Below are 69,027 nucleotides of genomic sequence, written 5' to 3'. Positions count from 1 at the left end.
CTGCTTCTCTTGTGTGATTAAGAAATTCTCTGTCACATTGTCTGTTAATGTTCTATACCATGCAAAGATACAGGAGGGTCTGTACCCCCCACACTGCAGGATTATAGAAGCAAACATGAAACCCTGTGTGGCTCCCCTGCTGGCCACATCAAACATACTTTAAGAGATCTTGATTCTTTTCTTGTCCCATAAAGAACAGGTACCATGATCTTAGATAATGCAAACCAGGTCCTGGTATTCTTTGCTCATTCAGAGATTTTCTTTTTATTTACTTGTATCTGACAGGACCTTGCTGTGTATCCCAGGCTGGTCTTCAGCTCTCTGTCTTCCTTTCTCGGCCTCAAGGGCAGGTACAGGACTGTGCCTCCATGCTCAAGTCATTCAGAGATGCTTGCCGATGCCCTCTGTGTCTAAGCAATAAGCTTCTCTGCTGAAAAGTTTCTCACGTGAGAGGCTGTCTTGCTTCCTGGTATATCTCAATAGACATCCATTTTATAATTGAACTCTAACTCATGCTGACAGATAGTGATTAATTGTCAGCAAAGATGCAGTCAGCTCATGGGGAAAGAATTGTTAAGTGCTGGAGCACTGGTTCTGGGCAGGGACGAGAGGGCAGTGTCCTTCAGGCTCCAAGCGGGGAGGCCAGGGAGGCAGGTCTCAGGACAAGGATTCATGGTTCACATGGGTCCCAGGATGGACATTCTGGCTTCTTACAGTCTTTGGCTCTGTCAGGTATGAGTGAAGTGCTTACTTACCCTTCGAGGCTCAGGCTGGACCACTCAGAGACGCCCAACCCCCTACTACATGCCCAGGCGTGGCAGGCCCAGTATTTCCTAGCGCTGATATCACTTGACTCCTGACCCCAGGAGCCTGGTGTGCAGAGCGCTGCACACAGGTTCCAGAGCACATACTGTTCTGTCTGAAAGCATCAGCACACCCGTGAACCTGGTTCTTCTCCAGGGCACAGTCACCAGCACTGCAACCTGCATCCAGCTGCACAAGAGAGCAGAGAGGGTGGCTGCTGCGCTGATGGAGAAGGGCCGACTGGATGCTGGGGACCACGTGGCTCTGGTCTATCCTCCAGGTGTGTATACACCCAGGACCCTCTCCTGACCTTCTGAAACTGAGCTCTGCCCTCCCCATTCCTGTGACGCCAGTGCCACTGTGAGCCCTTTGGGTGGGACCCCTGTTCCTAGTGGCCGTGATAGCTTTTTGCTGTCAGGATAGCAGGTACACAGGCGCATCCTTCTTACCCTAGAGCTGGACTCTCATCCTTCGAGGCACAGCATCTCAGAATGAGGGGCCGGGGAAGGGCAGCTATTGCTGCAGGCTGCCGTGAGCAGGGCTGGAATTTGAAGTCTAGTTGTGTTTCTTAGAGAGCTCCTTGTTCATAGCGTCCCTTCAACTCTAGTTCAGACTATAGGGTTTTGCTAAACCTCGTCTCTAAGACCGCTCTCTCACTCCAAGCCCCTGATTTCTTTTAGGACAGTAGCTCTCAGCCTTCCCAATGCTGGGACCCTTTAATATAGTTCCTCATGCTGTGGTGACCCCCAACCATAAAGTTATTTCATTGCTACTTCATAACTATAATTTTGCTACTGTGATCAGAATTTAAGTATCTTATATGTACAATATCTGAGATGTGACCCCTGGGAGAGGGTCATTCAGCCCCCAAAGGGGTGGCAACTCATAGGTTGAGAATCACTGCTTTAGGACACGGCAGGATTGGAATGTCCTGTTACTACATATTTTTGGTATCCCACATTACATGCAGCATTCTCAAAGTAATTATGACATCACCTCAACCACCTTGGGAAGGTGAAGTTTGGGGTGTGTGTTCCTCATACCCTACCCACTTTTTTCATGACATTGAGAAGTGAAGTGAAGCCAGGACCCTGCACATGCTGGGCAAGGGCTCTGTCTCACCCTTTCATCGGGGCTACTGCAGGTGCTGTTCTCAGACAGCGGCCACCAGAGCTTCATTCTCCCCTCACGTAAACACCGTCTTCCCGTGTGCTTTTCTCCGTGTGCTTCTGTTCCTTGCATCTCTCTGTGTCTTTTCCTATCTTCAGTAACTGACATTTCTCTTCTCTTGCTCTTCTCCCACTCAAAGTTTTAAATGTCACCTTGTGCTTTATCCTAAGACTTTGTTGTCCTGTGCTCCTTCATGCTGCATCTTTATCTTGAAATGAATTTTTTTAAAGTTTCTGTTCTTGTCTAATATTTTTAAAAGTTATAGTTTCTACCAGTATCATTTTCTAATCTGTTTTAATATGCCTTGAGATATTTGTAGTCTTTGTAGGTATCTGAAGGAATGGCTCCTCTTGGTATGGAGGCTGGGGACCTCCACTGCGGGCAGGTGGTCACAGAGGTTGTCCGTGAGGCCTGTATATACAGACTTGCCCAGCCCTTCTGGCTCCTGGGTCTGATGGGCCAAAGGTCTCCTGCACAGGGCCAGAATCTTCCTGCTAGTGTACCCCAGTCCACATCCCCGTGGCCCTTCCTGAGACCCCCTCAGGGTGTAGAGAGGCCTTCTTCTCTGTCCTTACTGACAGTGCTAGGTCTGATAAATACCGATTTGGAGTTAGCCATAGCTGTGTTGAAAAGAAATCCTGCCTGCTGGTCATCTTTCTATCTGAGGACAGATGTTGTATGCTGTCCTCATGAGGCCTCTCTTGAGCCCAGTGTTGACCATGTGCCTTATCTCCCCAGGGGTGGATCTTATTGCTGCGTTCTATGGCTGCCTGTACTGTGGCTGCGTGCCTGTCACTGTGCGACCACCACACCCCCAGAACCTTGGCACCACACTGCCCACTGTGAAGATGATTGTTGAGGTAAACTTACCCTACTGGCAGGCCATGTTCTCCTGGGTGGGAAGTCATGGCGCTTGTCACACTGGTCTCCTCTGCAGGGTAGTGTGTGGGTGAGTGGCCAGGCTTACAGCTGACTTGGGCACTTGCTTCTGTGTGATCTAGGTCAGCAAGTCTGCATGTGTCCTTAGCACACAGGCCATTACACGGCTGCTCAAGTCCAAAGAAGCAGCTGCCGCTGTAGATGTCAGGACCTGGCCAACCATCCTAGATACAGGTATGTGTCTCCAGCAGCTGCCCCTGCAAAGACAAACTGTCGCTTTCTTTCCTGGAGCTTTCTGTTGTAGGAGTTACGTTGTTGACCCTATGCAAAAAACTAACCATTAAGGAGCTGGGGAGATGACTCAGTGGTTGCAAGCACTTGTTGCTCTTGCAGAGGACTGGGACGTGGTTCCTAGCGCCCGCATGGAGGCTTACAACAGCCTATAACTCCAGGCTGAGGGATCCAATGCCCTCATGTGACCTCTACATGTATATAGTGCACTTATATACACTCAGGCATAGGAATATACACATAAAATAGTAACATTCTGAACAACTAGATATTCAGGTAAATGGATCAGCCTGTGCAAATGACAAGAGGCCTTCTTGAATTTACCTGGTAAATTGAGCAGGCACAGTGGTAACGGGGCAGTAGGTGCCGCTGTTGCTTACACGGGTTGGCTCTTTGTCCAAGAAGTGAGGTCTCCTCAGCTCTGGGGCTCCCATCAGCGCCTCCATACTCACATGTTAGGGGCAGAAATCCCATCTCCACTGGCTCATGCCCACATACTGAGCTGGCAGTGTCTACATGTTTTTGCTGATTCCTTGGGGCCACAGTTTTCACTTTGCACCCCCTAGGATCCCTATCATTGTCACTTGTGAGTGCTACCATGCCCTGAGATGCCTTTGCACCAGCTGGGAAGAGGCTGTCTTATGGTTGATTCTGCATGAAGGGTACGAGCAGCTCTGCAGATGTAAACTGCTGTGCCTAGCAGATCCCCAGCACTGTGTAGGGATCAGGTGTCTGCAGATGTAAACTGCTGTGCCTAGCAGATCCCCAGCACTGTGTAGGGATCAGGTGTCTGCAGATGTAAACTGCTGTGCCTAGCAGATCCCCAGCACTGTGTAGGGATCAGGTGTCTGCAGATGTAAACTGCTGTGCCTGGCAGATCCCCAGCACTGCGTAGGATCAGGTGTCTGCAGATGTAAACCGCTGTGCCCAGCAGATCCCCAGCCCTTCGTAGGATCAGGTGCTGACTTCTGAGTGGCGGGAACCTCCCCTTTCCCACTGGAGCCTTGCATTCTGAAGTCCTACTTTATGTGGAAACCAGAGGCTAATATGGCTGAGTTCCTGACTCTGCGGTAGGCATGAAGGGCAGGGGTCAGGCTCTGAGCTCCAGCTGGGCAGAATCTTTCAGTCTCAAGAGCTCGGACTGCCCTTGTTGAACCTGTGCCCGTTTGTACGGCAGACAGCAGCAGTGCTTACCTCATGAACTGTGGCCCTGTCGCAGCCTCTGCAGCATGGTCATGGCCGTAGAACTCTGACCTTCACCTTTAGCAGTGAAGTGACTTCTGTTCCCGTCAGCAATCCGGTTCCGCGCCTGCCGAATAGACTCGGTGAGCCTGCACCAGGCATCGTTTCCCACATGTGAACAGCGCACACAGCCTGCTCTCTGGGAGCCTGCCTTCTGTGACAGATCTGTCTCTGGGCTCAAATCATGTCTACTTCTTGCCTGGGGAAGTTGAGCTTCTACCTGTGTGGGCTGTGCGACATTAGCCACTGGTATCTTCTGTTTAACAGATGACATTCCAAAAAAGAAGGTAGCTAGCATTTTCAGACCGCCCTCCCCAGACGTGCTTGCATACTTGGACTTCAGTGTGTCGACAACCGGGATCTTAGCTGGCGTTAAGGTAGGACCCCATGAGCTCGTGTTGGCTTCAGCGTCACAGGCACACGGAGGGAACGGCAGGAGTGAGGCTGCAGATAGGAATGGTGGGGTTGTAGCGTTAGGCAGATGCTCCTTCTCCAAAGCACAAAGCAACAATATTGTGGGTTTTTTTTTATTTATGTTAAACATTGTTGAAGCCCAAAATTAGACCCCTGAGAACACTGCACCTTTGCTGTTTATGGCAGTGTCTGGTCTCTGGATTAAGGTGACTTTGCTGAGTTTATTTAATGTGAATTAAAAATAAACTTTCAGGGCCTGGTATGAGAGCTCATTGTTAAGAGCACTTGCTGTGCTTGCGGAGGACCCAGGTTCCTGCACCCATTTCAGATGGCTCATAACCGCATGTAATTCCAGCTCCTGGGGGTTTGATGCTCTCTTCTGACCTGCATGGACAGCAACCATGCACATGGTGTACATAAACACATACACATAAAGAAAACAAATAAATCATCTTGTAACAGTGCAGTAGTGAATGCTTTACTGCCTTGGACTCTTGCTTCAGAGATGTCCCTGTGTGATTTTTGGGGTTATTCAGGCTCTGTGGCAGAGGCAGGAGCCAGCCGTCTTCTCAGAAAGTAACTTGGCGCGTGGTGAGATGGAGCTGCATGCCCAGCCAACCACAGTGCATAGCAGATGTGGCCTCTAACCCTCTCTTCCTTCACAGCCCTGAGCAGGCCTTTTCTTCACTCCTGCAGATGTCACATGCAGCCACAAGTGCCTTGTGCCGCTCCATAAAGCTTCAGTGCGAGCTCTACCCCTCACGGCAGATCGCCATCTGCCTGGACCCTTACTGTGGCCTCGGCTTTGCACTGTGGTGTCTGTGCAGGTGAGGGCATGCATCCTTCGCTCTTGGGCCTGTGTGGCCCCTATGCTTCCTCAGAACGTCAGCCCCTCCAATGGCTTTCTGAGTGTCTTGGAAGCCTAGAAGTGTGAATGGGAGTAGGTGGCTAGCATCTGGCCTTACAATTTTATAAAGAGTTAAAATAACTGGGCGTGGTAGTACATGCCTTTAATCACAGCACTTGGGAGTCAGAGGTAAGTGAACCTCTAAGTTTGAGGCCAGCCTGATCTACATAACAAGTTCCAGGCCAGCATAGGAGACCCTTTCTCAAAACAAAAAAACACAAAACAGAAAGGAAGGAAGGAAGGAAGGAAGGGAGAAAGAAAGAAAGAAAGAGAAACAGAAGAAAAGAAAGAAGGAAAGAAAGAAAAGTGGTTGAGCAGGTAAAGACACTGTGCAATTCTGGCAACCCCTTTTATGTGGGCTCAATCCCTAAAACCCACATAAAAGTGAAAGGAGAACAAACTCAATGAAGTATACACACACACACACACACACACACACACACACACACACACACACACACACACACACATACACACATACATACACACAATAATAATGAAAAAAGGAAAAGAATAAAAGTATTTTTCATTAAATAAAAACAGTGTCTATTATTAGTGACTGGGAAGAATCTTCTGGTTCTTTCAAATGCTATAAGGCAGTGAGCGACCCACCTCTGTAGTAGGAGGCCTCTTCCATACATAGCTCTGATGCTTCTGAGTGTTTGGGTGGACAGCAGGACCACACCCTGCAGTGTCTTTCTGCTAACCTCCCCCTGCAGTTCTGAACAGACCTGTGCACATCCAGGCTGGAGCAATGCTCTCCGTGAGGAAGGAGCAAGTATGCCTGGGGCTTGGCATGCTGGCTCCTTTCCAACGGTCCTTCTCCTCACAGCGTCTACTCTGGACACCAGTCAGTGCTTGTTCCCCCACTGGAGCTGGAGAGCAACGTGTCCCTCTGGCTGTCTGCCGTCAGCCAGTACAAGGCCCGCGTTACCTTCTGTTCCTACTCAGTGATGGAGATGTGCACCAAGGGCCTTGGTGCGCAGACAGGGGCCCTCAGGGTAAGTGCTAAGCTGGCCATCACAGCCATGGTGGCTCTTCCAAGTCCACGGGCCTCTGCCAAGCTCTCCTCCCCAGCCAGAGAGGAGGGCCTGTGAGGGGCAGGAAGGAGGGTCGGCGACAGACTCTTCAGGAGACTCAGCAGTGTTTCTGTGCTTAGAATCCCCCAGATGAAGGCCTACTTGTCTTTATGTATGGAGTCCATGGTCAGAACCCCGGGGTGTCCTGGAAAGTCCTTTAGGTAGTCAGTGCTGAGGGCCCCAGACTGTGTGTGCTGTGGGATGACTCCTTGCTCTTCTGCAGATGAAGGGGGTGAACCTGTCATGTGTGCGCACGTGCATGGTAGTGGCTGAGGAACGGCCCCGGATCTCATTGACACAGTCATTTTCTAAGCTATTCAAAGACCTGGGCCTCCCTGCACGAGCTGTGAGCACCACGTTTGGGTGCAGGGTCAATGTGGCCATCTGCCTCCAGGTAAGTCGGCTGCACCCGGGATCGCTGGCTCCTGCACCAGGGGATAACGTGTTTGTAGACTGACACCAGTGTCTAGTTCTAGCTATATTTCCACCTGGGAGCTGTGGATGTTCCATTTCCACAGAGCCATTCAGCTTTGAAGACTGAGTGCTTTGTTTAGAAAGATGTCCTTTTCTTTCTAATGAACAGCAATGCTTAGATAGAAAAATCAGTGATTATTGTACCTATGAGCATTTGTAAGTTATGTGTAATATGCAGCTAATTTTAAAAAACAAGAAGGAACTTGCTTTCTTAAGAAATCTGTGTGTGGTTGTTTATGCCTTTAATACCAGCACTCAGGAGGCAGAGGTGGGTAGATCTCTGTTTGAGCCCAGCCATGTTTATAGAGCAAGTTTCAGGCCAGCCAGGCCTCCATAGAGAGACTCTGCCTTTAAAACACACACACACACACACACACACACACACACACACACACACACACACATCATACATGTATAAATCTCAGGCTGGAGCACTAATAAGGATGATGATCTGCATTGGCCACTTCAGGACTATCACTAAAGTAGTAATCTAAGCGAAGTTTAGATCAACATGGGCATCACAAGGCTTTTTCAGTAGCTGTCCTTGCTTTCTGGTTTTATACTAGCCTCTGTTTCACTTCTTTCTGAGAATGTCTTAAAGCCAAATGCTGACCTGACACCTGACAGTCCAGTGCTGTAAATGCCCTTTCTGCATTCCAAAAACACAGGCTCAGCTCGAGCCCTGGTCTCTGGGTGGCTGCATGTGCAGGGCGGGGCTTGGCGCTAGAGTCTACAGCTGTCTACAAGGTGTCACCCTGTTTCCTACCTTATTGGGCAATGTCCACTTAACCGTGAAAAGACTGTGCTGCTGACTGCTTTACATCTCAGATGACTGTGTGGAGCTGAGACTAGGGGGCCCTGGCTTGATCTTCCCACTGTGACTGATGTACAAAGTTGGTGACTATGAGTCAAGAAATACCTGATTCTAGCTCTAAATGGGAGAGCATTGGCCTTGCTTGCCAGCTTGTGAGGGCCATGTGCAATGGCAGAACTTGTAATGATACATCTGTGTTTGCTCTTTAAGATACAGTGATGTGTTCTTCTCTCTCACGGTGTTTCTCATGTGGCCTGTGGCCTTCTGTTTGTTTCCTGTGCTATTTCCTCCCTGTCTCCCTCTGCTGGCCGCCCTGGCCTCTGTCAGCCCAACAGGCTGGGAAAACTAGCTGAGCAGGTAGGACCTTGCCCTAGCCCCTCAACCTTGCTAATGTCTCCGTGTCTGTCACCCCCTTACAGCTCCCCATCCCTACCCCGCTTCTATGAGTTCATGTGGCCTTCTGGTGGATTCCAGAATACACGTTTCTTTTACCGTCTTAGTTTATTCACAATGAGAGCTAGGGACTTGACAAAAGCTTCTTTGTAACCAAATGTAAAAGGCTGGTGAGAGGTCATGCTGTCTAGACTCTTCAGGGAATGATGTTGACCAGGATATCCATCTGACTGATGCTCCTTGTCAATAAAATGGTAATACCAGGCCAATGAGAGGGCTTGGCAGGTAAAGGTGCTTGCTACCAAGCCTGACAACCTGACTTCAGTCCCTGAGACACGCAGGGGGTAGAAGAAGAGAACTGACTCCCTCAAGTTGTTCTGTGACCTCCACATACATGCTGTAGGCATGTTGGTTTGCACACAAACACACACAATTAATTAAGTGTATTAGTAATAGTAATCATCATCATCATCATCATCCCTGCTGAGTGACTACACTAACACACCCTGCTGGGATGACACTTGAGCTGTGTGGCTCATCTGAGTGTCTGCTTAGTCCTCAGAGTTGGTGAGGTGCAGGCCCTGACTTGATGCGGGGTGGAAATGCCCCCAATCTGCACTGTGGTTTCAGCACATCAGAAGCTAGCGGGGACAGAAATTTTATCAGAACTGACATACAAATTCTCAGGGTTGACAGTTCATTCACAGTTAGCTTTGCTCAGTGCATCTAGCCAAGTAGATGTTGGATGGACAGCATCACTCTGCCATGGGGGACCATGAGCCTACGCACACTGGTGGAAGATGCACAGCCTCTCTTCCGGTGTCACAGACAGCTTGGGAGGAGCTACCACATGGAAACACCTGCAAAACTGAGCAGAACATAAGAATTCTGAAAGACGTTCTGTCGTTTTCCTTTCAGGGCACAACAGGCCCGGATCCCACAACCGTCTATGTGGACATGCGGGCACTGCGCCATGACAGGTACTGACCCCTCCCTACCTGCATGACTTTGTCCATACCCTGTGATTAAGTACTGCCAGCTGGATTTGCCCAAAAGGTATCTCCCGCCTCCTGTGTGGTATTGATGCTGGCCAAGGCAGGGATGCTTGCATCCAAGAAACAATATTGTGGGGGTCACTCAGATGCATGTGACTTGCTTTTTTAAAAAACTACTATAAATTGTATTCTGAAATGTTTTTCTTTGTCAATTTTTAGAGTTCGTTTGGTGGAACGAGGTTCTCCACATAGTCTACCGCTGATGGAGTCTGGAAAGGTAGGAGAAGTTGGACTATTAGACCCTGGTGTGGCCAGTGCTGGGATGCACGCTCCTAGTGACTATGGTACCGCGTGGGGAGTGGGATGGGCCACTGAGGCCTAGAACTGTGAGATCAGACCTTTGAATCCTCAGAGCAGAGAGCCATAGCTGGAGTGCCCAGGTATGGAGCAGAGAAGGAACTGCCTCTTGGCGGACGCTAGCAGGGGGTGGAGCGGGGAGGCTGTGGATCAAGGGCCTCACACTTCCGTCACAAAGGGCAGTCTTGATCCTGGACTGCAGATGAGGAAGAATGAATGCTCTGATCCAGGGTGACAGTAGAGAACAGCCTACCAGGGCACAGCCAGAGATTTGCCATCAAAACCAGCCTTGGCCTACTGAGCACGTCCCCGCCCCAAGAAACCTCCAGGTGGCTGGGAGAAGCTGACTGTGCCTGAGAATTCCCACATAGAAATGTGAGCCACAGTTTGTGTGAAAGTCAGATCTCCTTCTCCACTTAATGGTGGAGAATGTCCTGTCCATCGGCTAGTCTGGGTAGGGGTTCGAAGTTTACTGCCTATATTTTCCCTGGCCGGTGCCATAGTTTGAGGAGGACCCCAGGGCCCAGATCCGCCTGTCATACAGTTCCTCTTGTAGTTTTCCAGGACCCTCTGGATCCTTCTATTTCCTCATTCTCCCAGGCTTCTCTCACCTAAAATCTCAATAGGATGTCCTCCCCTCTGACCCACATTTGACATGTCCCTTGGATGGGGAGGCCTGGTGGCACTCACAGGAAGGATAACAGGTCACCAAGAAGAGACTTGATACCCTATGAGCATATTCAGGGGGAGGAGGTCCCCCTCAGACACAGACATAGGGGAGGGGAGTAGGGGGGAAGCGGGAGGGAGGGAGGAATGGGAGGATACAAGGGATGGACTAACAATTGAGATGTAATATGAATAAATTAATAAAAAAATAAAACAAAAAAATTTTAAAAAAGAAAGAAATAAATAGGCAGAAAAGATTAAAAGTAAAAAAAAGAAGAAATGTGAGCCACTGTGGGGTCAGCAGAGCAAACCCTGGAAGACAGACATCCTCTGAAGAAGGGGAGGTCAAGGAAGGCCGACTAGGCAGGGAGACATCATATGGCCAATGGAGTGGGCACATGCTGCCCGCCCAACTGCACAGCAACCTGTTTACCTCAGAATTATCAGAGGTTCCCAGGGGTAACCCCAGAGGTGGGAAATGGAGTTTGGTCACCCCAAACCTCACTGGCTACTGCCCAGGCCACAACTGTGTTTTAGGAGGCAAGGAGGTAACCAAAGGCAGCCATTGACGTATTTCCTTTCATCGCTCCCCTTCGGAATCCTGTTGATGCTGTTATGGCTGCACCATAATTATTGTACACGCTGCTTTGCAGGAGTAACACGGGCCTGGTGGACTTGTGTTCTGAGTCCCTTGGTTTCAGGATTCGGGGGCACAAAGGGAGAGAGTAGAGGCTCCAGCAGTGTGTCTGGAGACAGAACAAGCAGAGGGTAGAGCAAGGCAATGCCCGGCATCTGGTGCTCATGCGTTCCCTCGGCCCCTCCTCCACTCCTGTGCCACTCATGGGGACGGGACACACAGAGCAGGCGGCTGCACTTCAGAAGCAGCGAGATCTGACCCAGGCCCAGAGAGGACCCCGGACTGAGTGTGGTAAGCTTAGCAGGGCACTGAGTCAGCAGAGTGGCTGGCCGGTGCGCTTCTGCACTGACAAGCCTGGTGAGAACAGACAGGGAAGCATGCGCTTGGCCTGCTGCAGGGAGAGGCACCAGAGTGCTCTCCAGAGTGCCCTCCCAGGGAAGAGCACCGTCCTGTTTTCAGGAGCTGGCCTGTTCTGTTCAGATTCACAGCATATTTCTGTTAGTGCCACTTCTTTTAAAATTCCCACCAAATCCAGAACGGCTTCTAAACCTCCTGATCTGTAGTCAGCCCTGCTCACTGCCCATGTCGGCTTGGGTGGCAGATAGGGACGGGTATGTGAGAATGGGACCTGGCAGGACCGCTGTGTCAGACATGCAGGGCTTTTCTTCTCTCACTGGGGCCTGTTACGGCTTTCCTCCTTCCAGATCCTCCCGGGGGTGAAGGTCATCATTGCACACACTGAGACCAAAGGGCCCCTCGGAGACTCGCATCTGGGTGAGGTAAGTGCTGGCCGAGGCTGGGCGTTGGCGTTTTAGAAGCCTGGCTTCCCTCCCCTCCTCTCAAGATTCCATTAGAATTCAGGAGTTCTAAACTCTGTGTGTGTGTGTGTGTGTGTGTGTGTGTGTGTGTGTGTGTGTGTGTGTGTGTGTTTGTGTGTGTTCTTTTGTGGGTGTGTGCCAACAAGTGCAGGTGGCTGGTCTTTCTTGGAGCCGCAGCTGCAGGTGGTTGTGAGTCTCCTGCCACAGGTGCTTGGAGCCACACTCAGTCCTCTGGAAGAGCATTGAGCACTCCTAAGTGCTTCCGCATGCCTTTTAAGTCCCTGCTAATATGTAGGGTTCCACAGTATATGGGGAAAGAGGCCTTTCACTGGGTCACCCCACCCACAAAGCTAGGAGGGCACTGGGGAAAGTAACCTGGAGCCAGCAGCAGCCTGTGGAGCAGGAACACCTGCTTTCGGCAGAACTGGTCATCCACTCCTTAAAAATTGACTTTGTATCAGAGCCAAGGTCACAGACCTAGTATCAATCAAGCACCAGCCCCAGGTTCAAGACCACACAGGGCTTTGTTCCAAGATCCTTGGTGTCCCACAAACTCAGCCGTATGTGAGGCAATTGTGGTACACAGAGCCTGTCACAGGCATTAGGTAGATAAGGTGGGTGCCTTCCTCACTGGGGCAGGAGAGTCCCTTACTTCCAGGTAAGAGATAGGTGTACCATTCACTCATGGGCTGTAAACAGATGGGATCCCTCAGTCTTGAAGAGTGGATAGGTACGTCCTCTCACAGAGGGAAAGTGGGGTCCCTCACTCTTGAAGAGTGGGTAAGTATGGCCTCTCATAGACAGAGGGAAAGTGGGGTCCCTTACTCATAGGCACTGGATAGGAGTACTTCACTCATAAAGAGTGGGCAGGTAGGTTCCACACCCCACTCACAGGTGACAGGCAAATGAGGCCCTTGACTCACTAGCAAGCAGTTGTTGGGGGTCCCTCACTTGTGTACAGTGGAAAGACAGGGGTCCTCATATATGGGCAGTGGGCAGGTAAGGCTCCTTATCCATAGGCACTAAGCAGGTAGGGGCAAGGAGAGCCTGCCAGCGAGTTTCCACAAGACTGTGAGGTCTGAGCTGAGTAGGGAGGAGACCTACTTCATGGTAGCTGCCTCCCTTCTGCTTCTCTATTGGAAGTTGTGTGACATTGTTAGTGTGGACAGCTTAGTGGGCTCTGGGGGGCTCTTTTTAAGAGGCCCTTGACACTCGTGAGAACTATAGGCACACGCAGACTTTGAATGCATATGTATTCATATGCATACGTGAGTGCATATCAACTCATATGTGAGCATCTTGCATGAATGTACCCGGCCACAGGTGCACGGGCTGTTCTGGACACCAGTGAACCATTTACGTTGTTCAGACACGAGTAACATATTCTCCACACAGAGTGTATTTTCCCGCGTGTCTGTTGTCAACATCAGACCTACCTCCATTCTCTCTCTGTCACTGTCATCTGATACATAGAAGTGGAAACATATCCAGACAGGAAGCTGAGGCAGGAGGACTACTATAAATGTGATGCAGCCAGCCTGAGCGACATAGCAAGGCCTTATGTAAAAGGAGGAGGAGGAAGGGGAGATGGCGAAGAGGGAAGGAAAAGAAAGAAAGAATGACAGTCATTAGTCACATTTGTGCTTGCTCTCTATGCTTGTCGTTCCCAAAATAAGACACTGGAAATGCCACCCTTCCCTTTTGGGTATTATCTTGAGGTCATCTTGGGCCGTAGACTGCGAAGGACAGAATCAGCACTCAATGGTTTGCTTGTCCCCTTGCCTGCCCATGTCCACTAGATCTGGGTGAGCAGTCCCCACAATGCCACTGGGTACTACACAGTCTATGGGGAGGAGACGCTCCATGCTGACCACTTCAGTGCCCGGCTGAGCTTTGGAGACACCCAGACCATTTGGGCAAGGACTGGCTACCTTGGCTTCCTTCGTAGGACGGAGCTGACGGATGCCAGTGGAGGTAAGAGCTCTTTGGTGGAGGGCTTGCCTCAGTGCAGCAGGGACTGGGGTTTCTGTTGCTAAAGCCTGTGAGCCTTGCCCTAGACTTTGGGAACCCTCGGTTACCTAGTCCCCCCACCCCACCCCACCCCACCGGCTGTGATTTGTGTTGTTCACTGTGGGATGAGGAACAGGTTCCAATAACACTTTTCTCTGTGTATTTCTCTTCCTCCCCCTGTTGCTGTCCCTCACTTCCTTAGATTCTTAGCCTCTGCAGAGGATATGGTGAGGGTGGTGGGAGCCATTAGTCAGAAACTGTCAGGTCCTCCCAAGTGATATAGCTGTCCCGGAACCTGAATTTTTTTATAAGCATAGTGTGCTCTGCACGGTTCTCAGTCATACATGGTCCCTTTCCACCCTGATAGGGCCAAGCTGTGGCCATTGCCCAGAGGTCTAGCCTCTGCAGGCCTAACAGCTCAAGTAAGAACTTTTGTAGCCTATGGCTGCTATACCATCCTATAGGTAAAATGACGTAGCTATAACATATTGGCATACATTGTTGTAACTGCTGAGGTTGTTGGCATCTCTACAAGCCCACTTGGCGTGAAGCGTAAGTACCAGGAGATGTTGGTGTCATGGTCTCCAGGTGGCACAGGGTTTGTACACAGGGTAGGCGTGTTCACTGTGTGACTTGCTTCCTAAGCACTCATGTACCCGTGTTCGCAGAGCGACATGATGCACTGTATGTTGTTGGGTCTCTGGATGAAACCCTAGAGCTAAGAGGCATGCGGTACCACCCCATCGATATAGAAACCTCTGTGATCCGTGCACACAGGAGCATTGCAGAGTGGTAAGAGCTGATGGAAGGGTTTCCTGTGCTGTCCATCCCGCCTCTCCCTGGGCGTGAGTGCTGCTTACAAGGACAGGCCCAGGTGCCACTCTGCCCTTCGCAGCGTCCCCTCACAATTACGGTCCCTGGTGAGCTGGATGGCCCTCCCCTTTCTCCCTGAAGGGCCTGCCTGCGCTTCTTCCTACTCTTCTAGCCGCATTTCTGCAAAACATTTCTTTTCCTTTTTCCTTTTTCCTGGTCAGGTGTAAACCCCACAGCCGTCTTCGGCATACAGGCAGAATGTGAGGTCGCCATTGTTCTCACTCTAAAGGAGTTCTAGGTTACATGGGGTTTTCTCATTTAAATAGTGGTGAGCCATGGTCTCTTCATGCTGTGGGGAGCCTGCCCTGGGACAAGCCCGGCTTTCTGTATCAAGTGCTGATTGTTCTCGATTCTTATCAGGAACATTAGAGTAGATACTCCTCTAAGATACCGTCAGCCTGGCCTTAAGATGACCAATGGCGTTAAACAGCAGCACTGAGCTAATGAACCTAAGCAGCCATCTGTGTGCCCTTGCCATATGTCCCAGCACCTGCTGGTCCCCGGTGCTGTTGGACTCTGCGACTGTCTGTTCTCCTTCAGTGCTGTGTTCACCTGGACCAATCTGCTGGTGGTGGTGGTGGAGCTGGACGGTCTGGAGCAGGACGCCCTGGACCTGGTAGCCCTGGTGACCAATGTCGTGCTGGAGGAGCACTACCTTGTGGTGGGTGTGGTGGTCATCGTGGATCCCGGAGTGATCCCCATCAACTCTCGGGGTGAGAAGCAACGCATGCACCTGCGAGATGGCTTCCTGGCTGACCAGCTGGACCCCATCTATGTGGCCTACAATATGTGAGCCTCACTGGACAGAGCTGGGTGTACGAACCAGCAGAGGTCCAAGGCAAAGATGAGCTGCACTGTGTCTGCCCTGGGAGAAGGGATCCCAGGCTCCATCAGGTCACCCCCGCGTGTGCTTTCCACATCCTGTCAGCAGTATCCTGACCGTCATGTTACGTTTTCTGAATCAACTAAGGAAGTGTTTTGGATCTGCCAAGTATATTTACCAAAACATGGCTGACTGGGAAAGGGAGGAGCAGCCTGGTGTCACGCTGTGGACATTGCCGACACCACAGCTGTCTTCTTCTATACTGCAAGCTTGCACTTTTTAAAGCTAGATATATTCCTGATTTCTAAATATATAATTTCCTGATTATTTATTCCCACTTGTAACAACAAGCATATATGCAAAGTCTTTGCTGGAGAGAACCTTTGAGCCAAGCTTTCCTAGGAAAGGAGCAGCCCTGCTCTCCACGCTGACAGACAGGACTCTGCGGAGCCACACAGCCTTCTTTCTTCCATTTTGTTTATTGAAGCAGGTGTGCCTGGTTGTCTGTGTATGTTGCCACTAATGCTCAGCAAGTGCCATTTTGGACTGTTTAGTTAGATCCTGTTTCAGAGAAACCAGCATTTAATTTAAAATCACTTTTGTAGCCTGTAACTTAGTGACGTTTAAACTGCAAGTTCTCATGACATCACAACAGTCAGTCTTCTCCTGAAGTACATGGATTATTTTTATGAACAGATCTGGAAGTATGAATGGTAGCCTAAGGTCTTCTTACCCATGTGCTGGCTGGGCCTCTTACACAGTTGAGTCACCATGGGAGCCTGTCTGTCTAGGATGGACGTAGCTGCAGCCTCTTGGCTTTGCATTTGAGTTATGTGCCTATAAAATTTGGCCAAACCATTTTTAGTTATTTGATCCAAACTTGAAATCCGAGTGATCTAATATTGTACTTAAGTCAGAAAACAGAATGTAAAACCCTTTAGATACTTCTAAGAATTTGAAGTTAAGCATGAATCTAAGATTATTTTTATATAACTAATCAAAGATTAATGTTGTTGGGGTTTAGGGACTTTGAAGGGTGAAGAAGTTTATAAATCATATCTGCTTCACAGAAACAACTAGAGTTTTCTAGAGTTAGCCTGTATTTTGCTGCAGTGAGTCGAGCTAACTGGTCTACCCTCCCACCTCCCTCTTCGGAAGCACTATGTGCAGTAGCCCTTTCTGCTCATGGTATCAAACTGTGGTGTAGGATGTTGAAACATACTGGAATTTTAATAATCCTGTTATAATTATGTACAGAATCCATGTAACTTATTAGCAGCAGACACATGAAGGTTCACAGTAGACGGCTGAGGAACAGAACTACCTACCCGCCATCTCAATGTTGTAGTTTTATAACAGTGCTTGTAAACTTTTTGTATTAAAAACTCAGTGGCAGTAAGAACGTATCTGGTAAGTTAAAATTTTAAGAATTGTATTAAAATGTTTTAAAGTTACTCTCTGGGAAATCTGTATATCACTAATTTTTTTATATCATGTTAATAAAAGCTATTGACTTTGTAATTCTGCATTTTGAAATGTGTGAAAGCATTTTAAAACTTTTCCCAAATAGGATGTATTTTATTATGCATTATTTCTTTCAGAAATATAAAAAACAATTATGCTTATCGTATAAAATCTCAAAAACACATTAAAGTGTAAGAAAGGGAATTTAAAATCTTCTACAGTCCTCCTTACGAGTGATAGCAGCCTTAGTATTGCCAGGAATCTCAGGGATTTTCAACCTTTAATTTTTTTTTCAAAATTAGGACCATATACTTATTTTATAATCTGCTTTTGTACTTAATAAATTACAGACTTTTGAATCTGTCACATACATTCTTTCTACATCTTAATGACAACATTGTGTGGTGTGCACAACTGCCTGCAGCACTTCCTGTGCTGCTGTGCCAACACCACCTCACCAGTGCGCACTGAGTCACCTCCCAGATGCCTACTTTGAGTTCCACAGTGGCACGTCCACCTCACCTCCGTTCTCCTGGTAGCATAGGTAGGTCAGAGTTTGTGATGGCTGTGGTGCCTGATTATCCATTACCCCCAGAAGGGCCATATGGGAGAGGCCACAGTCCCAGCCACTTAGTAGTACTGGTTACCACTCTCACACTGTCACTGCCCTGGGGAACAGGCTGAGATATCTCCTTTTGTGCTGTTCTTGGCCACCTTAGTGGTCAAAGACTAGAGCTTCCTCCCTCAGCTGCTCCTCTGCTTTGCTTTGCCTCCGGCTGTTTGGAGTGGATCTCAGAACCCCTGCAGAGATCTGGCCACCTGAGAGCATCTCCCCAGGGCCTGGCTCTAGAGTGTCCCTTCTCAGCAGGGTTGACTCAGGTACCTCTGTGAGTGCAGCCCACCACGCACCAGAGGCAGCACCTAGTGCCACGCCCACCGCCAGCAAATAGAGGATCATTTATGGCTGGGTGATTCATAGCGTGGGAGCTTGCATTGGCATGAAATTGGTGCCCAACTCCAGTCACATGGGCAGTCGTCTCCGAGGAGGCTCTTGAAGAGGAAATGGTCACCACATCTCCTGACAGGGTCAGGAGGCTTGGATATGCAGATGCCCCAACCCTGTGGAAGTGTCGTGTGAGGACTGCAGCATATGGCTGGGACAAGAGGACATCAGAAGTCCCTTTTGATGGCTCCTGCTCTTCTGTCCTGGTAGCTCCTGTGTCCCAGAGTACCTACCATGTGCCTCTTACAGTCTAGCCCAGTTCATTGCCAATTCTCTGCTTCTGGTCCCCAGGACCCTCCTGCGCCCGCTCTGTATTTTCCACAGGCTCATGTCCTGGACCACTTGGTCTCCAGGAGGGGAGTCTGACTGGAAGGCATAGGCCGCTGGGGCATCCCTTGGAAGGTATACCTACTCTCTTGTCCTTTCCCCTCTACTCTCCATCTGCCGTGGTGTGAGCTCTTCCACTGTGCCCTACTGCCCACGATGAAACCTCCGAAAGCATGAGCTAAATAAATCTTCATTCCTTTTTTACTTGTGCCAGGCATTCTGTCATAGTGGCAAGAAAACTAACATGTGACCCAGCCAGGCCACCAGAAAATTGCCTATAAGAGCCACAGCATACCCTCTGGTCAGGGAGCGTCTGATTCTGTGCAGCCTGTGAACATTCTAGAGCCCCCTGAAGCCCTGGCTGCCTCTCACCTAGCCTTGGGCAGTGTCTGAGGATAGGGTGAGGTCAAGGCAGTCCCACTTGAGGGGTTTTCAGCCCTTGCCCTGGTCTCGTAAGTACTTTGTTTTTATTTCTTGTTCAGTGGTGATGGAGAATTCGTACAATGTGTTTATTTTACGCAAGGGCATTGCTCAGTTGACTTCATGAATTTCTAAATCTCTTCTCTTAAAAAAAAAAGTAGTAATAATAACAGTACCAAAAAAAAAGGGATGGGCAAGAGAAATTAGAATTGTCCTCTAATGGCTTTTTCATATTTGCAGCGTGGTTTTTATTTATCTGTACCTTGGATTATTTGAACCTTCAGTATTTGAATATGCAGGCTAGAAAGCATCAAGTTCCGCATCCTCCAGTCCTTTACTCTCAGCCTCACCAAGCGGTAAGCAAGCCCTAGGCACCAGCAGCTCAGACATGACTTCAGCATCGGAAAGACAGCCTCTAGCCTTCCGCCTCTAGCAACACATCCTGCTCTGGCCACTCTCCTCCTGTGTACGTGTCCCCCAGGGACCACAGTGTCGTCATCCTACAAGCAGAAGTCCACTGAATAGAACTTTGATTCTCAGTGCTGAGTTAGAATGTTAATAATTAATCTGTGAGACCTTTCCTTCCTTTCTTCCTTTCTTCCTTCCTTCCTTCCTTTCTTTCTGTTCTAGTTAGGACTGTTGGCATTGAATATTTACTTAGTAATCACGGCTCACAGTGGGGTAAGGGACTTAGGTGTGGCTGTGCTCCTTTGGGCTGGCGGAGGGTGTGTGTTTGCTCACACTATCTGCTTCCTTGAGCATCATTTGCACAGATGGTGAGCAGCTGTAAGGAAGAGCGGCATCTTCAGGCGACAGTGGACCCAGATCTGGGTGTGTAGGTGTATTGGCGGCATTAGGAATGCCGTCCTATAGAGCTGCTGTCTGCTTTGAGTCTTCCGCGTGACGCTTCTGCGGGGACATGGTGGTCTGCAGCATTGATTTTGTCCCCTAAGTGATTCTACCCAACAGTCTCCCCTGGACCAGTCAGCTCACAGGAATGCCTAAGGTAACAGAAAGAAGGATGCGCTAGCTTAAAGCAGCCCTTGGGATGGGTTTCGGGTTTGCGTTCTCAGAGCAAATCAAGCTCTTCCTAAATAGTTCTATGTGTCTAGAGAGCTCAGCTCCTTGAAGCCTGCAGGCCTTTGCTCTGCTTCCTCTTTGCCCTTTCTGTCTGCCGCAGGGACATCTTAGCTCCTTTCCCCCCTGCCTCACTCATGTTCAAAGAACTCGTGGCAGGCTGTAGTCACCATGGAGACGAAGGCCATAAATTCCTGGAAGTCGCATTCCCCATCTCCATCTTCATCCAAGGTTTCCATGACTTTGTCCACAACTTCCTGCTCTTTGATTTCCTACGGGAAAGGGAGAAAGAGAAGGTGGTGACACTCTTCAGATGGAATACGGAGCCATCAAAATGGGATTAAAAGTCCTCGGCTGACAGTTTGCACCTGAAAAGAACTCCAGTACAGGAAATGAAACTGTAGCAGCCTTGTAGGAGTGGGGGACAGTCAGCCACAGGAAGTGGGGGTGGGGGTGGGGGTGGGAATCTGCTCTCCTCTTCTTTCCTTTGGTCTGGTAGGACAGGGTTACTTTAAAATGGAGAACAAGAGGAAACAACCTGCACCTGGAACACAAGTGCAGTCCATCTCAGCCTAGGTCAGTGACGAGGAAGGCAGGAACTCAGTGCTCCTAAGTGTGCACGTGCTTGGGGGCCATGTGGATTTTAGCATTCACTAGAGTACCACTTGGGAGCGTGTCAGAGCTGCTATCTGTCATGTTCTTTTTCCTCACAAGTAGCTTCCGAGGTGTCGTAGGCTTCCTGATGCCTAAGCCAGATGAATGGCAAGGCTGCTACTGTGATGGCCACCCTCATCAACAGCCCTGAAGCTGTGGAGCCTGACAACTGCGCACTGAACCACGAGCCAGAACAAAGCTTTCCTGCCCGGCAGTGGTAGCACACGCCTTTAATCCCAGCACGCGGGAGACAGAGGCAGGTGGATCTCTGTGAGTTCGAGGCCAGCCTGGTCTACAGAGTGAGTTCGTGGATAGCCAGGGCTGTTACACAGAGAAACCCTGTCTCAAATAAACGAAAGAAAGGAAAAAAGAAAGAAAGAGAGAAAGAGAGAAAGAAAGCATAAACTACCTCCTCCAAGTTGACTTTTTCTGATGCTTCCGTTAAACCAGGCCAGCAAACATGTATGACACCCTGATATCATAATGAGTTACCATTAATGAGTGTGACATTACATGCTAATTTTTTTTCTGTTCTAAAATCATGCTGGTAACGAGTATTTTAAGCTGCCATCTATTGCACTTTGATCATATGTGGAGAGCTTGACGTGCTCATCCCATCCTTATGTGCTCCTTAAAGAGATCAAGACTTCCGTTAAGTCAAAAGGTAGGATGGGGGTGGGGGGGGCTGTAGCTGATGATGCACACGGAGTAGCTGTGCCCATGGCTCTCAGTGCCTGAGAAATTTATCCCCAAAACAGATATGGAAATTTCTCCAGCAAGCCCACAGGCCTGCTACCTCCCTACACAGCAAGGAGATAATTTAGTTGCACTGGAGCAAGGAAAACCTCAGCCAGCCGGGTCTGTAAAAGTCAATATATAAGCCAGGCATGGTGGCGCATGCTTTTAATCCTAGCACTTGGGAGGCACAGGCAGGTGGATCTTTGTGAGTTCGAGGCCAGCCTGGCCTACAAGTGAGTCCAGGACAGCCAAGGCTACACAGAGAAACCCTGTCTCGAAAAACCAAAATAAATAAATAAAATAAAATAAATAAATAAAAATAGAAGAATCAACATATACCCAGTTAACTTGGATTGCAGCTTCTTGTTACCCTGTGACAGGGTGTGCTATATAGTTACACCGAAGATTGGCACTTGGCCAAACACTAACTAGCTTTCCTCTGCAATTTGCTTCTTCCAAGACCCAGGGTGCTCCCTGTGGCAGGCCACATTGTATACCAGCAGCCTTTTAGTCTCCTTCAAGGCGTGCCACGAGCCAGCCTTGGTTTAGGGGGCCAGGGGAGCACTAGGTGGCCGATGGAGTACAAGTCTTTTCCACATGAGCATTTGGTTTCTGGGCCGTTGAAACACTAGGAAGCTGATTCAAGGGCAGAAGAGACAGTGGGTAGGGAAGCAAAGGCTTCTGCCACCAGAATACTAAGTACCCGAGAAGAAGGGAGCTTGCCAGGAACCCTTCTCCAGCTTCCTAAGTGGGCTCCAAACTAATCTCACATCTTTTCAAATGTCATATATCCTGGGGAGCCCCCTCCTTCCCTCAGTCAGCTGTCCACTCATGCATATGCTAGGTCGGCTGCTTTGCAGGCCCGTGTCTCTCAAGTATTGAATTATTGAGTGATCAGTAAATGTTTATTTAATGTCTTGGCATTTCTTACCTCTGTAGTAGTAAATACCAGACAGCTGGGGAAGAAACCAAAGGATTTCTTTTTCCCCAGAATGTCTCATGCTTTAAAAAAAAAAATTGTGTGTGCGTGTGCGTGCGTGTGTGTGTGTGTGTGTGTGTGTGTGTGTGTGTGTGTGTGTGTACACATGCATACATACGCATTCCATGGTAAATGGGTAGAGTTGGTTCTCTCCTACCATGTGGATCCCAGGGATCAAACTCAGATCATCAGCCTTGGTGTCAAGTGTGTCTACCCCGCTAAGCCATCTCACTGGCCCTGTTTTGCTTTTGTTTTGTGAGTTGTTATCCCCGCATAGCCCTGGCTGGCCTCCTGCTTCCGCCTTTGAAGTCCTAGGATTACAGCCGTGTGCCACCGTGACAGTTGTGTGCCATGTGTGCCACAGCTGACAGCTCGTACGGGTTACTCCTGAGTGGCTTACTATCCTGCTGTGCCTCCATTACTTGTGGCTCCTTATTTAAGGGACAAAAACAGCCCACCTAAGCTAATACCTTGAGGGCTTAGCTGTTTGAGCAAATACCCAGGAGCGGCGACGCAGGGTATCCAGAGGACAGAAGCAGACTTAGAGGCGCTCCCAGTGCGGCTGGGTGATGGGTTTTGTCAGGCCTACCTCCAGGAAGTGGGCCAACTCGTTGTTGATGAGCTCCTTGAGTTCCGACTTCTTCAGCTTGTGTTTGTCGCCCTCTTTTCCTGAGTACTGATGGAAGATGTCAATGAGGGCCACCATGGCCTTCTCCAGCTCAGACATCCTGGAGGCTGCAAAGAAAGAGACCCTTGCAATGTTTTCTGTTCCGGCTTTTGGCGAGTTGAGTGCACTGCTTTCAAGCCTCAGCCCAGAGGAGGGGCAGAGAGGCACCTCGTGAATCCGCGCTGACCACAGCTCATCTTCTGTCTCCCAGGCCCACCACTTCCCCTCTCTCTGTGTTCCGCGGGCCACAGGATTAAGTTTCCCAGACCACTGGCCTCTGGTTGGTTGGATTTGGTCAATGAGAAACTAGCAAAGCTGCTGATGCAGAGCATCATGGAGTGATTTCAGGTTTCCTTGGTGGCCAGCCCCAATCCTGGGGGGCTTTCCAGAATATAGCATCAGCTGGTGGGCACTTAGAAGGACACTAAGATTACTAGTAGCAAGTAAATATAAACAACTCAGTATTGATGAACAATTTAAAAGCGTGGTTAAACAGTATCCTCATAAAGCAATGATGTCAGGCCTTAGGAAGGAAAATGCAGGCACTTCCAAAAGATTCTGAGGACCAAGTACTGGAGTGTCCTGGCTGGTTTTATATCGCTCCACACTGCTAAAGCCTGAAGAAACCAGATGAGGCCTAAGACCCTCCGTTAAAACTAGGTAGGCCAAAGTCTATAAGATTCCACTGCCACAGGCTGCCCCACCTGCCCCACCTGCCCCTCCCTACCAGGAAAAACTACAAATGTTAAGGACCCCGGCCACCTGGCTAAGCGGGGAAGTCCCAAGTCCAAAATAACACTGTGGCACTCGCTTGTTCTGAATTTACCAATCAGTTTAAAGGTCAACTTTGTTCTGCCAATCCTGAAGTGTGTTAACTGCTGTTGCTTAAGCTGCCGGGTTATGAATGTATAAAAACCCGCCAAATTTGCTGTTCGGGGTTGCCTCTCCTTGTGGTGCAGGATGACCCCAACACGTTGGGTCAATAAAGCTTCTTGCTTTTGCACTGAGCCAGTCTCGGTGTCTCTCAATTGGGACCTCCAGGTAGTAAGATCCTTCCTAGGGTCTTACAAGCCCTTTCTGAGAGGAGGGAGCCTCACGTGAGGAAATGCCTCCCTAAAATCCATCTGTAAGGCAGTTTCTTAGTGATTGATGGGGGAGGGCCCAGCCCACTGTGGGTGGCTCCATTTCTGGCCTGGTAGTCCTGGGTTCTAGAAGAAAGCAGGCTGAGCAAGCCTGTAAGCAGCACCCCTCCATGGCCTCTGCCTCTGCTCCTGCCCTCAGGCTCCTATCCTGCTTCAGTTCCTGTCCTGACTTCCTGTGATAATGAACTGTGGAATAAACCCTTTCCTCCCCAGGTTGCTCTTTGGTCATGGTGTTTCCTTGAAGCAACAGAAACCCTCACTAAGACAACAAGCTTATTTTCATTTGAATTAATATGTAAATTTAAGCTGTTTAAATAAAAATATGAGTGAGATGCTTTTTGGCAAAAACAAAAAACAAACAAACAAACAAAAAAACACTGTAGAATTCATCTGTAAAATAAAGGTCATACTACTAATTAAAAAAAAAAAACAGTGAAATGACCTTCCAGAATGTACCCCAAGGTCATCTGTTTCTACTGGTGTCCTGACACAGGGAGACCGAGGCATAGCCAGGCGTCCCATGCTTACTCCGTCGCCTGGCCTTAGAATACAGCGACATCTTTGTGAACAGGCATGCCTGTGAGAAGCAAGCAGCCTTTCCAGCCAGCATCTGATGCAACAGCCATGGGTTGGAGAGTACGCAGGGAGGGCTGCTCAGGTCTCGGAGTGACCCAGTTAACCAAGGCGGCTTGTGGCTCATTTCAGGAAACAGCTACTTAGGCAGAGACAGTTGATGGCTCTGGCCTTGAGTCCTGATCCTTAAGTCAGAACCTGCACTGTCATAGTTTAAAAACAAACAAACAAACAAACAATAAAAAAGTTGAGAAGTCATTTCCATGTTACATCTTAGAACAAAATTTTAGTAACTTTTAAAACAGTTTATTAATGGTTTCTCGAGGGAAACAAATTGAAGGGTTTTACCTGTTTTTTGCTCTTTGATGCTTTGTTCTGCGTGTACTTTCCAAAGACACCCAAAATACCTCAGAGAAGTCCAAAAACCTAGAGGGACTAAATAATGCTTTATTCTCATTTGGTTTCTTCACTTGAGTTTTCAGTTACCGTTGGTCTTTTAGTTAAAACAAAACCTTATGTATGGGGGGGGGGGTTGCCTGCATGTGTGTCTCTGTACTGTGTGCATGCCTGGCGCCTGCAGAGGCCGGAAGAGGGTGACATATCCCTGGAATTACAGACAGTTGTGAGCTTTCACGTGGATGCTAGGCTGAGCCATCTCTCCAGTCCCAGTTACTGTTTTGTTTATTTGTTTAATGAGAGGAAATAAGTTTAGTGCAGTGGAGAGGGAGTGACAGAAGTGCTTGCTTGCTTTCCCCTCCGTCCCTCCCTCCTCCCTCCCTCCCTTCCCCCTCCCTCCCTTCCCCCTCCCTCTCTCTCTCTTTCTCTTTCTTTCTTTGAGGTTGAGATGAGGCCTCCTTGACCCAGGCTCTCTTCTAAATCAGGATCTTTCTGGCCTCCACTCCCTAAATGTTGCTCACACTTAGCACAGTTATTGGTTCTTAAAAAATTGATTTAAAAATCCCGAGAAATTCTGAATCACATCGATACTTCTCAAAGTCCTAGTGCCTGGGGGAGGGGAAAGCTATGGGATCTTTTTTTGTGGATAAGGACTAAGGCTTAAAAATAAAGGGAGCGACACATATCCCGTATGCCAGAAAACTCCATAAAATTTGATTTTTTTTTCACATTACAAATTCAAAATTTCCCCCTATTCTTCTTTTCAACTGAAAGACTATTGACTTATTCTGTCTTCTAAGACAAATGGAAGCGAACACCCATTTGAACATTCTGCGTTAGTCTTTTATAAAGAAAATACAGGACCTGAGCTTCTTTAAATGATGCTGTCTATAGGGTAAGAGATTGTCACAGAGACTGCCCCTCCCCAGGAGGGGATAACAGGAAAATCAGAAGCCACTCCTAACCCCCACTTATTTGTGGTAATTCATAATTATTTGAGAAGATTTAGCCATTCTGCAATTTTTTTTTTTGACTAGTGGCTGGAGAAATAGCTCTTTGCATTTCAAATATGGAAGCTGGAAAAGCTCCAAGGGGTGCTCCAGGGCCCCAAGAAAAGCTGCCCCCCTTCCCACAAAAGAGAGCTCTGGTGGAGAATTTGGGGTAGCCCTGTGCCAGGAAAGAAAAGCCTTCCGCTTAGGAGTTAGAGAAGCACCGTGTGCCGTCTCAGAAAACCTCAGCCGTCACTCTGAATCATTAAAAATGACCTAAGTCTTCCCTGGGCTTAAGGAGAACTAAACCAGCACAGTCCATGTCAACAACAGTCATAAGAACACAGCAAAGGCAGCCTTAAGTCACAGAATGTCGTCGGCAGTTTTGAAATGCTGCCAAATGTCTCCAAAGGGCATTAAAACAATTTTTAAAAAAGCTCTAGTCCCACCCTATCCCCCTTTTACCCCTCACCCTCCAAAGGAAAGAAAATGCTTTTTTTTTTCTTGAATCCTCTGTAAATGGCTCTTTCTCACCTCCTGGTCACCTTTTGCTGCTGGTCCCTTTCTAGCGTCAGTGGCCGAGTGGCAGGAGTGCACACAGAGCAGCTTCTTATTCCTCCTCCAGAGAAGACTGGGTGTGGGCTTGGCGCAGTCCACTGCAGGCTAAAGCTGCCAATGGGGGCCAAGGGTAGGGAGAAGCTGGCCAGGCAGGCCTGCATACAGGGCCCCATTGACTGGGTACCCTGGGGAGCTACTGGGCAGCCACAATTGGATGTGATCTAGAAAGGAAATGGGCCTGATGGGCAGGAAGTGTGGAGTCAGCTTCTCCGTGCCTTTTAAATTTGTTGCGTGAATATTGATGTGGCTCCCAAGGCAAGGCTTGGGGGTGGAAAGAGGAGCGAGCCATGGAGGGATTGATTTAAACGGCAGATATGCAACCAACAGCTGGAAGCTTCTAGTGCTGAGTGCAGGAGGCTGTGGCTGTGGCTGGCTTCCAAGGAGACCTCTCCAGCATCTTGCTCACCTGCCAGCTCCCTGGCCCCTCCTATAGGCGTGGCATGCTGTGAGTGTTGGTGCTGTGCAGTGCTTATACCTGGGGGTCAACATGCAGTACATTGATTACTTGTTGCACCGACGGGAAAGCCTTTGTTAAGACCGAAGATGTGCCACCTCTGTCTTGGGCCTCTCTCTCTCTCCACCCTGGTAAAAGGTTATGAGTTGTTTAAGCCATAAATGTTTTCAAAGTAGCCTGTGTGAGGCTCTTCACACAGGGGAAAAAAAAAGTGTGCCCCTTGTCAAGGCACGAAGTGGGCCCAGACAGCAGTCTGTGTTCCCGTTGGCCATCTTCGGCAACACCACACATGAGCTTCAGATGGCTCTCGACTAGTGTGGGCTCTTGCCCAGAAGTGAGTAGTCCTACTGACAAGTCATGCAGAAGCATTGGCCCAGGCTCACTAAGTAAGAAGAGGATAGTAGAGCCACAGCATGTCCCGTTTACCCTCATGTTTAGAGAGGCCGTGGGAGGAGCTAAATGACAAAAGTCACCTGAACATCACAGGGACCAAGAAGTTGACCAGACACATTAGGGGTAGACTAAAGCTCTCCTACGAGGGAATGTACCCTTTCCCTGATGAAAGAAGGCTGCATCTCTTAGCTTTGAGGTACAGGCATAAAGCCGTGCTCTAGTCCTTCCCTTTTACAGGGGCAAATTGCCATTTCCCTATAAGAGATAGAATTCACTGGTTCCCAACGATTAGGTCGCTTATTCTTCTTAGTCCCCAACAGAAAATAAAAGGGAGCTGACTAAGGGGGTTGGCCGTGATAATTAATCATGGTTGGGAAGAGTCCCTCACTTTGTGAGGTTCTCGGGGTACCCAGATGATCGAGGTATCTCTAAGCCCTCCACGGCCATTTGCAGTCAGTTACACTGACTTTAAGTAGAGAACATCAAATCTCAGTGTGTGTGTGTGTGTGTGTGTGTGTGTGTGTGTGTGTGTGTGTGTCTTCAAATCCCAGATGAGCCCCCACAAATATTACAGGAGCCTTGGGTGATGGGTGGCCATCTCTGGATACTGTGAAATGGACAAAGAGTTCTACATCTTGGAGGGAAGTCCAACTCAGGAAAGTGACGTGACAGGCAGAGAGCAAGACTAGCCACTTCCAGTATAACAAGCAGAGATCTGAGGCAGAAGACATGAGAGCAGACCCTCCACCCCCAATGAAAGTAGCAGAGATCCTCTGAGGGTCTCAGACAGATCTGAGGCAGGAGCACCAGAACGGCTGCCACTGGAGAGAGAGGAGAGATCCTGAGCGTCCCTGATAGAATATACCAGTTGTGGATCGTGAGGGCAGCTGACAAGAGCGAAAAGCAAGTTACAGATTGCATTGATCACCAATGGAACTGACCCACATCCAGTCACGGGACTTTGGGAAGGTTTGGGAGCTAGTAGTGAAGGTTCAAATCCCGCTTTGTATGTTTTACAACATGTCTGGATGTCATTGGAACCCATGTGGTTGAGTGGTGAGGCCACAATGACAAAGGGAACTGGAGGAGTTGGCTCTCGGGCACCCAGTCTACTGGGTTCCAGGACTGACATATTGGAAAAGGCACTTTTCCTCCTGGGCCTGCAGGCAGCTTTCTTAGGAGATCCAGAGTGTCCGCCATCTTGGCCGCAATCATTTCCGGTGCCTGAGAGGTTCCGTGCGTTCAGCCCCATCCCCACACATTCAGCAAGACCCTGGATCTGATCAGTGGGAGGAAGAGGCTACCCCGGCCTGATATTCGCAAGAGGAAAGGCAGCATTGTTTTCTCACACAAAGGCTTCCAACACCAAGCTGTTCATGAGGCTGGATACAGTGCCTGATGACCTTGCCGGAGAGAATGGGGGTCTGTGTTCTGAAGGAAGCAGAGGAAAAGACAAACGCTCCAGTGTGAAGAACAGGACAAGAGCCAACTGCCTTCCTGCCCAGCAAGAGGCCGCTGCCCAGCCGGGAGCCATAGCATCTCAGAGCTCTCCTCTTGAGTAGCCTATGAGTTTACATGTGCACGTGCAGTTGGCGTGAATTCATGCGTAGCCTGAAGCACCTGGCTACTAATGTTACAAGAGCTGCTGGGCATGTCTTATCAGATGAGCCTGAAACTGTGAGGGCCACACAAACTGTTCAGTCAGAGAAAACAAGGAGGGACAAACAACAGTGGTGCCCTCCTGAGCCAGACACGCTGGGAGCCATCATGCAGGCCGAATCATAGGCCCGCTCGAGTGTTGTGAGTCCGAGAGTCCTCCCGCGCCCAGTTGGTATAGAATGTATCCATGCACACGTATCACCATTAATTATTTTTGTTCCAAATTCCACGAAAACATCTGTCTCCGTCTGGAAGTCAGTAAACCCGGAAGACCACACCCACTGAGGAGCTCGGAGCGGAAAGCAGGGTCCTGCCATTTCTCCACACCGCATCTGCAGAGCCAGAGAGTAACAAAAGGGCCCAGTGCAAACAACAACAGGACTATTGTTTTTGTATTTGTGTCTGGGAAACGGCTGGAGGTGGGGGCGTGAGGCGCAGCCACGTGAAGCTACCCTGTGAGCCATTGCTGCATCAGGTGTACTTGGACTCATGAAATTTCTCGAAGCCCGAGAGAGAGAGAGAGAGAGAGAGAGAGAGAGAGAGAGAGAGAGAGAGAGAGAGAGAGAGAGGGAGAGAGAGATATTTTAACTAATGCTGGTGAAGATGTCCAAAGAAAAACTGCATTCTACCTTTGTGGAGCTCTTCTGTATTTGTTTTAATTATACTTTTAAAACTTTTATTTTTTATTTTTTAAAGAATCTGGGAGATGCCATCAAATCATAGCACATTTAAGGTTAAAAAAAAAAAACCTTCAGGCTCCCCCTATCCTGTTTTGTTTTTTAACTCAGTGGGAAACATTATTCTCCACACAATACTGTAGCTTTATCTTTGTCCGTGATTTAGGATGCTGTGCTCCCAGAATATCATACAGCATCCAGCTACATCCTTCCAGGTGAACAGTTGAGTGCCAGATCTACAAAAACTGAGAGGTCTACAGCTTGATTTTGATAGAGCTCCACTGAGCGTGGCAGAAGTGGGGAGAAGTTGACCACCTTCACAGACTTAAATATGGAATAATTAGAATCTAATAATGCAACTGGGTGTTAATATAAATGGAAAATGATAAAATAATCAAGTTATAGGGAGGACAAACTATTGTGGGGATTAGATCTTAAAGTAGCCAGCTGGGCATGGTGGCGCATGTTTTTAATCCCAGCATGTGAGATGCACAGGCACAAAGGTCTCTATGAGTTCAGGGTTAGCCTTGTCTGTCTACAAAGTGACTTCTAGGCCATCCAAAGCTACTTAGTGAGACTCTAAATAAATTAATTAAAATTTAAAGGAATAAAATTGAGTAAGTTGGTATATTTTGCAATATGTTAGCATGCATAGCATTTAAAATTATTGTGCTTCTGAGTATATCTTATATAACTTTTAGAGCCTATATTAATTACATACAATGGGTTTTATCTGACATTTCTGTACGTGCGTATAATGTATTTTTATTATATTTATGTAATATTTTAAAATATATTTTATTAATTTATTCATATGACATCTCAATTGTTATCCTTTATGTAATATTTTTATGTCACGTATTTAACTAATGTCCTCTTTACCTATTGAAGCATTCTTCAAGATTTCCTGAGCAGGATTTTTGCAACGTGTTTCTGAATTCAGCCTCCGAGTGGTCCCTGGCACAGCCTTGGCTGCCACTGTTCCCTGTTATTCCCACCGGCTTCCTGTCTGTGTGGCACTTCCTCCTGATGAGCCACAGCACACAAAGACAGACAGAGACAGGTTTTATGTAACCAGAGCTTTTAAAACAAAAACTCACCCTCCAAGGATCACAGTCACCAATGCCTGTTGACTCTCCCAGAGAGAGGCCACCTGCTGCCTTAATAACAAAGTTCATGTTTGCTTAGCCCTTGCTTTGATAGCTTCAGTTTCAGTCTGTGTGCTGGGTTATTGGTGGCATGCGTGTGTGTGTGTGTGTGTGTGTGTGTGTGTGTGTGTGTGTGTGTGCGTGCGTGCGCGCACGCACGCATGCGTGCACACGTGTGTGGTGTATGTCGTGTCACTAGGCAACATAGTGGGTATACAGTGCATGTGTGTGTGTTTGTTGTGTTTATGTACGTGTGTGGGCATGTGTGCTTTTGTGTGTGTTCTACAAATGTGTTTTTGTGTGTGCTTATATGCATGTGCATGTGTTGGGTGTGTGTGTCTATGTGTGTGTATGTCTGATGTGTGTGTCTGCGTGTGTGACCTGTCCCTAGGCAGTGCAGTGGGGATACAAGACAGGCCACTGAACCCAGTGAGGAGCCAGGTGTCTTTCAAGACCAACTTTGCAACATAAGTACCAGTGACGTCCCCCACCTTTGGCATAGTGACACATGTGCCCCAGTGCTCTGCACCTAGCATGATAGCTGTGTGTCCACCCCAGGCAGGGAACCCCTGCAGGGGCCATGTGCTCAGCACTCAGGCCTGACAGCTCCAGTGATAGGAGGGCCACTCATGAGTGCGCAGCGCTCTAGGGTCTAGAGGTAGGAAAGGTGACTGACATGCACGTTCCAGGCTTGGAGCTGCTTATGGGAGCCCCGAGTGCTTGCTTAAGGGGGAGCATCTTGGTCTGCAAAGCACTCAGAATGCATCAAAGGAAACATGACATTCCCTGACCAGGGGAAGGAGGCCAGTCATTCTTAAGTTTGGCCTGTACAGGGAAAAGGCATCTCTTCATCACCACGAGGGAACCCGAGGGTCAAAGGAAGATTGCTAGTTATGCCACTGGTCAGTGTCAGAGCTAAAGCCTGAGCTTGGGACTTCCTTTAGGGTTCAAGTTCCAACTGTGGTGCAATGCCACCTCTGCACACTGCAGGGCAGGAAATGTCCCTGTCTTTATGGGAACAGAAAGGGTGTTTATGCTGGCTCTTTAGGGACAGGCTTGTAATCCCAGCTACTCAGGAACCTGAGGCAGGAGGATCATGAACTCAAGGCCAGTCTGGTCAAATAAGAAAGAACTTATTTCAGGAGGTTGGAGAGATGGCTCAGTGCTTAAGAGCAATGCCTGCTCCTTCCAAAAGACCCGGGTTTGATTCCCAGCACCCACATGGCAGCTCACAACTGTCTGTAACTCTAAGATCTGACACCCTCACACCAATGCACATAAATTAAAGATTATGTAAAATATTTAAAAAAAAAGAACCTATTTCAAAGTAAAAAAAAAAAAAAAGAAAGAAAGGAAAAAGAAAAAAAAAAGAAAGAAAGCTTAGCCTACTTGGTTTTGTTTTGTTGTTGTTGTTGTTGTTTGGTTGGTTGGTTTTTTGAGACAGGGTTTCTCTGTGTAGCCTTGGCTGTCCTCGACTCACTTTGTAGACCAGGCTGGCCTCAAACTCACAGCGATCCCCCTGCCTCTGCCTCCCGAGTGCTGGGATTAAAGGCGTGCGCCACCACGCCCAGCTCTGTTTTCTTATATAACCCAGGACCACCTGCTCGGGTGGCATTGACCACAGTGAAGTGGGCCCTCCTCCTACATCAATCATTAATAAAATGCCCCAGGGTTATTAGAATCATTGACTGTTCTTCTGGAAGATCTAGATTTTATTTCCGGTGCCCACATGGTGGCTGGGATAAGACATCCTCTTCTGGCCTCTGCAGGCATTGCATCATGTGGTGCACAGACAAATATAACTATCTACGTCTATATCTATATCTCTCTCTATATATATGGCAAATCAGGCATATGCATGAAAATGATATTTTAAAAAATTAATGACTTACCCAGAGCCAAGGTGATGGAGGTGTTTTTCTCAGTTGAGGTTTTTGTGTCAAGTTAACACAAAAATATAACCAGGACAATTGGCTTCTAGTCAGTTTCACACCAATGCATTACTATCAAACCGTAATCCTTTTTTGTTTATCCCCACAAGATCATATTAGCATAATATAAAACATAGGCAGCTTTAGAACTCCCACAGTCTTAAATCTTTAACACTTTAAAAAGTCCAAGTTTCTAAAAATGTCTTTTTGAAAGTCTTTTTTAAAAGTCCAAAGACTCTCAACTGTAGGCTCCTGTAAAATAAAAGATAAGTTAAATACTTTCTTCAAGAAGGAAGAGCCAGCTGGGCGCGGTGGTGCACGCCTTTAGTCCCACCACTAGGGAGCAGAGGCAGGCAGATGTTCGTGAGTTCAAGGCCAGCCTGGTCTACAGAGCGAGTCCAGAACAGCCAGGTCTATTACACAGAGAAGCTCTGTCTGGGGGTTGGTGTGGAGGAAGAACCAGGGCACAGTCACAATCAGACCAAAGTCCAACAATATAAAACAATTCTGGGTCCTACTCACATCTTCAGGGCTCCGAAGAGCCTGGGGCAGCTCCGCTTCGCCAGCTCTGCCCTCTACAACATATCACCTCATGGACTCAGGCTGGTTCCACACTATGGCTGCCGCTGTCCCACGGTTCTGGAATCTCCAATATGCTGGAGTCCACTGCAGCTGTGGCCCACCCTTCTCATTGGCCTCGCCTGGCCGCTCTTCAGGACCTCAAGGCCTGCTGCCCAGCGCCAAGCCTCAGCTGCTTTCCATGACCCCTTACGGCATGACGTGTAGCCTCACCCGCTCCGACCGCAGCTTCTGTGTGCTGACCCTGAAGAAATACGCACAGAAGGGTTCATTTTAAGTGACACTGGTCTCTTTTGTTTGGATGGTTTTGGTTTTGGTTTTTCGAGACAGGGTCTCTCTGTGTAGCCTTGGCTGTCCTGGACTTGCTTTGCAAACCAGGCTGGCCTCAAACTCCCAGAGATCACCTGCCTCTGCCTCCCCCAAGTGCTGAGATTATAGGCGTGTGCCACCATGCCTAGCGGTGCTGGTCTCTTAAGTCACTGCTAATGGTTCAGCCCCAGCTGACCAGCATCAATGGTCCCGGTAAAGCAAAGGTTTCACTGTGGTAACTCTGGCCTCCTGTTAATCCCAGCTGATTCCTCTGTTCCAGCGAATCAAACACTACAGATTCTTTTTAGATATTATTCCTTAACTCGTTTTCCTTCAACGCATTATTTTTGACATTTAAAAAATATAATTACAGTTTTCCCTTCCCTTATTTTTTCCAAATCTTCCCATATGCCCTTCCCATCTCTCCTTTAAGCGCACGGACTCTTTTCACTCATTGTTACTGTGTGCATTTTTATATAAACATCTGTATATAAATATATATATTCTAAATATAACTTACTCAGTCCCTATCATGTTACCTGTATACATGTTTTCAGGGCTGGGTATTTGGCACTGGACAACTAATTATTATGCTCTTTCCCGGGGAAGCTCACCTCTCCCACTCCTAGGTTTCCTCAGCTGCCTAGGGTTGCCTAGGGTTGGGGTCTCCCGGGTTTTCCCCAATCCAGTGGAACTGGTGTCCCCAATCCAGTGGCACTAGTGTCATCCTTGTTCAACTCATGCTTGCGCAGCCGTATTGGTGAGATTTTAGGGGTGCGGGTTCTGCCATTACTAGGAGGCACAGTCTCACAGCAAACTCCCTGATCTTCTGCCTCTTACAGTCTTATAGAACCCAGGATCTCCTGGCCAGGATCGGGGATCTGGGCCCTCCCATATTAGTCACTAATCCAGAAAATGCTCACAGACTTGCCGGCAGCAACTTGATGGACACATTTTTCTCAACTCACGGTCCTCTTCCAGATGACTCTCACTGTGTCCAGTTAACACAAAGGCTTGCCAGGACCCAGCCGTTGTCCAGTATGTATGTAAGCCCGAGACAGTCTCCAGTAGCAAACTCAGAGATCCTCTACCTGCCTCCTGAGTGCTGCTGGCATTAAAACCATGCACCACCATGTCTGGTTTTCTAAACCTGTAACTTTTCAGTGATACTTATTTTTGTAAATTATATATATATATATATATATATATGTATAGTTGTTGAATTACTTTCTGTATTTACTTATTTATTTTAGTTTTAGGTATGGTCTTATGTAGCCAAGATGCCCTTGACCTTTTATTTGTTTGTTTTTTTGAGATCCGGATTCTTGGTGTATGCACCCCTGACCCGTGTGTGTGTGTGTGTGTGTGTGTGTGTGTGTGTGTGTGTGTGTTTGTGGGTGTGTGTGTGTAGTTCTAGCCAGTCTGGGAGTCTCTATGTAGACCAGGCTGGCCTTGAACTCAGAGATCCACTTGCCTCTGTCTCCCAAGTGCTGGGATTAATGGTGTGTGCCACCACTGCCCAGCTGAACTTTGAATTCTTATGAATCCATCGCCTCTGCTTGCTAGGATTAAGGCATATGCTGCTATGCCTGTTCTATGCAGGTGCTGGGGTAAACTAGGGTTTCATGGGTGCCAGGCAACCACTGCACCAACTGAACTCTGTTCCCAGCCCTCACCTCTATCTGTATTTAAAACAAGTCTTGTAGGAAAGATAATGGCCAAAGGGGGAAAAGAAGATGTACGTCATGGTAGACTCGGAAGAGTGACTACGGTTGGATGTTTTCTCCCATGACAGGACTGGTGCCCTTATCGCTGCTGTGTTTGTGTTACCAGAGTGTGTTTGTTATGAAAGTGAATCCGGCTTTCTCTAGCACTCTCTCCTGCTGTCGCTACACCGCAGGAGGACTGCTGCGTGTAGCCCTTGTTCTTGGCCTTTCCCGCCTCCAGAACTACAAACCAAATAAACCAATAGTGTTTATTAAAGCAGAAAACTTGTGTCTGAATCCCCAATCCTTACTCTTTTTCTAAGAGCATCTTCAAAATTTAGCAGAGTATCTTTTGCATGGCAATTTGGATCACTTAACCTTTGTCGGATCCCTCATAAGTCATAATCAATTGTAAACCTTCCATTTAATAAATTTCACGAAGTTTTCTCATAGCTGCCAGAGATGATTAAAGACCTTAAGAACTGGCTAGAATTCTCTCACCAGTGATTTCCACTGCCTAGTTCCACATGCATAGGAAAGATACACTCTCACTAACAGTTGCTATGGCTGCAAGCTATCCCAAAATGTAGGGATGGATGGAGATGGGGTGGGAAAGCCCGACTATATTTTATTACACCTCATGCATGCAGGGAGTTAGGCTTCTGGCTGGCTAACTCTTTCTTCCATACAGTGTCAGCTGAGGTCACCAGTCCCATAGAGCTGAGACTTGAGTTGCTCTGAGGGATTACACAATTGGAAGGCTGGAGTGTGGTCTCAGCATGGTGGGGCATTTTACACGGAGCTACCTGTACCTGATGCGTCTAGGATGAGATTCATCTAAAGAAAACCAGGCACAAGTTTTGTGAGTTCTTGTAATTAAGCCCCAGAAACCTCCTGAGTTTAGTTAGCCACCACACAAGGGAGGCACCATTGGTGGCAAACTCTTATATTACTGCGCTTTTGCAGTTTCTTTTTCATGGTAAACTATGTGGCAAAACTAGACCTTTCAGAAGTGTTCCTGTTCACTATCTTAACGTTAGTAAAGCCTTAATATATGGATGGTCCATGATCTCAGGCTAAGTATGCCCAGAACCTTGACTCCTGTCTTTCTTTGTACTGTGACCTTAAACTGTGCATGCTCAGAAATGTTCCCTCTGTCTCTGAAGGGCTTTCCCATAGCAAGTTTATAGGTTTCTTCAATGAGATCCCTACAGTCCTCTGGGAGGGCACTGCTTTGGGAATAATGGTAGGGCTCCCCTTACTGGCTGCAGCTAATAAACCTGTCATTGCCCTTTTATTCTTGGTTGTACTTTGTAGCTTTGCACTAGCCAAGCTGTATATACTCATTACACATGGTTACACGTTTTGTTAGTGTCTTCCTTAACAGGCAGGTTGTAAGGCCAACGAGGGGTTAAAAGAAGGGGGGTAGTTGCAGTAGAATCCACTTTTTTTAAAATGTGGATTTTCCTGCTTGTTTGTAAGCGTGCTCCATGCATTCAGGTGCCCACGAGGCTAGAAGGCGGCGTCAGACCTGCTGGACCTGGAATTACAGGTGCTTGCGAGCTGCTATGGATCCTGGGGATTCGACTCAGGTCCACTGCAAGATGAGCAAGTACCACTGAGACATCTCTTCGGGCCCTAGAATCCACTTCTTAAAAAGGGGATTTGTGAAGGAACAGGATGGGAGCCTACCATAGAGGTGCTCAGAAAGACTCCGCCCAGCAGGGGAGCCAAGCAGATGCTGAGACTCACAGCCAAACTTTGGGGCGGAGCACAGGGAGTCTTATGGAAGAGTTGGGGGATAGAAGGACCTGGAGGCACAAAAGCTCCACAAGGAGATCAGTGGAGCCAACAGATCCGGGCAGAGGAGGTGGGGGAGGCTGCAGAGACTGATGCACCAACCAAGGACCATGCATGGTGAGGACCTAGACCCTCTGCTCAGATGCAGTAGATAGGCAGCACAGTCTCCTTGGGGGTCCCATACTATGGGGAAGAGGGGCTACCTCTGACATGGACTCTGGCCCCCATATGTTGATCACTTCTCCCTGATGGGGCGACCTTGACAGGCCACAGAGGAAGAGGATGCAGGCTGTCCAGATGAGGCTGGATAGGCTGAGGTCAGATGTTAGGGGAGAAGGGTTTCCCCTTTCTGAGGTCTAGGGGAGTGAGGGAGGGGAAGGAGGGAGGGAGGGAGGGAGGGAGGGAGGGAGGGAGGGAGGGAGGGACTGGGAGGTGATTGGGATGTAACATGAAAACATTTTTAAAAAATCAAAATAAATAATAAAAAAGATTTGGTGCGTGCGTGCGTGTGTGTGTGTGTGTGTGTGTGTGTGTGTGTGTGTGTGTGTGTTGTTTTGTTGAGACAGGGTTTCTCTGTGTAGCCCTGGCTCTCCTGGAACTTACACTGTAGACAGGGTGGACTTGAACTCTTGAGATCTGCCGAGTGATGGGATGAAAGGCATTTGTACGCTGCCACACCAGGCTAAAAGGATTTAGTTTTATTTTTAAAAGTTACATGTGGGTGTATGTGCTTGTGTGTAGTATGTGCAAGTGAATGCTGCTGCCCATGAGACCAGTGGCAGGGGATCCTCTGGAGCTTGAATTACAAGTGGTTTGTGAGCCACCTGACATGGGTGCTGGGAACCGAACCCGGGTCTTCAGCAAGAGCAGTAAGTGCTCTGGACTGCTAAGCCATCTCTGGCCCCTAGAATCCACTTCTTACGGAGCACTTGCAAGGCCATGTTCTGCATTCAACCACCACAGGCACCCTTTCCTTATTATTTTTTTTTTTTTTCTTTTCGAGACAGGGTTTCTCTGTGTGTAGCCTTGGCTGTCTTGGAATAGCTTTGTAGATCAGGCTGGCCTCGAACTCACAGTGATCCACCTGCCTTTGCCTCCTGAGCGCTGGGATTTAAGACATGCGCCTCCACGCCCGGCTATTTTAGGTTCTCAGGGTTAATCCCAGCACCTGGAGACTGAGCTGAGCTACCCCAGCAGGCTTCCAAGATTAGGTCCATCTGCTCCATGCCCTGCCAGCTGCTCTGGGGCCTCTGGGGCCTGTTCCCTCCGAAGGATTGTGGGAAGCCGATTTCAATCTGTGGCACCCTGAGTCAGAGCTTCAGCCCTCCTCTGGTGGAACTGGAAAACTGGGGGCTAGGTCTTGAAAAAAGACACCACGCGCTCACACAGAGCCACAGCCTTGGCAATGCCTGTGATCTCACTGTGGTTTAGGCTCAGCCTTACCCACTCCACCCTAGAATCAGCCAGAACCTGGCTTCTTTTGGAGGCTTCTCCCTCACTCCACGGTGCTCCAAGCAAAAACTTGCTAAGTTGTGGCACGCAACACTGTTCGGTAACTGAATGTACGAGTCAGCGGTAAAAGGTTTCCAAACACACAGTGACTGAAATTAATTCAAACTCAGGTCTGTACCGAATCCAAGGTGGCTCTGGTGGCAGTCACCCATGGTGCATTGCGCGACTCCACAGCAGCTGAAGGTACTACAGGCTCAGTTTACACTGCACACGCCGTGCAAGCCACTGAGTGCTGCCTGAGATGCCTCACAGCAGGGCTGAAAGCATTATGTTAGGAGCTGCGGTGTTTCACAAGCATCACGGTTTAATTACAGGAAGCAAAGAATTTTTAAAAACATTTTTCTCATCATACCTCAGCATATTTCAAATTATAGTTATCTGGATTAAATTGGACAAACACAGGTTGGGTGTGGTGGTGCACGCCTTTGATCCCAGCGCGGGAGACAGAGGCAGGCAGATCGCTGTGAGTTCGAGGCCAGCCTGGTCTAAAAAGCGAGTCCAGGACAGTCAAGGCTACACAGAGAAACCCTATCTTGAAAAATAATTAATTAATTTAGTTACTTGGACAAACACATCCAACTAACTAGTATAGAAATCTGCTTTTGTCGCTAATAAGTAGTCAAATTATGTGTATCCTAAGTCTTAAATTCTTTTCTGACCAAGAAGAGACTTGATACCCTATGAGCATATACAGGGGGAGGAGGTCCCCCTCAGTCACAGTCATAGGAGAGGGGAGTAAGGGGAAAATGGGAGGGAGGGAGGAATAGGAGGATACAAGGGATGGGATAACCATTGAGATGAAATATGAATAAATTGATAAAATAAGTTTATTTGACGTTCGGAGAAGGCAGGAGGGCATCAAACACACCAGCAGCCCCGGGTGCACTCAGGACAGCACTGGCATGCACTCCTGCTTCTTCTGCCTGGCGACAGGTGCCCTGGTTCGAATCCTCTGGGGCGCGGTCTACACCACCTGTGGTCTCCTACCAAAGTCCAGCTTTTCCACAGCCGCTGCCGGTGAGCGGATCATTGCACTTCCTCACCTGCTTCCAGCACCCTTGAGGCCCAGGACTACCGGCCGGAAGCAGAGACATAAGATGCGCCTGCGCTGAGTAGCAAGCTCGCTTCGAGAACCCCTGCCCCAAGGGCTCTGTACACAAAGCACACCGAGTTCATACGGACTGCGCCTGCGCGGGACACCGAGCCTTGGGCGGGGCGTGCGCTTTGGCCAGCCCGGGGGCTCCGCGCGTGCGCAGGTCTAGGGCGGCGGCTCAGGCTGCGGGTGGGCATCCTTTATCCCTTCCCGGTGTACCCCTAGAATTCAGCGGAGAAACACGACCGAGGTAGGTTCTTAATGGAAAGCTTAGATAGCTGGACCGCCTGTGAGGCTGGACATGTTAGGCAAAAGATCTTCCATGCGTGTGTCTCCTGCGTACTGGGGCCTCCGCCCCCTAACCTAACCCTGACTCTCGAAGGGTCTATTCCAGCCTCCTCCTTTCTCAGCAGCCCTTTCCCCAGAGTCCCTCCTGTGGCTCCCAGAGCCACGCCCTCTCAGGACCACGCCCACCTGTTTTATGCATCCTGAGCCACGCCCCCCGCCCCCCCACATCTCTAAATTCTTGGCCTTAATGTCTCCCCCAGTTGACCTGGGTTGTCTTCTTTCTTCCAGGTAGGCACCTAATTCTGTTCCCGAGCTTTTCACCGAAAATGTGATTGTAAATTATTTGTAATTCTAATTGTTACGAAGTATGAAGTCCAGATCTAGAAGGCATTTAAACAAATAATTGATGTCGTAGAAGTTAATTCCGAGCCAATAGGATTGCACTGTCCCGGAAAAAAAAAATTAAAAAGTAGGAGGATGTTCGGTCATGCACATTTCATTTCTGCCAGTGGAACAGATCAACTATGAAGCAAGGGGTTTAAATTCGAGTTTAAGCTGTTAATAATTCCTAAAAATTTTTTTGATACTGATATATTTTAAGTAAAAATAGGTTTCAGAGGAATAAAATTAATACCTAACAGAATAAAGATGGAAGCACACAGTATTTGAAGTTTTTAATTTTTAAAGCCCTCTAAAGAATTTTGATGGTAAACTCCAGTCCTGTACCTTGCTTTACACGCACAGTGAACTGTAGAGCTGAAAGCAATTTAATTATCAAGCAGTATAACAAACACTTGTGTTTCTCTTTTTTCAAGTTGCCATGGAAGGGGAAATGAAATAACAAAGCAGCAGTAATGAGGCCTGACCTTATTGCGCTATGGAGACTCCAGGTGAATGTCCCGGAAATGAGTCACAGGCCATCCCGGTTTTGGTACGTAAGAGCCATGTGTAACAATCGTCCAGAGAAGCAAGCGCCACTCATAGGTGTGATGCAGTTTTTCTTGTCTCTCAGGGTCATGGCTAACAGGAGGATGCTTGAATTTAGGAGGCAGGGGGATGAGCCTAATCATAGGTACCATGCTGAGTGGTGGCATAAACACGTCAGGGAACTCTTTGGCATGCCTTAAACATCACAGTTTATACATGTGCTTGCTTGGTCTTAGGCATAGGACCAGGAAGTGTTTGGTACTTGAGAAGATCTGTGCTTGCGTGGTGTTTTCTGCAATTTGAATCATGTTAGTAGAGAACAGGTCTCCTTCCATGTTAAGGAATTTTGATTATGTACAATTAATAAAATGAATATTCAAATAAAATGCTTTTAAAAATAAAAGATTTTCATGTCTTTGGTGTCAGCTTCAGCATTTTTTTTCCATTCTAATGATTTTCCACCCATTGGATTTGAATTTATTTAATTATTTAATGTATTGATATAGGGTCTTACTGTGTATCCCTGGCTGGCCTAGAACTGGTATGTAGACCAGACTAGTTTTAAATTCACAGAGACCTGCCCACCTCTGGCTCCTGAATCCTGGGGTTAAAGGTGCCTCTGTGCCCAGGTACTGGGTTGTATGTATTGGATGTTTTTATATGTAGGAGGTTTATTTATTTAATCATTTCGTTAATCCCCATTTTCAGCTGCAAAATGTTTTAATTCCATCAACTAGTTTTTCTTTTGAGAAATGTAAATATTAAGACACTTATAAAATAGTATTGTAGACACTGAGTATATGTTCTGCAGAGATGAGTTACTTAATCCTTTGTCATAGTTTCCTCAAAGCATGCTCGTGTACAGACACACACACACACACACACACACACACACACACACACAAGATTAGTGCCATAGTCTGTTTTCAAACTCACAACCACTCTTTCCATTTCTAGAGGCAAACAATTGCTTATGTATGCTTCTGTACTGTGTCTGTACCTTTATGACCTTAGAAGGATCCCCAGACCAGCCAGAACTACACAGTGAGAGCCTTTGTCCATCAAACAAACAGAGCGAAGGGTCCCTGAACGAAGTGTGAGGTTGCCGTGCGTGTCTCTGAGGCTTGTGTGGGCGGGTTTGCTGTGTAATGTTCCTTGGGCGATTTGGCCTCACTCCTGCTACGTCTGTGGCTGTGTGGCGCCTGAGTTCTGTGTAGGGCTGCTGTGGACCTGCTGCTGGGCAGCAGGTTTATATCTCCCTCTGTTTCCCTTTTGTTGGGCTCGGATGTGTTTCACATTTCTGCCGCTGTGGTCTGCAGCAGGTCTCTGTTGCTATACCTGGTGCTTCCGGTTGGAGACGCAGCCATAGCTGTGTGGAGCTTTGAGGAAACTCTGAGTTTCCAGGTGACTTTCCCAGTTCAGGGGTCTTCAGTAGCCCACGATAGTGTCATAGATAACGCTTTACTTGTGGTCAGTTAGACGCCTTAGAAAGGGCGGCTTCTAATTGCCCCAGTGACGTGTGCCTCTTAGTGTCTCAGCAGTTCTTTTGTTTTTGTTTTTGTTTTTGTTTTTCTCAGTCAGGGTTTCTCTGTGTAGCCTCTGCTGTCCTAGACTCACTTTGTAGACCAGGCTGGCCTCGAACTTACAGCTAGCTGCCTGCCTCTGCCTCCCGAGTGCTGGGATTAAAAAAGGCGTGCACCACCACGCCCGACAGCAGTTAATACTGCCTCCCCCCTACTAGGGAAGATGCCCTGATATGAGGAATTTATATTTTTACTCATCATAATGTAATGGGTATTAGAAAAATTTCCAGACTACTTGGAAATATCTTACTTGATTCCTAAGTATTAGTGAATTATCTTTATTTTACCATTATTGACTTGTGCACACGCATGTGCACGTATGTGAATATATGCCATGGAGTATATGTGGCAGTTAGAGGACACCTTTCAGGGGTTTATTCTTTCCTTCCACTTTTTCACGGGATCTGGGCGTTGGACTCAGGTTGTCAGGTGCTTGTGCGGGAAGCTGTCTGCTGAGCCATCCAGTTGGCTCCAAATTTGGGAGATTGTCCTCGCTCTTTTATTACTGAGTTTTGGCATGAGAAAGTATCATGCTCTCTATAATTTGAGCCTTTGAAATTTACTGCAGCCCGCTTCATGGAACTGATTGCTTCTCGTGGGTGACGTGGGCATCCTTCCAAAGACCGTGTGTGTTGCAGTTGGATGTAGTGTCCCATCAGTGTCACTGAGGTCAAAATGATTTTTCAAAAAATCTTAAGTCTTTTTCATGAGTGCGTGTATATACACACATGTGTATGTGCACATATGTGTGTGCTTCCCAGAGGGACAAGGTTTCATGTCATCCTCAGGAATACCACCTACCTACTTTGATACAGATTGTCTCTTTGGCCCAGAGCTCAACAGCTAATGCCTGACCTGCATGGCCTGAGAGCTCCGGGAATCCTTCTGTCTCTGTCTCCTGAGCCCTGGGATTGCCTGTGCGTAACCACTGTGCCTGGGATGTTTATATTGTTTGAGGGGGTCTTTGTTCTTAGTTTCTGCCCCTGCAATGGAGTGTTTTAGTTCATTAATATTGAATGCAATGACTGATGCAATTAATTTTAATGCATTTGCTGTTTGTTTTCTGGTTGTTGCAGTTCTTGTTTGTGTGCTTGTCCATTTCTGCCCAGCTTTGGGTTACTATGACAACTGATGTAGTTTTACGCATTGTGTCTATTGGTTTGCTGGTGGTATCTTTTTAAAACACTGCCTTCGTAGCTCTCCAGAGTGTTGCCGAGCACATTCTTAACCTGTTCCAGACTTCCTGCGTCACAGTATGAAAATCGGAAGAGTTAGTTTTGTTTTCTAGTTTCCAGTCCATTGTAACATACATTAATTGGCACGTATTGTGAACTCCGGAAGAGAGCGTCACTTCTGGCTTTACATTGTGGAAAGGATGTAATAAAAAGTGGTTTTTCCTGCCTTTTCTTTCTTTTTTTTTTCTTTATTTTTAAGATTTATTTATTTATTATGTATACAGATCTCGTTATAGATGGTTGTGAGCCAATATGTGGTTGCTGGGAATTGAACTCATGACCTTTGGAAGAGCAGTCAGTGCTTTTAACCTCTGAGCCATCTCTCCAGCCCTCTCCTGCCTTTTCTTACATTCTTAAGTTTCCTTGGAGGCTCATTCTCTTCAGCCTTGACCTTTTTTTTTTTTTTTTTTTTTTTTTTTTGGTTAGTAGCATGAGTTTATTGTGATATGTTATAGCAAACTTGGTTTGAATGAAAATGTTTTGCCTTAATTTATTTGAAGGGGGTGGGTGGGGGAGGGACTGTAGCCTCACACTGTATTCCTGGCCTGGAACTTTCTGTGTAGGCCAGACTGACCTTGAGTTCACGTAGACCTGCCCGCCTCTGCCTCCCGAGTGCTAGGATTTAAATTTGTCCTTCACAATGCCTAGCTCTTGCCTTAGTTTTTGAAGATGGCTTTAGGTTTTCTTCTTTTCCACTGAGGACTGTGTTTCCTTGTGTTCTGCCCATTATGTCAGGCATGCTGTTCTGTAAGCTGCAGTGACCTCTCCCCTTCCCCTGCAGTGCTGGGTGGGGCTACAGGTGCCCGTAGCCAGACCTGGCTTTTTAATGTGGCTGCTGGGTTTCTAGACCCAGGTCGTTGTGTTTGCACAAGAGACCTCGCTCACTGGACCCTCCCTCTCGCCCTCCACCCAACTGAGTTTATGAATTATAAACAAACAAAGAGAAAAACGATGTATTTGGAAAAATATTGGCTCAAGATCTTGGAGAAGATCTGTATTGTAAAAAGTGCTCCTTCAGTCTCATAGAAGCTTGGTAGGGAAATGAAATATATAAAGATAGAGTAAGTAAATGGAATAAGTAAACATGTCTCTTATCGAAGGGCAGATACAAGCTACAGCCAGGATGTGTAAACAAAAGCCCTGAGGACACGGTAGTGAAAGAATCAGAAGTAAGTGGCTGAGACACCCTTTATACCAGTTTCTGGCACAGGTTGAAGCATTGGTGATGTCTGTGTGTGCCAGCTTTTGAGGCAGAGGGCAGGGCATCCCATTGTGCAGGCAAAGTAGGCAACAGGAGGGCCCTAAATTGTAAGAGTGTGACATAATCTTTGAAAAAGGCTTACCCATTGAGCCTGGCAGTCTGTCCTGTAGGAAGAAAGTCTTTGTATAAGGATACACACGCACAAAGTTTTTTTGTGTGGCATATTTTGTGGTGGTAGAAATGATGCTGAGAGAAAAACCAGAGGATGGCTGAAGAATCAAGCAGAATTCAATATTTTATGAAAACATTAGTGTTTTCTACAAGACATTGTATAGAAAAGTAAACTAAAAAAAAAGGGAGGGCGTGTAAGGTATGTACAAACTAGCTATGTCGAAAGGGGAAAATCTACTTAGAGAAAGTAAGAAGAAAGGGAGGGAAGGAAAGATGGAGAGAGGGAGAGAGAAGGGCGGCGGAGGACACATGTGCTTGTGAATTTGCCTTCACATTACCACAGTTCACGTACTGCAGTAAGGAAAATGACAGGGGTACAAACGGGCAATTAGCAAAATTAAAATAGGGCTAGTAAATGTTTAGAGACTCACGAATGGCCCACTAGGTAGGCAAGTGGAAATGCAAAAACAGTAATTGTCACCCATCAAGTGGCAGAGATAAAGTGGTCAGTGTCTGTTGTTCGAGAGGGAAATAGATCCTTCGAGCTCCCGCTCAGTGGAGCAGGTCTCATGGAGTCTTGGTATAGTCCTGGGGGCATTTGGTGATGCGATGAAAGCTCTGGAAGTGAAAGTCTTGGGCGGGGTGTGGTGGAATACACCTCTAATCCTGGCACTTTGGAGGCGGAGCCCGGCCCTGGGGGCCAGTCTTGTCTACACAGTGAGTTGCCCGCCCGCCAGACCTACACAGTGAGCCCCAGCCTCGAACCAACAGGAAACAGAAAACCCCAGACAACAAGAAGACAGAGCGGTCTTGACCAGCTTTACACTTGAGGAATTTATCTTGAGGAATTTCCTAGGTACGCACAGGGTGATTTGCGTTGAAGGAAATTAATAACTGATAATAGGAGAAACCAAATGCAGCCTGTATATTCAAATGTAGGAGACTGGATAAGTAAGTTCTGATAGTCCATGGACAGTCCTATTGCACAGGTGCCCAAAGTGGGATGTGTTTTGTTCTCGGCTCTGTGTGTCCACCCAGGTAAGGCTAGATCCTTGACTGATGCAGAACGGAACCTTTGGATGAGTCAGAGTGAAGCAGGCTTAGCGAGTGTACTGAACACACACAAGGGAGAATACGTACTTTAGATAAAGCACCTGTATTCTGAGAGAGCGGTAGGTGATCACCCGGGCTTTTGAAGTTCCAGTGTTTAAAGGATGTAACTGACTAGGGAGATTAAAGATTAAGGAGTTTAAAGATTAAGGAGTTTAAAGATTAGGTGGAGTTAAAAAAAAAAAAAGACATGAACTGGGTGACTTATTTTTCAGGAAAAAGTTTTTTTATTGTGACTAGAATCACAAGGTAGCTTTATGAGGCACACTGTTTATAGTTAGGGTTGACAGAAATGTATTAATATGGTTAAATTTAAAGGCCACAAATGCTCAGGCTCTAAGTAAGCATAGTTTGCTGTTTTTAACCCCAGAATTTGAGATGTCTCTTAGGTAGTTTTGATTTTGTTGCTTCCATTGAGGTTACTGTCTTTTTTTAAAAAATCCTTTATTTTTACTTTATGTATATGGGTGTTCTGGCTGCGTGTATGTGTGTGTACCACAGCATGCAGTGTCTGCAGAGGCTAGAAGCCGTCAGATCTTGGGACTGGAGTTTCAGATGGTTGTGGGCTGCCATGTGGATGCTGGGAATTGAACTTGACTCCTCAGGAAGAGCAGCCAGTGCTCTTAACCACAGAGTCATCTCTCTAGCATGTGTTGGAAGTTCCTGAGTCTTAGTAAGGTTTTGGAGTGAGGGGCTTCTTTTCCTTCCCAAGTCCTCCCAATTCCCCGCTTTCCAGTCCTGCCTCAGTGGGAAGCATTCCGGCCTTTCAGTATGTTCTGTGAGTGGCATGGTGGCGTGTACTTTCTAAGTCAGGGAAGATAAACAGCAGCGTGCTCTTTGTCATCTCTTATCGGGAATGAGGTTACAAGATACGTTTTATTCTGTGCTTTGTGTTTTTATACGTTGCTTAAGTAAATTACTCCTCTGTCTAGGTTTGGGTACACATGTTTATTGGGTCAAGGTTATGTCACTAGGCTGGAGTGTATGGTCTGAGTCCATGGCACCTTCAGTCTATGTCTTTTTTTTTTAAGTTTTATTTTCATATGTATATGGGTATTTTCTCTACACACTAGAAGAGGGCATGGGATCTCATGGGACTACAATATAGATGCTGTGAGCCTCCATGTGGGTGCTGGGAATTGAACTCAGGGCCTCTGGAAAAGCAGCCAACGCGTGCTCTTAACCACTGAGTCATCTCTTCAGCCCCTAGTCTATGCCTTTAAGGTATCTTTATTCTGATAGAAGGTGGCTATAGGGCACAAACTATGGACTTGCTGAGTCTCAGCCCATAGGTCCTTGCTGGGTTGCTTGAGTTCTGTTGGTATGTTGGAGGTTTATGGTGGTTTCTAGCACCTTCCATGGGCTGTTGCCATATTCACCTAGTATCAGTGTCCTTAGGTCTGAAGGGGTCCCTGGAGTCCAACTTGCAATAGTGTCTTCCACACTGAATGTCGCTCCCAGGAAGCAGAGCTGGTGAAGCTAAAGACCAGCACCCCCTTTCCCCCCTACTTCGGCTGACATTCTCTTTAAGTCATCTTGTTTTGGAGATACAAAGGTGGACCGAAGATGACAGCCCTCAAGTATGCTCACAAAGGTGACTCAGGTTATGGGCTGGAGAGATGGCTCAGAGGTTAAGAGCACTGTCTGCTCTTCCAGAGGTCCTGAGTTCAATTCCCAGCAAGCACATGGTTGGCTCACAACCATCTAAAATGAGATCTCGTGCCCTATTCTGGTGTAAATGCAGGCAAAACACTGTCTACTTAATAAATAAATAAATCTTAAAAAAAAAAAAAGAAAGTGACTCAGGTTATTTGAATAATAAGTCTTGCTCACATGAATCTTTATTTGAAACAGTTCCGATCAGGTGGTACAAAGAGAGAGACAAACACAGACCACAAAGCCCACAGTGACAGCAAAGCTCACAGGGCTGTCCTTGTGTCTCTCCTTGGCCGCCGTAGGAGGAAGACGCCGTGCACTATGGTGGGGAGATGCAGCTCCTGCAGGATGGGGCACAGTTGCAGCTGCAGCCAGAGGAGTTCGTGGCCATAGCCGACTATAGTGCCACTGACGAGACCCAGGTATCTCTGGTTACCCACTGTACTGTGACTTAGGAATCTCAATGTACTTCACGGTGAGATTCATATGCGTACAGTTAAACAGGATCTGGGTACTAACCCTGACTTCTTAGCCCAACAGATCACCCCAGCAGGATGCAAAGATGCCTGCCGGAGGATGGGGAAGCGCCCCCCTGCCTGGAGAACTTAGTATAGAACCCCCCTGCTCAAGGGACAGGGACGTTAATCAGACCATCATACATTCTTGAGTCTGGTAGGAGCACATCTGTGGAGTCTCCTAAGTGGAGACCCCGAACACAGCTGCCTCCTGCCTTTTTAAAGAAAAGTGTTAGGAACCGGCTGGCAAGATAGCTCAGTGGGGCAAGGTGCTGGCTAGCGGCCTGAGTCAGATCCCTGGAGCCTATGTGGTAGAGGGAAAACTGGCTCTCAAATTCTCTGGCCCCAGTACATATACTGCATCAAGTATGTACACACACACACACACACACACACACACACACACACACACACACACACACACACGTAATTATAAGAAAAGGATGTTGGTTAGGCTATGTTCTTTCTGATGGATGCCCACACAAAATTTATATCTTGCTATCATTTTTTTGTGGGTCGTCAGTAAGCACTGAGGTCACTGTGATCTGGCCACCAACACTGGGGACTTAGTACCCAGTTATTGGTGATGAATGCCAATCAACTAGACTCTTTTCTTACGCTATTACTTCTGGCGGTGTTGGCGATTGTTTTCCAGCTCAGTTTTTTGAGAGGAGAAAAAATTCTTGTCCTGAGACAAACCACAGCTGACTGGTGGTGGGGGGAGCGTGCCGGCGGCTGTGGCTACGTCCCCGCCAACCACCTTGGCAAGCAGATCGAGGACTATGACCCTGAGGACACCTGGCAAGATGAGGAGTACTTTGACAGCTACGGAACGCTGGTACTGCTTCCCAAATTCTCTGTGGAGCTGTGTGTGTGTTTGTGTGTGTGTGTGTCTGTGTAGGTGTGTGTCTGTGTGTGTCTGTGTATGTGTTTGTGTATGTGTGTGTGTATGTGTGTGTTGCCCTCCTAGTGTTTAGAGTGGACATGCAGATCTTCCTGTTGACTTAGAGGCACCGGGGTCTCTGTCACCACGGAGGGACCGCTGCTGTGCTGGATACTTGATGTGCGTGTGCCTGCGGTGACACACCGCAGAGCTCTGTGAGTGACATAGAAATCTGAAATTTGTGTGCCTCTCAATATCTCAGTCCGATTTTTTTCTTTTCCTTAAAAATAAGAACTTTTTTTTTTTTAAAGGTAAAAGCCACTTTGATAGGCTGATTGACCCGTGAGCTGTCATCTGCTGACTCAGGCTAAAAGTAGTATTAGAGCAAGAAATTCTAAACTCTCCTTCTCTCGGTGTTTAAAAAAGAGTAGGATGTCCCACTTTAAAATTGAGACACAAAAGTTACATAACTCAGCCAACAGTAATACTGCTTAAGATCTTCTTCTTATCGCACTTGGAAGTCAGTAGCCCTCTGGCCCAAGGTGCACCCTTGCTAAAAACGAGGTGAAAACTATCTCCTTGTGATGGGGCAGATGAAGTGCTAAGCAGGAAAGCCAAGAGCTGATCTGTCGCCTCAGTCACCCGTCTACTGCTGCGATGAGCCACCATGACCGAGGCAACTCTGATAAAGAAAGCATTTGCTTTGGGGCTCATCTAGGCATGCTATACATCAAGATTAAAGCTAAAAACACTATTGCGTGCATATGGTTAAAGCTCTTAGTCTATGGGCTGGAAAGATGGCTCCGCAGATAAGAGCACTGGCTGCTCTTCCAGATGCCCTGGGTTTGATTCCCAGCATCCACATGGTGGCTCACAGCCATCTATAATCCCAGTTTCAGGGAATCTGTGGGGAGGACCCTGTTGTCCCAAGGACACCTGCTGCAGTAAGCCCGGCGTTTTCTCTTGATGAACCCTGGCGGGGAGGTAAAGTCCTTCCAGCCTTGGGAAGTACATGTGGGGATATTTTTTTCTTTTCTTCTATGTGGTCCACATTGATTTTTCTGCTCATCTCACTGACTTGTGGAAGAGTAACTTCAGCTTTTCCCGTTGTCCACTGATACCTTTAATATCTTGGCATTTGATCTTTTGATGTGAAAGCCCGTTTGCTGCTAATACTTTATGAATGGGGCTGGGTGCAGGAGCTGTGTCCCCGTGTCTGTGGTTCAGGTCCAGGCTCTTGCAGTGACACTTGATGTGTTGTTTATAGAAACTTCACCTGGAAATGTTGGCCGACCAGCCTCGGACAACCAAGTACCACAGTGTCATCCTACAGAACAAGGAGTCCCTGAAGGACAAGGTCATCCTGGACGTGGGCTGTGGCACTGGAATCATCAGCCTCTTCTGTGCCCATCATGCACGGCCCAAGGCAGTAAGTGTGTCTGCGTCTGCCTCCATCTGTGCCCACTGTGGGCCAGAGTGGTGGCTGACTTGACAGGCAGCCATGATACGTCTTGCTCTCAGGATGCTGTTTTAGCCTTTATGTATCTGCGCAGTTTAGGCTTATGGGAAGGAAGTAGGCAGGCTGGTCCATCTGTGGCTAAGACTGGCGTACTGTGCTGGCCACGAGCAGTGCAAGGGCAGCAAGACAGAACAGCAGTGACAGTGGTTCTGTTAGTGGGACATTTGTGAGATGTTACTTTAGTTCACGATAGAAAAAGGTGGGTGCTTATGACTGTGTTGGTTACCTGCCCCAATACAGGCCTTTGGCTCCCTGAAAGAAGCCCTTTTTTTCTCCTCCCTTTATATTTGTGCTAAGCTGTGCCGTGGCCTGGTGACATAGCTGTGACATCGTCATGTGCTAAGGGTCGCCTTTTTTACCACTGCAGGTGTATGCCGTGGAAGCTAGTGAGATGGCACAGCACACGGGCCAGCTGGTCCTGCAGAACGGCTTTGCTGACACCATCACCGTGTTCCAGCAGAAAGTGGAAGATGTCGTGCTGCCCGAGAAAGTGGACGTGCTGGTGTCCGAGTGGATGGGGACCTGCCTCTTGGTAATGCCTGGCCTGTGGTGGGCCGCGGGTGTGGTGGGGTCTCATTTCCTCCCATCTGAGGAATCTTTAAAAATTATGATTGTGTTTTTTTTTCCCCTGAAGTGAGGTGTTTTTTTTTTGTTTTTGTTTTTGTTTTTTAATTTACTGAATAATACCAGCTCAGTGTCTGGAAAACAACAACAACAACAACAACAACAAAATACTTCATGAGCTAATGAGTGCAACTTTACCCTGAGCTCTCCAAATCATCTTCTCTCTCCTGGGGTGTCTTCAGAGTGTCAGGGCTTTTTTTGTTTTTGTTTTTGTTTTTGTTTTTGTTTTGTTTTTTTCCCGAGACAAGATTTCTCTGTGTAGCCTTGGCTGTCCTAGACTTGTATTGTAGACCAGGCTAGCCTCGAACTCAGTGATCCACCTGCCTCTGCCTCCCGAGTGCTGGGATTAAAGGCGTGCGCCACCATACCCAGCTACGTCAGGGCTATTTGTTCATCCAGTAGCGTTGCCATTCGTGGCTCCCTTGCTGTAGGCTAGCCTTGTCACTGTCTGTGAGCCTGTCATGGTCCCAGTTCATCATAGAAGGGCTCAGATGGACCTGGTTACTTGTTCACATATCGGCCATGACACTCACCATTTATGCCACCAGCGTAAGTGCCGTTGCATTATTACATCTTTAGAGGAGTCTCTGCTGGGAGGCAGGGTCAGCAGTGTTATGTGTTTAGCTCTCTCCTGCTGTGTTCGGTATTGTGAAACCCAAGGCGTTTTGCGCACTAAAGCCTGAAATTTAGCCTTTGTATGAAAGTCCAACAAAATCATCTCTGGATGGTAATTTATGCCTCTGGCAAGACCTTTTGAATACTAAGTGGTTGTTGAGTGCTGCCCCCTGCCTACAGTGCAGACGTGGACGGAATGCTGGCTGAGGGCGTTGGACTTGGGCCTGCTGGATTATTTTGTCAGAAGCTGAAAGTATTTGGGAACTTGATGTCTGTGATATGTGCTGACATCCATAGATTTATAGGATGATGGGAAAAGGGATGCTGCTGTTAGCCATGAAGTGAGCATGCGCCTTCACCCTGAGGCCTGCGTTCATTCAGCCAACACTCATTTACTGACCACTTGCTGCTGTCCCAGCTGTGGGAGCAAGAAGAGGGCAGAGTAAGCCTGTGGCAGGGAGGTCCCTGCTAGCTCTCTTTGGGGTTGAGAGGCAGGGATAGGGAGGAGAGGAGCCTTGGAGGTCCAGAGATGTGGAGGCTAGCTCCTTACCACTGCTTCTTGATCCAAGACTGGGGACTATGTCTCAAGTACCCGCGCAGAGGTGGCTGTGTCAGGAACTCCTCCTCCTCCTCCCCCTGCTCCTCTTCCACCACCATCTCTTCCTCCTCTGGCTCCTCCCCCTGCTCCTCCTCCTCCTCCTCCTCCTCCTCTTCCTCCTCCTTTTTGTGTTTTTGTTGGTTTGGTTGGTTTGGTTGGTTTTGGTTTTTAAAGACAGGGTTTCTCTGTGTAGCTTTGGCTAGCCTGGACTCGCTTTGTAGACCAGGCTGGCCTCGAACTCACAGAGATCCGCCTGCCTCTGCCTCCCGAGTGCTGGAATTAAAGGTATTTATTTGCCACCGCAGCTGAGCATTCTCTGTCCAGGCCCTTCTGGATACAGGGTTTCAGCAGTTTAGGCAAAGTGGACCTGTTCCTGTGAAAGTTGCGGTCTCCCGTGGTTCACCAAGATGAAGTGGCTGACGTACATGGGCCCAGAGCAGGGCAAGCTGTGTTTGCACAACGCCCCTTGGATGCACAACCATACGAGTTCTGGTTATGATTAACCCAAACTGCAAGCAACCCATATGCCCTTCAGCGGTTTAATGGACAGGCTGGCAAATCTCTACAGAGGAGGCAGCCTCAAAGCATGTGATCCTGTGGACAGCCCCAAAGGCCTCCCGCTGGATGGAGGAGGCCAAGCTCAAAAGGCTACCCCACTGTGTGACTCCATTCAGGCGAGGGAGGGGTTCCTGCGCCCCAGGGTGGGAGGGCATGGTCACCAGTAGACATTTGTGTGAGTAGGGAGCTACTCCTTGTCCTGTCGTGACTGTAGGGACACATCACATGGGTGCCCAAGTTCATGTAGGGTGCATACCATGTCAGGGCAGTTCTATCTGATGACGGAAAAGAAAATGTAAAGGCCATATCTGTCTTTTGTATGTGCGCACATACATGTGAATGCATGCAGAACAGTACTTGGAAATAAAACAGTTCCTTCAGGGCCTGGCTTTTCGTGTGATTTGAATTGTGCTCCCTTCTCTAGATTGTGTAAATTCTTACGATCTTTATTTGTGGTAAAACTTGGGCAGGTTACTAAGACAGCACAAGCCTGCTGCTGCTTCCCACCCGTGACGGCTGAAAGCAGAGGGACTGCTGGCAGTAGCCTTCAGCCCCTGCCCGACTCTCTTATTCCTGAGTTTGAATTGAGTTTAGGTACAAAAGGAAACCTGGCCTATTTATGTCGGTCCAACTGAGTCCTAAAGATGACAGGCTCCCCTGATGGCCTCCCTGAGGGCTTGAGGGGGGAGGTAAAGTGCCTGCTCTTCTAAGGGGACCCACAGTTAAGTGCTTGCCCAGAGGGTTGTGTGAAAATTCCAGGAATGCTCCAGACAGACTAATCTTGCTTGTTAGGTAGAGCCATGTGGCACTCAGGGGCACTTTAAAATCTAGTGGGTTTTCTCTGAGTGCCAGTCTGGAGCAAATTTGAGAATTCTTATTGGCTGTTAGCTCCCCTTGGATCCCAGTTCAGTGGGAAGCGACAGATTCCCAGCCAGGACATGATGCATACATAATGGTTTCTAAGGGCGCAGAATAATCCCCAGGTTCTCTCATGTGATCCACTGGGATAGCTTTGGGGTAAAACGGAAACGTCCAACATGAGATGGAGCACTCTGGCCTTGCTGGGGTGAGACCTCAGTGACACCCTTGCCTCTCTTCCTCCTGTGCAGTTTGAGTTCATGATCGAGTCCATCCTGTATGCCCGGGATGCGTGGTTAAAGGAGGACGGCATCATCTGGCCGACCACGGCCGCACTGCACTTGGTGCCCTGCAGCGCTGACAAGGACTACCACAGCAAGGTGCTCTTCTGGGACAACGCATACGAGTTCAACCTCAGTGCACTCAAGTAGGTGTGCGTGACCCCGTGCGGGACTGCCCCGTGTGTAGGCAAGCGGACGGGAGCTGGGTGGGCAGCCGGCTGATGAGGGTCTTGATGTGTGCCGCCTCTGCTTTCCCCGGCGTGGGTCTTGTGAATCTTCACTCTGCGGAAGGCACAGTTTCTCCTTCTTTATGAAGGACCAGTGACCCAAAATGAAGGCACAGACATCGCTGAGATTTTTCTTGTTTCATCACAGCAACAAGAAAGTAATACGGCATCACACAACCACAGGCTCTGTTAAAGCTGGGACTGACGGGTCTCACAGTCCTGAGTTCCTAGCTATCGTGGAGGGAGTCCATTGTAATGGTGAAGTCTGTCACAGTGTGTGTGATGCTGGAACACACGTTGACTCCCAGCGAGTGCTCTGAATTTGTAATGGGCTTTAGCTAATATACCTGTGCTGTTCACGGAAGCACCGCAAGACCATTGATTTTGTGGTCAGGCCAGTGCACTTGAGCCCTGAATTCTGATCCAAATGCTTTCCTAATGAGGCCTTTGGTCTTTTATAGCTGCCCCTGCTAGGGTGTGGCAAGCTGTTCCTTCCCCTTGAGAAGAAGGCGGAGGTCAGGGAAAAGCCCCTTTACCAAGTACAAGAACCCACCAATTTCTCCAGGGAGGTCCACATCAGCCTGGGCCCGTGCTGATACTTTTGGAGGGTGAGAGGGACTGGGACCAAAGCATGCTGCTACAGGCGTTCTATTTTATCTTTTTAATTAAAAAGCCAAAATAATAGGAAAAGCAAATATAAAAGCATATGCCTTCCCTAATTAATATGGGGAATCATTGTTCCCTCATTCAACATCCCAAAAGGAATTGAGAGGGAAGGGTACTGTATATTGTGGGTCTCAGGCTCACCTGCAAAGCAGGGCACAGTGTTCCTAACCACCTGGCTCCAGTTCTTTCACTATGCCCAGGCAGGAGCCGTGGGTAGACAGGCAAGGGAAAGCCCTTCAAGTGACAGCCTCTGGCAGCGTTCCTTTCCTCACTGTTTGGCAGCACTGAATGGTGACCGGAGGTGGATGGAGGCAGCAGAAAGCGCTACCCTCTATTTCATAGTCCAAGCGCGGGCCTCCTACAGGGACCCTTAGCCCTTGGCAGCAGCCATTGGTACAGCTCTTAACCCGAGATCCTTGGCTTTGAGGACTTGACAAGTCACTAGGATTCCACTCTTACCTGGTTCCTTTCTTCTTTCACTGCCCGTCTTCCTGTCCTGGCTGCATTGTCAGCCACTCTGCTGCTGCCTCAGCCCCCTCACCTCTTGCCTAATGTGGCTGACGCACATTGGAGGGCCTAGCTGCTGCGTGTATCTCTGTTGGTGGTGGGGGGGGCTCTTGAGGAAGTTAAGACGTTGGGACAACTAACTACCAGTACCTTTGTGGATTTGGTGTTTGTGGCCTCACTAGCTGTTGAGCCCTGGGCTGCCTTTGCTTCTCACACAGTTTGGCCTGTTGACTGTTGAGTGGCCATCAACACTCTACTGTCCTTGTCACTCTCACCCATCTCTGTTGTTTATTTGTAGTACTAGCTCAGCCTGTGTTACTGAAAGTGAAAAGGAGGAGGGAGGGAGGGAGAGAGAGAAGAGAGAGAGAGAGAGAGAGAGAGAGAGAGAGAGAGAGAGAGAGAGAGAGACTACTCAAATGAAGCTTTTTAATGCTGCATTAGTACCAGTAGGGCAGCATAGTAGAGTGACCAGAAAGAGCCAGAGAGACTAAGTGTAAATAGCTTGAGAAAGTGTTTGGACCAATCACAGCTCCGCCTCTTATTTACCCAATCATTGAAGTCAACGAGGTTGTCTTAGACCAATGGTTCTCACCTTTCCTCCACACCTTTAATACAGTTCCCATGTTGTGCTGACCACCAACCATATAGTTATTCCATTGGCACTAAATAAATTGGCTACTGCTGTGGATCGTAATGTAAATATCTGACATGCAGGAGATCTGATATGTGACCCCCAAGGGAGTCATGACCCATGGGTTGAGAACGGGTAGTTTAGAACAATCAGCTTTCTTTTTAACACAGGTGTGGAGTCTTTTTGTGAGACATCCCGGGGAAGTGCTCCCACGCTAGCCAAGGTTTACAGAGTCCTTTAGAGTTCATCATCTGTGCTTATGTTAGCTGAAAGTCTGATACGGAATGTTATCAACAGCTCTGGCTAGCTCAGTCAGCTGTGATCTCTCTCCTGTTTTCCCCAGGCATCCAGATGGCGGATGCTGGCCTAAGTGCCATTTTTGGTTGTTAGACTTGATAGTGTTTTCGTTCAAGGAAGCCTGGTATGGTTTTGTTCAAGGAAGGAACAGAAAGACAGTCTAGTAGCTACTAGTTATGGAGTCAAATAGCCTTAGCACCAAAATCTTCATCCAGGAAAATGAATGTCAGAAGTAATAGTATGTTAACTGATTTTAAGCAATGTTTACCTATCCAGTGCCCCAGAGAGAAATGGGTTTCCCTTACCTATCTTAGGAAAGTAGAGAAACTTTTAAAAGCCATGGTGGAGGGCTGGGCATGGTGGCATATACCTTTAATCCCGGTATCCCTGGAGGCAGAGGCAGGCAGATCTCTGATCTCTGTGAGTTCAATGCTAACCTGGTCTCCATAGCAAATTTTAGATCTGTCGCAGCAGCGTTGGAGGCTAGCCTGGTCTACATAGCAAATTCTAGACCCTGACTCAGAAAAATAAAGCAAAACAAAAAGCCATGGTGGAACTATAGTAACTAAACAGTGCTGCCCAGTGTGAGAAAAGCTACTGTGTAGGACCAGAGACAGCAGAAAGCAAGATGGCTGAGGATGGTAAGGTGGACCTGAGTTGGAAGTGGCGAGGGCCAAGTCTTCACATTCGTCACTGATTGGCCCTTTGGAGAGCATCTTTCCTTCCTCCTTCAAACCAGGAATTAAAACTAATTCTGTGTGGATTTAAGAGGTCTGTGTTGAAATATCAGCACTCACTATAGGAGTGTGTGTGTGTGTGTGGGGGGGGGAACATGGGGTCTCTCTCTGAGCTGGAGAGGAATCACTATGTCACCAACAGAGTGACATAAACACTGAATTGGAATTTATAAAGTTTGGTAGTTTGTGTGCCATTAACCAGCAAGAATCTTAATTTAGAGTCCTTTAGAAAAAAGATGCGTGGCTCCCTGAGATCACAGCCAAAGAGCTTGAATAGATCAGGGGGGAAAACCCCAACAAAATTACCACCAACTGTTCCAACATTGCTAAATGGCACTTCGTCCATCAGATGAGCCAGTGTTGAATCCCCTGTCTTGCTGAGTGGCAGTCATCTGCATATGCTACACTGTTTTGGGCGAGACAGGCATCTTCTGTCAAGAGCATCAGAGCCTTGTTAGTAGGCGCTGGTTATCCACTCTGTGGGCCTACTTTGTCTGTCTCAGTCACTCTTCTGTCTCTCTGAAGAGGCACCATGACCACAGCAACTGTTATAAAAGCAAGTGTTAACTGGGGGCTGGCTTACAGTTTCAGAGGCGTAGTCCATTGCCATGATGGGAAGCAGGGCTCTGGAGCAGTCACTGAGAGCTACATCCTCATCCTTAGGACCTGGCCACCCCCAGTGACACATTTCCTCCAGCAAGGCCATATTCCTAATCCTTCTAATCTCCTCAAACAGTTCCACTTTGTGGTGACCACGCTTTCAGAGGCTCATAGGAGCCTCACTCAACCAGCACAGTTGCTCTTGCTCAGGTAGCGCTCAGGCTGTGCATGAAAGGCACTGGGAACAAATGGCTTCCTGAAGGAATGTGTGCAAATTTCTGTGTAGCTATCAGAAATTCAGATCATCCTCATCTACATAGAGAGTTTATTGTCAGCCTGATCTACATAAGATTCTGCCTTGAAAGAAGAAAAGAAGCACGTGTGCTCTGTCTCTCTCCCTCTTCTCTTTCTCTGGGGTACCCCCTTCCCCTTTTTCCTTCTCCCCCCATTGCTTATTTAATAAACTCTTCTACAACATAAAAGAAAGAAAGAAAGAAAGAAAGAAAGAAAAATAACATGGAATTTTAGAGATATGTAATAAAAAAGTTAGGTAGTAAAGTTGACAGGACAAAGCATTTATACAGAAAGGGCCCTAATTTACATAATCATTAATATGTATGTGGGGAGGGACCTAATTTACATAATCATTAATATGTATGTGGGGAGGTCACCTAAGTCACCAAAATGCTGAGGCAAAAGTACAGGAATTATTCTTTTTTTATGTTAGTTTGTTTGTTGAGACAGGGTTTCTCGGTATAGTCCTGGCTGTCCTGAAACTCGCTTTGTACACCAGGCTGGCCTCAACTCAGAGACCCACCTGCCTCTGCCTCCCGAGTGCTGGGACTGAAGTCATGCGCTACCATACCAGGCTACAGCTTGTCTTTATGTTATTTGGACATATTCATAATTATCATCAGAAGTATATTAAGAAATTTGAACATAAACTATAATCCTTTTTTAAAAGAGCTGCTTGTTTGCTATTTAGGAAGTTAGTGCACGTGCTGTGCTGATACAACAGCGTGCTCGCGCTGCCGTAGTGAGGGTGGTGAGAGCGAGGTGGGAGGAAGGCTGGCGGGGGCGGGGGGCAGTGCACAGGGACGGTGGGAGTGGGTCTCAGCACTTCGGGTTTGTGCAGCACCTCTGGGTCCCGCTCTTTGTCTGTTGCTGAACTTCCTTGCTATGGAACAATTTGTTTTTTCCTCCTGTGAACGAGACACAGGCGCCTCCTCCAGTCCTGCCGGTATGCATTGGGACTAGCTAGGTTCAGGAGCGTCAGCTGAGTGCTCCGCACAGTGGGAGGTCCACAGCAAGTATTTTTGAGATACATACATTGAGATGCTGAGGTAGCCACATAAGAACCCCTCCCCCACCCCGACTTGTCATGGCTGGCTTCTGAGTGCTTGGGTCCCTCCCTATATTTGACATGATAAGGAAGGGGCCGCTGACAGGCAGCCTCTGAAGGCCAGCTAGTGAGGCTCAGCGAGGCTGGAGAGCAGAGGAGCTGGGCTAGCAGGGATGCTCCTCCAGGCGGGGCCTTCAGTGCTCACTTCCTGCGCCCAGTATATTTACGGCTAAATCCTTGAACCTCTTCTTTAACCCGCCCCCCCCCCCCCAGGTCTTTAGCAATCAAGGAGTTTTTTTCGAAGCCAAAGTCTAATCATATCTTGAAGCCAGAAGACTGTCTGTCTGAGCCATGCACCATACTGCAGCTGGACATGAGAACTGTGCAGATCTCTGACCTGGAGGTGAGAGACGGATCTGCTTCTGACATTAAATAGTTGCACGAGACACTGGGTACCGATAGCAGACATGAAGCGTGTGTGTGTGTGTGTGTGTGTGTGTGTGTGTGTGTGTGTGTGTGATATGACTGAATTACACCAATAAATGAACTGCTATAATCCATTTGAGACTGTTTTTCCTTATGATCTATTTTGGTTTTGTCTTTCATGTTTTTAAATTCTTTATGCTTAATCTCTTCACTGTCTTCAGATAGTTTTATATTACATTTGATGTTCTTGGCATCCTAACAAATTGTATCCCATTTATTGTGGCCCAGTAATTGGGTAACAAATTCTTTCAGTTGTTTACAGCCACTGTCAGGGACAAAATCCTTGACACCTTCGCCATGGTTGGCTAAGTCCGGCGACTGTTGTGTGGGCGTAGGAGTTCGGGATGGATGTGGTTGATGGAGCCCCATCCCCCTGACCCAGAGTGGCTTGCGGGGTTGAAGTCAGGGCTAAGGTATTGGGATTGGTACTAGTCTGTGGCACCAACATGTTCTCCTGTTTGGGTGCAGACCATGCGTGGTGAGCTGCGGTTTGACATCCAAAAGGCTGGTACCCTGCATGGCTTCACAGCTTGGTTCAGTGTGCACTTCCAAAGCCTAGAGGAGGGCCAGCCTCAGCAGATGCTCAGCACAGGCCCGCTGCACCCGTGAGTGACCCTACTGGGGGATGCAGGGGGATGCAGGGGGATGCAGGGGGATGCAGGGGGATGCAGGGGGATGCAGGGGAGAAGGAGTGGATGGAAGCAGGCTGGTGTGCTGTGCTCCAGGCACCCTTGGCCGGCCTTGTGGGCTGCGAAGGGTTGCCTCTTATCTCTGCTTTGGCTATTCTCTACCAGCAGGTTAGCGCTCCTGAGATGTTTCCCCAGTGTAAAAGTGCATCATAGACTTGAGGCTCTGCTCCCCTGGCCTCTCCTGGCCCCTCAGCCCACAGGTTTGAATACATCCTTTGGCTGGCACAGTGCCGTCCAACCTCTTACTCTCCCATAATGGTGGAGTATGTTGGTCAGGTTGGTGTGCCCTGCCCTTTCCCCTCTGCCCCAGATCAGGGAGGAGAGGTTGACTAGGGACATTTGAAGAGTGAGCAGAACCAAAGAGCAACACGAGAAGGGATGCTGCATGTTATGGCACATGGGCTGACATGAGACCAGAAGAGCTAGATACGGCACTGAACAAAGAAACAAGAGTCCCAGAGCCTAGGACTGCCTGCCTGTGATATTGTAGTTGACTGGCTCACATTAAACTCATCTCTTCGAGAAATGGTCTTTTGTCCTGGCTCCATTGTATGTGCCCCTCACTAACTATGGTGACTCACATCAGGCATCAGCAGCCTGGTGACCGAGTGGACTCCTGTCCTCTGGGTCTGGGGATTCAGAGCCCAATGTAGTCGGCAGGCCACCCAGGTGGACTTTTCTGCCCTTCTGGAACTCCAGCCATCTCTGTAATGTCGTCTCTGCTGCATCTGGAGCAGGGTGTCAGCCCCGTGTTGTGGTTTTGATCACGCAAGGACTTCAGATCATAGGGCTGGCTGTGGGAGAGCGGTGCTGTGCCTTGTATAACATGAGACTAAGCTCTGTGCTCTTAGGTTCCGGGGCAGGAAGGCTGCCAGCGCAGAGGGCCTCCTTGAGGCTGCCAGATGAGGCTCCTAGGTGCCTGCTCCTGTCTTGCAGGACCACACACTGGAAGCAGACCTTGTTCATGATGGACGACCCAGTCCCAGTCCACACAGGAGATGTGGTCACGGGCTCTGTTGTGTTACAAAGAAATCCGGTATGGAGAAGGCACATGTCTGTCTCTCTGAGCTGGGCTGTCACTTCCACACTGGACCCCACATCTCAAAGAGTAAGACACTTATTCCTGTAATCGTATCTTACAGGGGCTGGATCTCAGGGAGACTGTTCTGGGTGGTTATTTAAGAATGGTGATGGATGTGTGTCTCCTGCCATGGTTGGCCCAGCCTTTCCTGTCTCACTGGCTTCACACAGGTGTTACTACTAGGTAGATTTATTTCTCTTTCATATAACAGCAGGTGGACAGTAAGAAGGTAAGTGTGTAATAATCAGGTGACACAGCTGGCGGAGGAGTCCATACCTGCCTGGGGCCACTACTTGTACTTTTTCTGGAAGAGCCATGCATGAGGTGTGGAGATATGAGGGACATATTTTATATGTGGAATGACATGGGGTGCACAGAGTTGGGTGGGGTGTCAGGCCTCAAGTCTCAAAGGCTACTGGAAATTGGAGCTTGTTTTTTTTTTTTTTTTTTTTGATACAGAGTTAATGTAGGAGAGAAAAGAAAAACAATCAAATGGTTGTCTTTTATTTAAATTGTGGTAATTTTATATTCATGTCAGAATGTTTGTCATTTAAATCTGTTCGCTTGGAATGCCACAATATCCAGAGTTAAACTGTTTGGAAGTACTGTATGTTAATTAAACAGAAATGGTGAATTGATCTTTTCTTATGTCTTTTACAGGTTGGAGAAAAAGTCTTTCCAATCTGGAGGTGACGATTGAACACTGCTTGGGAGTCATGGTCACAGTGTGCATCTTGGTGGAATAAGATGCATCTGGCCACCCGCTGTGACATCCAGACGCACCTGTCCCATGCACACCTGTCCCCTTTCCAACTAGCAGGTGACATCGGGCCCCTTACTCCAAGTGTCATTTCTCTCGTAGGCTGTGTATGTAGGTGTTCATCCTGTGGTGCCTGTCGGCTGCCAGTTGTGACTGTGACCCCAGCTCTGAGTAGTTGTAGATTCCTCAGACACACACTTCAGCCTGTTGACCTGTGACTGTGATGCCCACACCTTGTGTCAGTGGTGTCCTTGATGCCTGTGATGCCAGCTGCTGCCCCTGTAGACTGTGGCTTGCAGAGCTGTGCTCTGGTGTTAGAGACGGCTGAGCACCTGTGTCTTAGGGCAAGGACTGGTGGCGGTAGCGTATGCAGTGGGCTCTGCATGGGTAGCAGTCTGTAGCGTCTTATGTGTAAACTATGTGCAGGATATAGTACATGCTCAATAAATATTTTTTAATGAAAAAATGTTCTATTTCCTGCTTCTGTGCATGTATACTGTTTTTCATAAGCATGAGGTGGTGGTGGTTTGAATGAAAATGGCCCCATAGGCCCACAGGGAGTGGCACTATTAGGAGATATGGCCTTGTTGGTGTGGGCATGGCCTTGTTCGAGTGGGCGTGGCCTTGTTGAAGTAGGTGTGGCCTTGTTGGAGGAAGTGTGTCATTGGGAGTGGACTCTGAGTTTTCAGATGCTTAAGTGAGGCCCAGTGTCACCCTCTCTTTCTGCTGCCTGCCTGTCCAAATGTAGAATTCTCAGATACCTCTCCCGCACTGTGCCTGCCTGTGTGCTGCCGTGCTTCCTGTCATTCAGACAGTGGGCTACACCTCTGAACTGTAAGCCAGCTCCAGTTAAATGCTTTCCTTTATAAGAGTTGCCACGGTCATGGTTTCTTATTACAGCAATAAAACCCTACCTAAAACACATGGGAGTGCGTACTATGTATTGCCTTGTAACCTTTCTCAGTATTACATTTAAATTTATGTTTTTGAAAATTTTTCTGTTGTTTAGTAAAATTATAAAATAATACTCCTGAAAGTATAACAGAGCTCGCTGTACAGATGAGCCTCATGCCAGGCACTCTGCAGGTGTGGCAAGCGGCTCGCAGTGGGTTAGAGGCTAGCCTGGTCTGCTTACCAAGTTTCAGACCAGCCCGAAATGTATAGTGAGACCCTTTCTCAAAAATACACAAAAACAAAAAAGCAAGTGCACACAGGCCATGCACCCAGGTTGAGACATAACCACACGCAGAGGCTTCGTGTTTCCCTACACCCCTCAGGCACATCAGTGGAACCTCATGCAATGGAGGAGGATGCCGTTTTTTCTCCATTTGTTAGCTCATTCTGTTGTCAGTTTTAGAAAAAAAATGAGCTTTCAGCTCTTGAGGGTCACAGTTGTTCTTGATTCTCCAGGAAGTGTATGCTGGGTGGTAGTGGTGCACACCTTTAATCCCAGCACTTGGAAGGCAGAGGCAGGCAGGTCTCTGTGAGTTCCAGGCCACCCTGGTCTACAGAGCCAGTTTTAGGACATAGCCAGGACCACACAGAGAAACCCTGTTTTGAAAAAAACAAAAACAGGAAAAATTAAAACAAACCGAAGGAGACCATGGTAGTGGACACTCTGTGTTCCACTGGAGGACGACAGGCCTGGATTCATCCCAGGCCACTTAGGAGGTGTGCCAGTGGGTGCTCCCGGTAGAGATCTCTTACTTCTTTTGGCTCCGGCTGTCCCTGTTTCACTGAAGAGCTTGGTATAGTGGACATTCCAAGTCCCTACCTGCTACCCCTCTTTCTGAGTCATTTTGGTATCTTTGTGGAGGAAACCTTCAGAAGAACACATCCTTTTAGCCAGGACAGGGAGCCTGCATGTGGCAGTTAGCTCTGCAGGCATTAACAGTCTTTGCCAGAATGTCCAGTCATAAGAGGTAAAACGATTCAGGAAGCGTCTCTCCCATCTAGAGGTGGAATTATCCAGAAGCAGAACAAATACAAAACAAAGTCTGGTGTGTGAGTGTGTGTGAGTGTGTGTGTGTGTGTGTGTGTGTGTGTGTGTGTGTGTGTGTGTGTACATGCACATGTGTGTGCCCAGGAGGGCCTCTTCACTCTGAAGGTTAGATCATGTCTTGATGTGTTTGAATGCATGGTCCCGAATAGAGGAATTCTGCAGGCAATAGAGGAATGGGCCTTTATCAGGGTGTCACCTTTGTCATCCTCATAAGGACTCTACCTCAGTCTCCATAGTGCTGGGATTATAAACCGCCACACGTAGCCTGACAAAATATTACTTAAATATTTAAATAATTACATGTACAATTCCATCTCCCCAGGAGCTTTACCATATGCATGCTTATTACATGTGTGTGTGTGTATGTGCGCGCATGCCCCATGCACACTCGGGAAGCTAACCATGGTGACAGTCAATAGTTCTTAACCCTGGTGTTAGCTGACACAGGTTTTCCCCACCAATGCAAGAGAAGGCTCCTACAGGACAGGGCCTGGTGTCACATTCAGCTTTGTATGCCCCACAGTCCTAGGATTTGTAAAACACATACACTAAATGTATAGTACATAGGGGACGTGGAATGAGGGTGGGGGTTCTAGATCTATTTAGGAGAACACCCACACACTTCAATAAGCTATTTGAAAAACCCCTAACTCCTAATCTTCCCAAAGAGGGCAGAGAATACATATAGCTTAATGTCCACAGGCATATAGCCTGTCAGTTTGTGGTCAGTTTTAAAAATCTGAACAGGGGGTTAGGCCAGAGGGAATTTCTTTTTTGAGAGTAGGGAGATCCTTTGGGGGAGATGGGGGAGATGGGAAAAAACTTAGGAGAGAAACTCTTGTGCTGGTCCTTAAACACAGTTGGGATGCCAATAGTGGGGGCACCCTGTATCCCGGGTCTGCCTGTCACAGAGATGTGCTTTCCGTCTTACTTGAATGAATGGCTGGCCAGCTGTGTGAATAATTGAATGTTTATTGGCAAGTCTGGCCCAGGGAGCTATTTTATTTCCTGATTTCTTCCTGGAATTTAAATTCTGTCTTGTTTTCCCCTGTCACCCTCTTGTCCACCCCATCCCTCCCCATCTAAAGGGGAGCTGACTGAAATTCTGCTGTTTTTTCCATATACTGCCAATAGGTGGCACCCTGTATATTCTGTTGTTGGCTGGCTTTTGTCCCTTTTTCTTTGCTCTTCTTTCCTTCCTTTCATTTCTTGTGTGTGTGTGTGTGCGCGCGCGCACACACGCGCATGTGCGTTCATGTGCGTGTGCGTGTGTGAATGTGAGCGCGGAACATCTCCTTTCCTCTCCAGGACAGGAAATTTCCAGTTTTACCAATGCTAACATGGAGCCCTCTGCCCTGCATCCCAATGCTGCTCTGGCCAAGGCTCCACTATAGAGCATCCCCCCCTGACCTGCTTCACATGGCAAGGTCCCCGGGACCTAGACATGAGCCGGGTCATGGACCTCCTGCCCCTACGGGAGGACAGAGAACACCCCCCAAAGAGTGGAGGGGGCACAGTGGGGCCACTGCTCTCAGCTCTGAGCCTTATGGGCACTAGTGAGTGGTGGGCACCCATTTGTCAGCCGTGCAGAACACGAGTGCGCTGCCTCCCAGGAGCTCACTTGCTTGCTTTTGCCAACCCAGCAAGCGATTGCTCTGAGCACTTGCTGCTGCTGCTGTTATCTCGTGAGTCTGACAGCCATGTCTGTCATCTTACAGCTCTTGCTCTGTGACCTCCTCTGTCCTATGGGTTGAAATAGAGTTGGTGACTTCTCAGTTTGCTCAGTCTCCTCCCCTCTGTGAAGATGGAGTGGCCTCTTCTAGGCACCTCACACGCAGAGGTAGAAGCTTTAAGTGTCTGCTCCATTAACTTTTCTCAGCTGAATGTGACACCTCATTGCGTCCTCACTACTGCAATGGGAATGTGTTCGTGTGTGTGGCTCTGTGTGTGTGCTCATGTGTATCCCTGTGTGTGGCTCTGTGGGTGTGCTCATGTGTATCTCTGTGTGTGGCTCTGTGGGTGTGCTCGTGTGTGTCCCTGTGGGTATGCTCATGTGTACTCATGTGTGTGGTCTGTGGGTGTGCTCATGTGTACTCATGTGTGTGGCTCTGTGGGTGTGCTCATGTGTATTCATGTGTGTGGCTCTGTGTGTGTGCTCATGTGTATCCCTGTGTGTGGCTCTGTGTGTGTGCTCATGTGTATCCCTGTGTGTGGCTCTGTGTGTGTGCTCATGTGTGTCCCTGTGTGTGGCTCTGTGGGTGTGCTCATGTGTATCCCTATGTGTGGCTCTGTGTGTGTGCTCATGTGTGTCCCTGTGTGTGGCTCTGTGGGTGTGCTCATGTGTGTCCCTGTGTGTGGCTCTGTGGGTGTGCTCATGTGTGTGCCTGTGTGTGGTTCTGTGTGTGTGCTCATGTGTGTCCCTGTGTGTATCCCTGTGTGTGTCCCTGTGTGTGGCTCTGTGGATGTGCTCGTGTGTATCCCTGTGTGTGGCTCTGTGGGTGTGCTCACGTGTATCCCTGTGTGTGGCTCTGTGGGTGTGCTCACGTGTATTCATGTGTGTGGCTCTGTGGGTGTGCTCACGTGTATTCATGTGTGTGGCTCTGTGGGTGTGCTCGTGTGTATCCCTGTGTGTGGCTCTGTGCGTGTGCTCATGTGTATCCCTGTGTGTGGCTCTGTGTGTGTGCTCATGTGTGTCCCTGTGTGTGGCTCTGTGGGTGTGCTCATGTGTATCCCTGTGTGTGGCTCTGTGTGTGTGCTCATGTGTACTCATGTGTGTGGCTCTGTGGGTGTGCTCATGTGTATTCATGTGTGTGGCTCTGTGTGTGTGCTCATGTGTATCCCTGTGTGTGGCTCTGTGTGTGTGCTCATGTGTGTCCCTGTGTGTGGCTCTGTGGGTGTGCTCATGTGTATCCCTGTGTGTGGCTCTGTGTGTGTGCTCATGTGTACTCATGTGTGTGGCTCTGTGGGTGTGCTCATGTGTATCCCTGTGTGTGGCTCTGTGGGTGTGCTCATGTGTATCCCTGTGTGTGGCTCTGTGTGTGTGCTCATGTGTACTCATGTGTGTGGCTCTGTGGGTGTGCTCATGTGTATTCATGTGTGTGGCTCTGTGTGTGTGCTCATGTGTATCCCTGTGTGTGGCTCTGTGGGTGTGCTCATGTGTGTCCCTGTGTGTGGCTCTGTGGGTGTGCTCATGTGTGTCCCTGTGTGTATCCCTGTGTGTGGCTCTGTGTGTGTGCTCATGTGTGTCCCTGTGTGTGGCTCTGTGGGTGTGCTCATGTGTATCCCTGTGTGTGGCTCTGTGTGTGTGCTCATGTGTGTCCCTGTGTGTGGCTCTGTGGGTGTGCTCATGTGTGTCCCTGTGTGTATCCCTGTGTGTGGCTCTGTGTGTGTGCTCATGTGTGTCCCTGTGTGTGGCTCTGTGGGTGTGCTCGTGTGTATCCCTGTGTATGGCTCTGTGGGTGTGCTCATGTGTATCCCTGTGTGTGGCTCTGTGGGTGTGCTCACGTGTATCCATGTGTGTGGCTCTGTGGGTGTGCTCACGTGTATTCATGTGTGTGGCTCTGTGGGTGTGCTCGTGTGTATCCCTGTGTGTGGCTCTGTGGGTGTGCTCATGTGTGTCCCTGTGTGTATCCCTGTGTGTGGCTCTGTGTGTGTGCTCATGTGTGTCCCTGTGTGTGGCTCTGTGGGTGTGCTCGTGTGTATCCCTGTGTGTGGCTCTGTGTGTGTGCTCATGTGTGTCCCTGTGTGTGGCTCTGTGGGTGTGCTCATGTGTATCCCTGTGTGTGGCTCTGTGCGTGTGCTCATGTGTATCCCTGTGTGTGGCTCTGTGGGTGTGCTCACGTGTACTCATGTGTGTGGCTCTGTGGGTGTGCTCATGTGTATCCCTGTGTGTGGCTCTGTGTGTGTGCTCATGTGTACCCCGTGTGTGTGGCTCTGTGGGTGTGCTCATGTGTATCCCTGTGTGTGGCTCTGTGTGTTTGCTCATGTGTGTCCCTGTGTGTGGCTCTGTGGGTGTGCTCATGTGTACTCATGTGTGTGGCTCTGTGTGTGTGCTCATGTGTATCCCTGTGTGTGGCTCTGTGTGTGTGCTCATGTGTACTCATGTGTGTGGCTCTGTGGGTGTGCTCATGTGTATTCATGTGTGTGGCTCTGTGGGTGTGCTCACGTGTATCCATGTATGTGGCTCTGTGGGTGTGCTCATGTGTATCCCTGTGTGTGGCTCTGTGTGTGTGCTCATGTGTGTCCCTGTGTGTGGCTCTGTGGGTGTGCTCATGTGTACTCATGTGTGTGGCTCTGTGGGTGTGCTCATGTGTATTCATGTGTGTGGCTCTGTGGGTGTGCTCATGTGTATCCCTGTGTGTGGCTCTGTGTGTGTGCTCATGTGTACCCCGTGTGTGTGGCTCTGTGTGTGTGCTCATGTGTGTCC

The 69,027-nt window shown here is 48.2% G+C and overlaps 3 protein-coding genes across 10 annotated transcripts in view; 2 read left to right on the top strand and 1 right to left on the bottom strand.

Annotated features, from left to right (window-relative positions):
- DIP2A (disco interacting protein 2 homolog A) overlaps positions 1-17,167 on the top strand; it is a gene marked incomplete at its 3' end in the record, with an annotated part of 86,623 nt that extends 69,456 nt beyond the window's left edge. For 2 of the 3 annotated variants that reach the window (XM_084752433.1, XM_084752431.1), the window contains 14 exons: positions 961-1,084; positions 2,713-2,834; positions 2,976-3,087; positions 4,654-4,763; positions 5,497-5,627; positions 6,540-6,708; positions 7,010-7,180; positions 8,402-8,431; positions 9,386-9,447; positions 9,682-9,739; positions 11,827-11,901; positions 13,740-13,914; positions 14,619-14,742; positions 15,364-17,167. In XM_084752433.1, the coding sequence (XP_084608559.1) occupies positions 961-1,084; positions 2,713-2,834; positions 2,976-3,087; positions 4,654-4,763; positions 5,497-5,627; positions 6,540-6,708; positions 7,010-7,180; positions 8,402-8,431; positions 9,386-9,447; positions 9,682-9,739; positions 11,827-11,901; positions 13,740-13,914; positions 14,619-14,742; positions 15,364-15,616 (1,716 nt within the window). The remainder of the gene's footprint in view (positions 1-960; positions 1,085-2,712; positions 2,835-2,975; positions 3,088-4,653; positions 4,764-5,496; positions 5,628-6,539; positions 6,709-7,009; positions 7,181-8,401; positions 8,432-9,385; positions 9,448-9,681; positions 9,740-11,826; positions 11,902-13,739; positions 13,915-14,618; positions 14,743-15,363) is intronic. The other variant, XM_084752432.1, reaches the window with a different exon arrangement.
- A 1,913-nt stretch (positions 17,168-19,080) lies between these two features.
- S100B (S100 calcium binding protein B) lies at positions 19,081-26,828 on the bottom strand. 5 transcript variants are annotated; one of them, XM_084752451.1, is made up of 5 exons: positions 26,610-26,828; positions 25,039-25,125; positions 24,646-24,893; positions 22,898-23,043; positions 19,081-20,209 (listed from the first exon to the last, which is right to left on the bottom strand). In XM_084752451.1, the coding sequence occupies exons 3-5, from the start codon at positions 24,815-24,817 to the stop codon at positions 20,069-20,071; spliced, it is 459 nt and encodes a 152-aa protein (XP_084608577.1). In that variant the 5' UTR covers positions 24,818-24,893; positions 25,039-25,125; positions 26,610-26,828; the 3' UTR covers positions 19,081-20,068. The 5 variants fall into 5 exon arrangements, with proteins under 5 accessions (XP_084608577.1, XP_084608578.1, XP_084608580.1 ...); XM_084752452.1 differs by having other exon boundaries at positions 25,039-25,116; XM_084752454.1 differs by lacking the exon at positions 24,646-24,893.
- A 13,192-nt stretch (positions 26,829-40,020) lies between these two features.
- Positions 40,021-63,519, top strand: PRMT2 (protein arginine methyltransferase 2). 2 transcript variants are annotated; one of them, XM_084753351.1, is made up of 11 exons: positions 40,048-40,204; positions 41,058-41,173; positions 48,428-48,547; positions 49,296-49,478; positions 50,791-50,952; positions 51,410-51,574; positions 54,547-54,722; positions 59,857-59,986; positions 60,538-60,674; positions 61,695-61,866; positions 62,500-63,519. In XM_084753351.1, the coding sequence occupies exons 2-11, from the start codon at positions 41,120-41,122 to the stop codon at positions 62,530-62,532; spliced, it is 1,332 nt and encodes a 443-aa protein (XP_084609477.1). In that variant the 5' UTR covers positions 40,048-40,204; positions 41,058-41,119; the 3' UTR covers positions 62,533-63,519. The 2 variants fall into 2 exon arrangements, with proteins under 2 accessions (XP_084609478.1, XP_084609477.1); XM_084753352.1 differs by lacking the exon at positions 60,538-60,674 and having other exon boundaries at positions 40,021-40,204.
- Positions 63,520-69,027: the final 5,508 nt, after the last annotated feature.

The sequence above is a fragment of the Acomys minous genome (genome assembly GCF_964271855.1).
Source record: "Acomys minous genome assembly, chromosome: 13".
NCBI classification, from domain to species: Eukaryota; Metazoa; Chordata; class Mammalia; order Rodentia; family Muridae; genus Acomys; species Acomys minous.
This window is presented reverse-complemented; position numbering and strand designations above follow the sequence as displayed.

Bases quoted from the DNA above. Each gene is read 5' to 3' on its own strand.
- S100B (XM_084752451.1), bottom strand. From the start codon at position 24,817: ATGAGCCACAAGCCGCCTTGGTTAACTGGGTCACTCCGAGACCTGAGC. The intron at 23,044-24,645 runs GTAAGCATGGGA...CTTTCTTTGCAG, and splicing joins TTCTAAGGCCAGGCGACGGA to CCTCCAGGATGTCTGAGCTG. The intron at 20,210-22,897 runs GTAGGCCTGACA...CCTTTCCCGTAG, and splicing joins AGTTGGCCCACTTCCTGGAG to GAAATCAAAGAGCAGGAAGT.
- PRMT2 (XM_084753351.1), top strand. From the start codon at position 41,120: ATGGAGACTCCAGGTGAATGTCCCGGAAATGAGTCACAGGCCATCCCG. The intron at 48,548-49,295 runs GTATCTCTGGTT...ATTGTTTTCCAG, and splicing joins GTGCCACTGACGAGACCCAG to CTCAGTTTTTTGAGAGGAGA. The intron at 51,575-54,546 runs GTAATGCCTGGC...CCTCCTGTGCAG, and splicing joins GGATGGGGACCTGCCTCTTG to TTTGAGTTCATGATCGAGTC.